Here is a 72,089-nt window from a genome sequence, read left to right as displayed (position 1 = left end):
CAACCAACAGGAGATCTACATCTACGCCCATATAAAGCCTCATAAGGGTCATCTGAAGGTTGGAATGGTAGCAATTATTGTAGGCAAACTCAATAAGAGGAAGGTGATTATCCCAACTTATCGAAAAAGTCACAATTCTTTGGAAAAATGACAACCCTTCGAAATAAGTCACAACTTATAGAAGAAGTCACAATTCATCTAATAAGTCACAACTTAAGTTAGGAATGCTATAGTAGTTCAAACTTGGAGTTCATGCTTTATATATATATATATATATATATATATATATATATACTAATTTTGACCCATGTGCTTTGCATGTGAAAATCTAACCATGTACCACACTATTTTAAAAAATAATTTGAATATTTATAAATTAAAAATTAGTCACTCTTAAAATCTCTTATATATTACACCTCTTAAATAAATATTCTACTCCTTTCTCCATAGTGCATTACTTTGTTTTTATTAGGTATTCTTACTTTTAATATAATATAATAATATAAATAAATATTTATATCAAATATATAAGATATTCTAATATTGCATGTTTTAGGTAGAGTATTAGATTGATTTAACATTCATTTTATGGAGTGTTCAAATTTTACTGAACTTTGAGATGGTTAACATTTGTAAATAAAACTTGGGATTTTAAAAAGAGAAGAATAGAAAACTTAGATAAGCATAGTTTTAAAATGTGAAGAAACCCCTCTATATATAGTGAAAAGATATAGCATTAGTATGTGCATATTATTTCTCATTTATAGAAGATATACTAAATTTAGTGTTTTAACAACAACAACAACAACAACAACAACAGAAACAGCAACAATAACAACAACAACACAGCAACAACAACAGTAATACCAACAGCAATAGTACAGCAATAACAACAACAACAACACATCAACAACAACAACAACAAGAACCAAAACAACAAAAATAACAACACAGCAACAACAACTACAGCAACAACAACAGCAACAACAATAGCAACAACAACAGCAGCAGCAATAACAACAACAACAACAATAACAACAACAACAACAACAATAAGAGCAACAACAGCACCACCAACAACAAAAACAACAACAACAACAACAACAATAGCAACAACATCACCAACAACAACAACAACAAAAATAACAAAAAATAACAACAATAGAAATAACAATAGCAACAACAACAACAAGAACAACAACAACAATAATAGCAACAACAGCAACAATAGCAACAACAACAACAACAACAACAAAAACATTAACAATAACAACAACAAAATCAACAATAGCAACAACAACAGCAATAACAACAACAACAACAACCACAACAACAACAGCAACAACAACAATAGAAAGAATAACAACAAGAACAACCACAAGCACAACAACAACAACAACAAAAGCAACAACAACAATAACAACAGCAACAACAACAACAACAACAACAACGTCAAAAACAATAGCAACAGAAACAACAACAAAAACATCAACAACAACAGCAACAACAACAACGTCAAAAACAATAGCAACAGCAACAACAACAAAAACATCAACAACAACAGCAACAACAACAACAACAATAACAACAACAACAATAATAACAACAACAACAACAACAATAACAACACTAGCAACAGCAACAACAACATCAATAATAGCAGCAACAACAACAACAAAAATAACAACAGCAATAACAACAACAACAACTCCAACAGCAACAACAGCAGCACCACCACCACAACTACTAAAAATACCAACAACACCAACAATAACAACAGCAACAAGAACAACACCACCACCACCACCACCAACAGCAACAACAACACCACCAACAACACAAACAACAACAGCAAAAACAAGAACAACAACAACAACAACAACAACAGCGACAACAATAGCAACAACAACAACAACAACAACCCCAGCAGCAACAACAACATCAATAACACCAGCGCAAAAAACAACAACAACAACAACAACAACAAAAACACCAACACCACCATCACCACCAACACCACCACCACAACAACCAATACAACCACCACCAATAACAACAACAACAACACCATCACCACAACCACCACCACCACCACCATCACCACCAACAAGAAGAACAACAGTAACAACAACAACAACTACAACAACAACAACAACAATAACAATAACACCACCACCAACAGCAGCAATAGTAACAACAGAAACAACATCAACAACACCAACAACCGCTACAGCAACAACAAGAACAACAACAACAACAACAACCACTACAGCAACAACAACAACAACAACAATAAAAATAACAACAACAAAAACAACAAAAATAACAACAACAACAACAACAAGAACTACAACACAAGAAGAAGAAGAAGAAGAAGAATAAATCCACTTAGCTATCTAGATCTAACATCTTGTCCGCTCGGCCATTAAATTTTTATTTCTAGCTGTTGACTGTATGGTTATCTTTAACCTAAGCATGGGGCCTGTCAAATATTATAAACATATCAATGTTTAGGAGTTCTAACATGGTTTGAGACTTCCCCTTTCTCTTCAATTTTAATGGGGACTTACAATACCCATGCTCGCTAACATCAATAGTGCACAATCTGCCTGTACCTCCATCTCAGAACCAAGTCAAAAACTTATGATAAGAATTTAATACATATAATAAGGATTTTTTCTATCTTGTTAGATTTAGATATTGTAACGACCTGTTTAGTCGTTTTGAGCAGCAGATTTCAATTCTGGAAAAACTGGCAGAAGCGACGGACCCCACGACGGACCGTCATGGGCACGACGGACCGTCGCAGGGTCTCGTGTCAAAACACTTAGAAAATCTGAAATTGGGTACTGAAAAATTGACTCTCTGAACTTCGTAACGGAATGGCAGGACGAACCGTCACAGGTGTGACGGACCGTCATAGACCCTTCAGAGAAATCGAGTCTCTGAACTCTGTGACGGGCAGCAGGACGGACCGTCGCAGGCGCGATGGGCCGTCACAGACTGCGTAATCCCAGTCTGGGTCGGATTTCTTGATACATTTTAAGGGACGTTTTTTACTATTCCTGCTTTAATTATAAAGTTAGTAGGTTAATGTTAATAAGTCTAACTACTTGGGGGTTAAAAGAGGTAACCTTAAGTTAATTAGTGGGTCATTATTTCCACCTTTTATTCTTAATTATATACTAATTAGGGTAAAGGAAAGAGGTTTGGAATAAGAAAAAGAAAAGAATAGAAAGAGAGAGAAGGGAATCGATAGAGAGAGAGACGATCGAGAAGGGGAAAAACACAAAACTTTGGGAAAATTTGCTTGCTTGATCACGAATCTTCGGTGGAGGTAGGTTATGGTTTCTCTTACGATATTCGTAGTAAACATTTAATAGCGAATGATATGTATTGATAATATTGTAAACCCTGCCATGTGCTTAATTGTATGCTTGCATTAACGTAATTATATAATTGTGATTATATAAGCATGATGAAGTTATTGAATCCCAAATCTTGCAAAACCCGAATCTACTTTGTTAATGATGATGCCTTGGTATAAAAGAAGGCTTGATGAACGAAACTAGTGAGATTAGGGGATCGGGTGCCACGTTCCGGTACCAGGATAGTATATGAGGATCAGAGTGTCACGTTCCAACACCAGGATAGAATATGGATCGGGTGCCATGTTCCGGTACCAGGATAGTATATGAGGATCAGAGTGTCACGTTCCCACACCAGGATAGAATATGAATCGGGTGCCACGTTCTAGTACCAGGATAGAATGAGGATCGGAGTGTCACGTTCCGACACCAGGATAGTATATGGATCGGGTGCCACGTTCCGGTACAAGGATAGAATATAGATTGGGTGTCACGTTCCGACACCAGGATAGAATGAGGAGCGGAGTGTCACGTACCGACACGAGAGGAATAAAGATAATGAATCTTGAAAGATGTTAATATATTCAATCTAATGAACCTAATTCCCAAATGAGTATGATGAGGAGGCGTGAGTCCTCATTGATGAGCTTGGTGTTGTAACCAAGGGTTATGGTAATTGTAAATGCTGCATGCTAAGGATATTAGTTAATTTTATGATATTATCTAATATATACTGTTTTCTATTTTGAGTTGGCCGATGATATCTACTCAGTACCCGTGTTTTGTACTGACCCCTACTTTTATGTTTTCTTCTTTGTTATTTGTGGAGTGCAGAAAACGTGCCATCGTCTTCAACTCAACCGCAACTCTAGCCAGTCTTCGTCACATCGGATCTTTAGGGTGAGCTAACGCTTCTAGCTTGGACTGGATCTTCTTCCTCGTGTCTTGATGCCTTGAAGTTCCGACATGGACTAGCTTTTACTTGTTTTAGCTTTTAGAATACTCTTAGTCTAGTAATTTGATCATAGATGTTCTTGTGATGATGACTTCCAGATTTTGGGGAATAATAGATGTTGAATTTTAGAAGTTAATGAATTGGTCTTTATTTAATGAGTTTAAGTCTTCCGCATTACTTTCTGTTGATATTATATTGAAATGTTAAGGTTAGATTGGTTGGTTCGCTCACATAGGAGGGTAAGTGTGGGGGCCAGTCGCGGCCCAGATTTGGGTCGTGACAAACTTGGTATCAGAGCATTAGGTTCGTTGGTCTCATCACACAAGAACGAGTCTAGTATAGTCTTAAGGAACGGTAGGGGGACGCCTTTACTTTTCTTTGAGAGGCTATAAGACTTCAGGAAAATTCCATTCTTTCATTCTTTCTTTCGTGCTGCTACTTGAATCCAATTGGTATCTAGGTGATACAAATTGGTATCTGACCATCTTCACTCTCTTTCGCAGATGGTTAGAACTAGAGCAACCACTACGCCAACACCAACACCAGCACCGGCGGGACAGGGTGCGTCTGAGCCAGCCACTGGGGCTGTAGCTCGAGGAAGAGCAGCGGCAAGAGGCCGTGGTAGAGGTCGTGGGAGGACGTCCTCTAGGGGAAGAGGACGAGCACCTAGTCCATCTGATACTAGGGTAGTGGCTCCTCCACCGACTGAGGAAGTAATAAGAGAAGGGGAGGATGGGGAAAATGAACAAGTGCAGAATGAGGAATTGCCACCCCAGCCTACCCTAGAGATGATAAATCAGGTGCTCGCTTATCTTAGTGGGTTGTCCGATCAGGGTCAGGCACCTCCAGTGTTTTCTGCACCAACACCTCCGGTTTTAGAGGTACAACATGCAGCCACTATGGCTCCTCGTATGGATGCCTCATTGGACATAGGCACGTTTCCACGTCTGACTACTGGTCCTATAATGACAAATGATCAGCATGAACTTTTCAGTAAGTTCTTGAAATTGAAACCTCCAGTCTTCAAGGGTGCGGAATCTGAGGATGCTTACGATTTTCTGGTTGACTGTCATGAGCTACTACACAAGATGGGTATAGTAGAATGGTTTGGTGTTGAGTTCGTGAGTTATCAGTTTCAAGGGAACGCCAAAATGTGGTGGCGGTCGCATGTTGAGTGTCAACCAACAGAGGCACCACTATGACTTGGGCCTCATTCTCTAGCTTGTTTATGGATAAGTATATCCCCCGAACTTTGAGGGATAGGAAAAGAGATGAGTTCTTGAGCCTAGAGCAAGGTAAGATGTCGGTCAATGCATATGAGGCTAAGTTTCGTGCATTATCCCGGTATGCCACCCAACTATGTTTCAATCCACAAGAGCGGATTCGCCGTTTTGTGAAGGGGTTGAGATCAGAGTTGCGGATTTCAGCTTTACAGGTAGCGGCTACAGCGAAATCTTTTCAAGAAGTGGTAGACTTCGTAATAGAGGTAGAGGGAGTGAAGCCAGATGACTTCACCATGGCAACTACATCAAAAATGTTTCAAAAGGGAGGTGAGTTTAATGGTTCTTACTCTAGAGGACAAGGTTCCGGAGGTTACTTGGTCCGACCAATTCAGTCTTCACTACAGACTGTAGTTGGGGGTCCACCTCCGACCGGTCAACACTTCTCTGAGAGACCTATGCATGAACCCAGAGAGTGCTATGGATGTGGGGAGATTGGACATATTAAAAGATATTGTCCAAAACAGAGTTACAGAACTCCAAATGTTAGAGGTAGAGGTGGTCATGGTAGAGGCCGTTATTCTGGAGGACGTGGTGGTCGAGGTAATGGTGGTCACCAGAATGTCCGAGGTGATGGGCAACCTGTAGCCACTACATCACAACATGGTAGGGGCAACGGACAGACGAGTGAGAGGGCACATTGCTATGCTTTCCCTGGGAGATCTGAAGCGGAGGCATCTGATGCTGTCATCACAGGTAATCTTCTGGTTTGTGATTGCATAGATTCTGTATTGTTTGATCCTGGATCCATATTTTCTTATGTATCTTCCTCATTTGCTAGTGGTCTAAATTTACATTTTGAATTACTTGATATGCCTATTCGTGTTTCTACTCCGGTGGGTGAGTTTGTGGTAGTTGAAAGGGTATATAGGTCTTGTTTGGTGAACTTTGTGGGGAGCAACACTTATGTAGATTTGGTTATCTTAGAAATGGATGATTTTGATGTAATTCTGGGTATGACTTGGCTTTCTCCGCAATTTGCGATCTTGGATTGTAATGCTAAAACGGTGACGTTAGCCAAGCCTGGGACAGATCCGTTAGTGTGGGAGGGTGACTGCACTTCCAATCCGGTGCGTATCATCTCCTTTCTTCGTGCTAAGAAAATGGTTAGTAAAGTGTGTTTAGCTTTCTTGGCACATCTCAAGGATGACACTACCCAAGTACCTTCGATTGAGTCGGTTTCGGTGGTCCGTGAGTTTCGGGATGTGTTCCCTGCAGATCTTCCTGGTATGCCACCAGATAGGGATATTGATTTCTGTATTGACCTTGAACTGGGTACTCGCCCCATTTCTATACCCCCTTATAGAATGGCTCCCGCGGAGTTAAGAGAGTTAAAAGCCCAACTTCAAGAGTTGTTAAACAAAGGCTTTATTAGACCAAGTGCATCTCCTTGGGGTGCTCCGGTTTTGTTTGTGAAGAAGAAGGATGGGAGTTTTCGAATGTGTATAGACTACAGACAACTAAACAAGGTAACCATAAAGAACAAGTATCCTCTTCCTCGCATTGATGACTTGTTCGATCAGTTACAAGGTGCTTGTGTCTTCTCTAAGATTGACTTGAGATCCGGTTATCATCAATTGAAAATACGGGCAACGGATGTGCCAAAGACTGCTTTTCGAACTAGGTGTGGGCATTATGAATTTGTAGTGATGTCTTTTGGTCTTACGAATGTCCCTGCTGCGTTCATGAGCTTGATGAACGGGATTTTTAAGCCATATTTGGACCTCTTCGTGATCGTATTTATTGATGATATACTGATATACTCAAAGAGCAAGAAAGAACATGAGGAGCATTTGAGAATGGTATTGGAAATGTTGAGGGAGAAAAAGCTTTATGCCAAGTTCTCTAAGTGTGAGTTTTGGCTAGATGCAGTGTCCTTCTTGGGGCACGTGGTTTCTAAGGATGGAGTGATGGTGGATCCTTCTAAGATTGAGACAGTAAAGAATTGGGTAAGACCTACTAATGTGTCAGAAATAAGGAGCTTTGTTGGGTTAGCTAGCTACTACCGCCGATTTGTAAAGGGATTCTCTTCTATTGCTTCCCAACTGACAAACTTGACTAATCAAAATGATCCATTTGTATAGTCGGATGAGTGTGAGGAAAGCTTTCAGAAGCTCAAGACTTTGTTGACTACCGCACCCATTCTCACCTTGCCAGTGGAAGGTAAGAATTTCATTGTCTATTGTGATGCATCTTATTCGGGTTTGGGTGCAGTGCTAATGCAAGAGAAGAATGTGATTGCTTATGCTTCAAGACAATTAAAAGTGCATGAACGTAACTATCCCACTCATGATTTGGAATTGGCCGCGGTAGTGTTTGCATTAAAGCAATGGAGACACTATTTATATGGGGTTAAGTGTGAGGTCTATACGGATCATCGTAGCCTACAATATGTCTTTACTCAGAAAGATTTGAACTTGAGACAGAGGAGATGGATGGAACTACTGAAGGACTACGATATCACTATTTTGTATCATTCGGGAAAGGCGAATGTTATAGTGGATGCTTTAAGTAGAAAGGCGGGAAGCATGGGAAGTCTAGCTCACTTGCAAGCTTCTAGACGCCCATTGGCTAGAGAGGTTCAGACTCTAGCTAATGACTTGATGAGATTAGAAGTATATGAGAACGGAGGATTGTTGGCTTCTGTGGAGGCAAGATCTTCCTTTCTTGACAAGATTAAGGGAAGACAGTCTGATGATCAGACTGCGCAGAATCCAAGATAAGGTATTGCGAGGAGAGGCTAAGGAAGCACAAATCGATGAGGAAGGTGTTTTGAGGATCAAGGGAAGGGTATGCGTACCTCGCGTCGATGATTTGATCAACACTATTTTGAGCAGCATATTTCAATTCTGGAAAAACTGGCAGAAGCGACGGACCTCACGACGGACCGTCATGGGCACGACGGACCGTCGCAGGGTCTCGTTTCAAAACACTTAGAAAATCTGAAATTGGGTACTGAAAAATCGACTCTCTGAACTTCGTAACGGAATGGCAGGACGAACCGTCACAGGTGTGACGGACCGTCACAACCCTTCAGAGAAATTGAGTCTCTGAACTCTATGACGGGCAACAGGACGGACCGTCGCAGGCACGACGGGCCGTCACAGACTGCGTAATCCCAGTCTGGGTCGTATTTCTTGATACGTTTTAAGGGACGTTTTTTACTATTCCTGTTTTAATTATAAAGTTAGTGGGTTAATGTTAATAAGTCTAACTACTTGGGGGTTAAAAGAGGTAACCTTAAGTTAATTAGTGGGTCATTATTGCCACCTTTTATTCTTAATTATATACTAATTAGGGTAAAGGAAAGAGGGTTGGAATAAGAAAAAGAAAAGAACAGAAAGAGAGAGACGGGAATTGATAGAGAGAGAGACGATCGAGAAGGGGGAAAACACAAAGCTTTGGGAAAATTTGCTTGCTTGATCACAAATCTTTGGTGGAGGTAGGTTATGGTTTCTCTTATGATATTCGTAGTAAACTCTTAATAGCGGATGATATGTATTGATAATATTGTAAACCCTGCTATGTGCTTAATTGTATGCTTGCATTAACGTAATTATATAATTGTGATTATATAAGCATGATAAAGTTATTGAATCTCAAATCTTGCAAAACCCTAATCTACTTTGTTAATGATGATGCCTTGGTATAAAAGAAGGTTTGATGAACGAAAGTAGTGAGATTAGGGAATCGGGTGCCACGTTCCGGTACCAGGATAGTATATGAGGATCGGAGTATCACGTTCCGACACCAGGATACAATATGGATCGGGTGCCACATTCCGGTACCAGGATAGTATATGAGGATCGGAGTGTCACGTTCCGACACCAGGATAGAATATGGATCGGGTGCCACGTTCCGGTACCAGGATAGAATGAGGATCGGAGTGTCACGTTCCGACACCAGGATAGTATATGGATCGGGTGCCACGTTCCGGTACCAGGATAGAATATGGATCGGGTGTCACGTTCCGACACCAGGATAGAATGAGGAGCGGAGTGTCACGTACCGACACGAGAGGAATAAAGATAATGAATCTTGAAAGATGTTAATATATTCAATCTAATGAATCTAATTCCCAAATGAGTATGAGGAGGAGGCGTGAGTCCTCATTGATGAGCTTGGTGTTGTAACCAAGGGTTATGGCAATTGTAAATGCTGCATGCTAAGGATATTAGTTGATTTTATGATATTATCTGATATATACTATTTTCTATTTTGAGTTGGCTGATGATATCTACTCAGTACCCGTGTTTTGTACTCACCCCTACTTTTATATTTTCTTCTTTGTTATTTGTGGAGTGCAGCAAACGTGCCATCGTCTTCAACTCAACCGCAACTCTAGCCAATCTTCGTCACATCGGATCTTCAGGGTGAGCTAATGCTTCTAGCTTGGACTGGATCTTCTTCCTCATGTCTTGATGCCTTGAAGTTCCGGCATGGACTAGCTTTTACTTGTTTTAGCTTTTAGAATACTCTTAGTCTAGTAATTTGATCATAGATGTTCTTGTGATGATGACTTCCAAATTTTGGGGAATAATAGATGTTGAATTTTAGAAGTTAATGAATTGGTCTTTATTTAATGAGTTTAAGTCTTCCGCATTACTTTCTGTTGATATTATATTGAAATGTTAAGGTTAGATTGTTGGTTCGCTCACATAGGAGGGTAAGTGTGGGTGCCAGTCGCGGCCCGGATTTGGGTCGTGACAGATATGTTGTTAGAGCATTATACAGAAATTATGCAACTGGCATTATGATGAAAGGTATCTAACCGCACATAGTTACGTCTATAATAGTAATGGAGAAAATAAAATATTTAAAATCTATTTAAATTACCTTAATATATATATTTCCAAAAGCTTGAAATTTTATTTCTTCACTGGAATATGTACCGAAATATTTTACAAGAGGGAGGGAGATAAAGAGAGTAAAAAGATAAAATACTAAAAATATCTCCTGCCACTAATCTCCGGAGGAGTGCCTCTTTATATAGGCAAATTATATAGTAAAAGTGGGTCCCTTATCTGGGTCCTTACATAGTATATTTACTGTTTGAACAATTTTTTTACTATTCATGATAAGGAGGAATCTAGAATTTTTCCTTTGCTCTCATCCTCATCTGGTTCTCTTGGTCCTTAATGGACTACAGAAACTCATGTACTTTGTTGATCTCACTTTCCTTCATAGTTTGCTCTTGTTCATCAGACTGTGCATCCACAATATCATTTATAGTGCCACTCTATATTGAAGTATCTGATTTATAAAATTCTGAGAGGTTTTGTTATAGATTTCTTTTAACCTCTTCGAGATACTCATTGATTATGTCGATGGAGATTCTTCTAGCGATGTGCTTGATAGAACTTTTAGTTATTAACTTCTCCTTATATTCCTGGATTTTTGCTTATATATGATCTACAAGCTCTTTTCCATGGCGCTGGCTGGTCTTTGGGTCTTGTTTTGTGAGCTTGTCCCAAATATTATGGTAATAAGTCCGATATAGACAAGGAAGTTTTTCTTCCGAGTAAACCCTACTTCTAGGATCTATTTATGAATCCAAGGAATAGAAAATTCTATGAAAAAGTACATCTTATCAGTTTTCTCTAGGTTGCATATGTGATCTGATAATATAAATTGGTTAAAAAAGGGAATCCTTGTCCCATTCTTTATATATATTTAAGTAATTGTTTGGTAAATCTTTATCAAGGTCCATGATAATTGCACCAATTAATGAACCAATTTGGAATAATTTGTTCAAACACTTTGGCACAGACCTTAATAAACCAGGTGTGCTTATGCTTGTCATTGTCATAATAGAATATTTAATTAAAAGCTTGGATATAATTTAGTAAGTAAAGTTCATGTTTATTTGTTAACATAGACCTATTTTTCATGCGTAGTGTAGATTCCCCACTCTTCTGCAAATGTAATCTGTTTAATAATACATTTTTAGAAATTATAAACTTCTTTTTCATTTTCTAAAGTAAAATGCTGAAATTCAGCACTTCCTGTATGAACTAAAATAGCCTCATAATATGATCGGGTTTTATAGGTTCTCTAGGAGAATATAACCCCTTTATCAAATACCTTTGGAATATCTTCCAAGGTTCATTACTTCTCTAAATATCAGAGTTTTCTAAACGAAATATAATTTCTTTAGTGGGCATTTTTGTGTATCGCCTTCTTTTATTAAAGAAGCATAGGTATCACCTTGCTCTTTTGTCTACAGATATGCTTGCAGTTGTCCATATAATGGACTGTCTACGGGAATATCTCCCAAATTAATAGTTGGTGCTGAAAAAGATGCTTCATCAATTTTTAAATTGACCAGCCTTTTGTTTCCCAATTGTATTATTTGAAATGATGAGGCGTATGACAACCTCTGAGAGGATTGAGAGGCTGATCTTTCTTTTCCTCGGTTTTCCCCCTATGCCACATACTTGTGACCAAGGATAAGGGACATTTTCTCCCGTGCTGCAATTGGTATCAAATGAGTTATAGTCAAAATAATCATCTGGATCTAATTAAATAGGATAAAATTGGAATTGTTCCATTTCGTCTTGTATAATTGACATTATTAGTTTTCAAGAATTATTTCTTGTATATGTCTCCCTAAAGAGATTGTCCTTAATATGACAATTAATTTCCTGTCATCAAAGAAATATATAAAGACATAAAATTATATTTAATAGTTCTGGTATTTCCTGGATAAGAAGGCTGGGGGGAAATATCAATTTCCTTTTTATACTGTATTTCAAAATCAAAAGGGTCTAGTTGGGCTTGCCACCTAGCAAACATTAATTTTGATACATCATGTTTGAAATTCTTATCAAACATGTATTTAACAGACTAAGCATCTGTCCTGATCAAAAATTTCTTATTATAAAGATCATCTTGAAATTTTAGAACGCATTTAACAATACAAAGCTTTTCATGCGCCACAGTCACATATTTGCGCTGAGCTTCAGTCCATTTGCCTGAATGTAAACGTACGAGATATTCATGTTTATCATGAGGGTTAAATTGTTTAAATATTCCACCATAGCCAATAGTAGAGGCATTAGTTTCGATAATTTTAATCCAAGTTGGGTTAGCAAGAGTCAGACAAGGTAAGAATTTAATCCTTTGTGTAATATCTTTGACAAGCTTAGTAAGATTATCATTCCAAGGTTATTTATTATCCTTTTTTAATCTATCAGTCAGAGGGGCTAAATCTTTAGAAAGATCTTTATAAAAAGGGAAATATAATTTAGACTTCCCAAAAACCTTTGTAACATTGTTCTGTCTGTTATAATATCATGAAATTTTGATGCAAACTCAATGGATCTTTGAATGGGAGTAATTTTCCCTTGACAAATTTGATGTCCCATAAATGTAACATCAGTTTGAAACAAACTCATTTTCGATTTAGAAATAACTAAATCATTTTATATTACAATATTTTGAAAATGTCAAGATGCTTGATGTGACATTCTAAAGTTTTAGAGTAAGCTAGGATATCATCTATATAAAAAATAATAAAATCCATATATGGATTAAAAATATCATTAATAATTTTTTGAAATTCTGACGGGGTGTTTTTTAAACCAAATGGCATAACATTCCATTAATACTGCCCAAAAGGAACATTAAAAGTAGTTTTATAAGTGTGTTCCTTAAAAATTTTAATTTGCCAATATCCTCATTTTAAATCAAATTTTAAAAATATATTGGCATCATATAATCTTGATAAAAGGTTTTATTTGGAATAGGATATCTAATACATTTTAAATTTTCATTTAATGTTTTATAATTAATGACTAACATGGGAACACCACATTCTTTTTCTGCAACTTTATTAAAATAAAAGGTAGTGGGGAGATTTTGAGGGTTTTATCAAACCCTTTTGTAATAAATTATCAAATTTTTTTTTACAATATTTCACTAAATCTGCATTCATTTGGCAGGGACACGACTTAGTGGGAATAATACTTTCGCATAAACTGTCCTCATACGGCAAAGTTACAATATGCTTTTTTCTGTTTCGAAAAGCACTTGGGTGATCTGCGCAAATATCAACAACCATTTGTTCAGCAATTAGTTTAATTTTTTCCTGCAGTTTAGCCTGCCTGAGATTTTCTATAATATTCATAATATAAATTTGCATTTGTAAAGAATCAATATATCATTGTTTCAGATACATTAAAGTATTGATATCTGTAGTTAATGGTTGAGTTATAAACTCAAAGCTAATGGTATTACCATTAAAAGGTGTTGTAAATCCTTTTGAATCTAAGTTGGAAAAAGGATAAATGACATGTATAAAAGTGGTTTCAAGTATAATTGGAGGGTGTAACTGATTTTTTACCAAGAAAAAAAGTGAGGGATGCAAACCTTACTTTGGCATGTGCAAGTATAAGAAAGTTTATACTTTATGTCTAAAGCATGATTAGAAGATGATTTAACAATGTAAGTAGTTTTTTAAAAAAATCATGAAGGAATTATTCCTTCTTAGATACAACTAACATCTGCTCCACTATCAATCATTGCAATGCTAGTGATTTTAAAATCATTATTGATTAAAACGGTACATTTAATATACCAGGATGAGCAATAACAACTTGCATCATTCTAAGGAAACTACAAAGTTATGAATTAAAAAGGTGAACAAATTCTTCATGTTCCTCTTCTTCAATTTCTTTTTCTTTATTAGTCAATTGCGTTGAAGAAATATCATTCTCACTACTTTGTAATTGAGAAATCCTGTGATTATGAATTATTTGGTTCTGTTTGAAGGAATTTTTATTTTTTTTAAGTTTTCAACTACAAATTTTAAATCATCAAGAGAAGTACTTTTGGTCTTAACATCCTGACCCTTTTTCTCAAGACGAGTGAAAACTTCTTGTAAAGAATCGGGGTTTAGATAAGAATCCATAATTTCGGTCTTCTTAGATTTTTCAAAAGGTTTTGAAGATGAAACTTTAGAATAAGCCATTTCTAAAATCTTTTTTCTGAGACTTTCATCAGAAACTTCTTTTAATAACTGAATTACATTATCAGAAGAAATCATATGAAAATTTAAATCCTCAAATTGGGTTTGTAGCTTATCTAAATTTAAATCTTCAAATTGGGATTGGAGCTTATAGAATTCATCTTGTTCACACATACAAGTATTACCTGCACATTTAACACACTGATTAGAATGATCAAATTTGTTATTATCACTAGTGTTATCTGAACTGGACTCATAATGGTCTGATTCAGATTCTAATTCACATAACAACTCAAAATTAATTCATGAGTGGCTTCATGCAGTTCTAAAACATTACTAGCCTATTACATAAACTTAATGAAACTCTTAATACAAAGGTCATTGAATCTTTAAGGACACATCCAACATGGAAATAGTAATCTAAGGGGTTTGTTTACTGAAAAAGCAAGCTAGAAGTACAAAGTGAACACCCTTAGTATGATGGATAGTGATTGTGTCTTAACTCTATTACCCTTAAAATGTGTGTTTAAGTCTAAATGTAAGTTCCAACCTAAGGTTCCATAGTTTGTATGAAATAATCATAAACATTGATGAGTTGGAACCCTAAGAATGACGAATTAACATACGATATGTTAAAATGCATGGGTATACTAGGAAAATGTTGAAAATAATCACAAAAATTAGACCTTGATTTGAAAGAGGTTTGCTATTTGGCACAGGCCTCATCCACAAGACCCCATCTACGAACCGTCGATTGGGCCCATGGATTGATACTAAAAGAAATCTCACTAAGTGCTAAACCACGGATGTAGACTACGGTCTGTTAATTGATCGATGGAACTTTTTTTTCACCCATAGTTTTGATCAAAGACTAATACTTTTGGCCCTCTAATCCATGGAGGAAATCCACAAACCGTAGATCAATCTACGGACTTTCAACCCCCATCATTTAATGGAAACTGAAGCCAATGTCTGACTGAGATTCATTTAATGGAAACTGAAGCTCGTACGATACTGACTGAGATTCATGAGAGGGCATTCAAGACCTCCACGACTTACCCATTCCTTTTTTGTTTTCCAACTATGCAGGAATACTAGAGTGTCAATCTGGCACTGTGATAAACTGATTAACCCGAACAGCACATTGAATATAGGCCTCATTGAGTCTATGTTGTGGCACCTTGCAGATACGGTGGAGCATGCACAGGGTGATAACCCCATCTACCAGAGCATAATGACACTGCCCTGACCTCCTATTCTCATGCCACTAGTAGGTCACCCAAATCGTCCAAGTCCACACCACCGACAGCGTCCATTATTATCCCGTTGGATAGAGTACAAAATTATAAGTTCAAATTGACACTTTGCTGCAACATATCTAGCCTTGGATGTAGAAGTCCATAACAGAGAATGAAACCCGAATTCAGTAAAGGGTTTCTAAGAAGAAAGAGTAGCATATCCATGCAGTCCACTAACGCTTGTGCGCGTTTGAGTTAAGAGTCCTTGCAAGAGCAACCCTCCCCCCTCTCCACGAACCTCAACTCTATTCATATGGAGTTGGTGAGTATACGAGCTAACGTAAATGCCATCTTGGATATGCGTGAGGATGCACCATAGCATGCACCAATAGAGTTGGTTAAGGATACCTTCATTGAGGCCTTGTTAAAGGCACCTGTAGAGACACAACCTTATCTAACCTGTGCTCGTGGCAAGAGGCACCATTCTAGCCGCTCTGCTGTGGCCATTGATGATGCTTAAGCCAGAAAAATCAAGCTCTCACATAAGGAGCAAGCTTGTAGGGATTCCATACTAGATGAAGAATTATGTAAAAGGAGGGTGCGTGAGGTAGTTGTTGGTTTATAGAGTTCGGGACCCGTGAGAGAAGATGTGAGAACTACTGAGGGTGCATCCATAATGGTATGTGACATCACTGATAGTGTTATCCTTGTTGATGTGAGCACCACTGGTGGTGACACAGTTGTTGATCCAGCGGGCTCCGAGAAATCGAACCCACCCGCTTGTTTATAGATCTTTGGCACTTTACGCCACTTTTATGCTTCACGAAATCCTTTACACTAGTGATGTTTTTTATGCATCGGGTACAACTGCACTCTATTTTTTTGGGTATGGGGTAAACGGATTTTGAGTGATAGGGTTAAGTCTGAGTAATTCAACTCACAATCCTCTCTTTGGGTTTTCCTGCATGTGTTCTTTTACCCTGAGAAACTATTTTAAAATTTCTATTGAACTTGCATGTATTTTGGATTTGTATGTGTAGAAGAAATAACGATTGAAGCATGATAGCTTATGAAATAATGAAAAATGAGACCTGTCCAAATTTCGTGACATGTGTTTGAATTTATATGCTAGGGGAAGTTGAATGTGTTGGTTCTCAATATGACATTATAACGCACCAAATGCATGACCCGAGACTAAAAATTGAACTAGGTAATCTAATAATATGATAATGGACCGATGTGCCAAGTGAGTGTGAGAATAATTGATTGTTCAACATTTGGTGACAAACTATAACTTGCCCGGCTAGTCCTGCTAAGATAACTTACTCCAGAAGTTAGGAATTAATCATAGGCCCCTGTTTGGAACAGTCAACTACTAGCCTAAAATACTCTGGACCTAATAAAGTGAATATTCCCTTTGATCCAAAAAAACTTTGAGCCAAAAATAGACCATTTCTTTCTAACCCTTTACTCCACCTTCCAAGAATCTAATGTTTTGGCCGCATCCCTCCTTGGACATGTACACCTCAAGTTAGGCCAAAAGCCTAAGTTTAGGGTGGATAATGCAAACAAAAGACCTCACTCTTGGCCCTAACCTGACATCGGGTATTGTGCACCTCAACTCATGGGAAATCAATAAGTTGAGGGTGACTTCAGAAGAGAAAATCTAAAGAGAATGGGTATGAAAAGAGTTAAGGGTTGAGGAGAAAAGGAAAGAAAAGTCAAAATAAAAGAGGATGTGACTTTGAGAAAGTAAAAAGAAAGAAATTGAAAAATAAAAGAGTTGCAAAGTTTAAAGTCGCATCCATGGTTGAAAGGAATCAAAAGGAAATAATGGATAAAGGTAGGATATCAAATATATGGCAAAAATAGGTAAAAGGCCTACTATAATGTCAAGGAGGACAGAAAGTAACTAAATGTACCCAAATGTACCACACCTGACCCTGAGCCTACATTATAAGATAAGAAAGCCCTATAGTGATCCTAGAGTCTAGTTTGGAGAGTCTAAGCAGTGAAAATAAGTGCAAGCCTATGGCTTTGAGCACTAACTGTACTTGAAATTACTTCTAAGCGTAAGTAATTTTTGTACTTAAAACGATGCTTATTTTGTAAAAACGGAGGATTTCGTTTGAAGTGAAGGAACTAGTTACATTGTTGGAGAATTGTTACCTTGGTGATAGGAGAACAATGAAAGTGGTTGTTTAGTGGTCGATTAGTGTCATGTTATGATCCGCACGAGTTAGCTTTTCAAGTCTGAGACATAGATCTGCACTCAAAAAAAGGGAGAGTCGGGATAGATGGCAATGTGATTGCTTGGGTTTGAATTGCCTGCTTCTATACAAGTGTCGTTCAAAGTCGTAGTATGTTGCTTGAGGACAAACAATGAATTTAAGTTGAGGGTGTTGATATACCATGAGTTACGGGATGTCTAATGCATTTTACTTAAGAGTTGTGTGTGACTAGATCCTTTTTGTATTGCTTTTGATGGTTTTGTATCATGTTTTGAAGGAAAGACGTTTAGGCGTGAAGTTATAGAAAAAGACAAAAATAGTGCAGAAAAAGTCATTTATAAAGGCAATCGACGGATCATAGATCCATTGACGCCCCGTAGATAGGTATCATAGATAGACAACTCAGACATTGGATGAAATCAGGGAAATCTGACCAAGTGTAGAACCACGGCGAGCTTTGATGGTCCATCGATCGATTGACGGGCTATACTGGTAAACCATAGAATGAGGTTACGAGGGTTGCAGTACCTGATTTTCGAAAATTCTAACTATGGATTCACGGAGGGGCATTGACGAAGCGTCAATTGATTGACAGGCGTACTGGTGGTCCGTCGTTTGATTCAAAGAGGGTAGATTTTGGAGGCTGAAATAGTTTCTAAGTCCTGATAGATGGAAGGGACTTACGAACCGTAGATCCACTGACAGTCCGTAATTTAGTATCATAGATTGAAGACGTGTGCCTGAACAAACTTTCCTTATTTTATTTTCCTTTTTAATTAGGAGTTTGTTTTCTATAAATAGGGGATAAAACCTCTTTATGGGTTGGCTACTAGTTATTATTCTAGTTTGAGACAAGGGAAGTCATTTTCCTTAGATTTGAGGAAAATGAATTGATTTGGAAAACATTTAGCCCAACCAAACATGAGAAAATTTAAAAATATTTTACTTCATACCAAACACATCCTTATTGTTTTTACAGTTGTAAAAAGTTACAAATAATAATTGGAGGTAAATTGATTAACCTAATAAGTAATTAAAGTATAATAATGTTTCGTAGTTACAGAGTAGCTAAATTATTGGTAGGTTATAAAATAGTTATCCAAAACATTTTGGGTAAATTAACAACAAACTATTTTTTTTTAAAAAAGCTCAAATCAACTATGTGATAAATTTTTGTGTGTGTTGCATGTGTCCCATGCAAATAGTATATAAAGTATGAATTATATTGGAATTAAAGTGTAATGAGTGATACCAAATTTAATGTGAAAAAATACAATCTAAAATTAATGTGCAATTAGTTTGTTGATCGACAAGTGATTAGATATGCTCTAGATCTTCAAACGTGAACAATTAACACTTTCTTGTAAATAATATTTTCTATTCATGTTTCACTTCGGTGATTAGATTGCTAGGACTAACTATTAACATTTTTTTGTTATTAATTCAGAAAATGAGCAACTTTAGTTAACTACAATTAATTTTGTGAACCAATAATCTAAGGAACTTAAATGAAAAGGATTATAACGGTAAATTAAGCCTAGTGAGAAAATCCAACTTCACTAATTCAAGAAGGCTCATAAGAAGGCAAAAGTCTTGGCAACAGACAAGAATAAGGGAAAATATATATTTGGTCAACCATGATGATATCATGAAAAACTCTCGTAAGTGGGTAAATGAACCTTGCAATGACAAGTCCATCATAAGAAGGCAAACATGGACAAGCCCAAGGACCTTTATCGATAGTGAGTTAAAAGGACTCTCTAACTAGGGAAAAAAGATGAATTTACCCCCGAACTTTGCTAAATGGTATTTATATGCCCTAAGTTGTACATTGGGTCCATCTCAACCCCTGCCGCCCAATTATCGCTACACACATGCCCCACTCACTAACAGACCCCTCATTTTGTACACGTGTCTTAACCATAATCAACTACCCGTTTAATCATTATTTTTAACCCATAAATTAACAATCCGCCCCATAAACTCGACCAACAATTAAAAGATCCACCTGACCCACAACCAAATAACCCTTTATTTTTTTTGTAAGGAAATATCATTGATTCCTTGCTTATTAAAAAAAGGAGAAATAAAAAAAAATCATCTGGATTAACTCAATGCCTTTTTCCTAAACTTTCAAACAACAACAATTAATCAACCTCTTTCAACAACACAAATAGATTGTAAGAATATGTTCATTCTGGTGCAAAATTAAAATAAAAAACTTTCCAACAAAAACCACAAATTTAGTTGGTTAAAGATGAAGCTCGTTGTTGGTTTTTTCTCCGTCGTTGGAATCTATTTGTTGTTGACTATATTGTTTACTAATTTTACCAAACTTTAATTTTGTTGGAGCTTGAATCTCGCGATTAATGGCGGAACTCAAGAAAAATGAAAACCCAATTCAAAGATTGAAGCTTATAGGTCAATGGTGATAGTATTTTTAAACCGTTTTAACAACAACAAATCAATTTAAGTTCAAATTTTCTTATTTGATTGCAAACCCCCTTTTCTTGAAGCTTTGTCCTGCAATAGTGGTAGTATTTTCAATCCCTTTCAACAATGATAAATCGATTTAAATTCAAAAAAAAAATTCTATTGAAGACTCACTTTTAAGCCTAAAGTTTTATCCATCAATGGTGGTAGTATTTTCAACCCCATTCAACAACAATTAAAATGGATATTTTTTTTTTACTGAAAATTTGACTTACAGCAACACTTATGTAGCAATAGTTATACAGTCGTAGCACTAGCTAACTTATGACAACGGTTTTAGCTATTGCCAAATATCCTTGATCTAATAGAAGAATTCTTAAAATGAATTGTTGTATCATCGCTATAACTGTACCTATAGAGATTATAGGGACTTTTCAAAAAAGTGACAATAAAGTTTCAAAATAAATGGGTAGTAACATAAGTCTTAAGTATTGGGTGTAGGTGACAATTATGTGATTAATAATTAAGAATTGTGGAGTTGCCCTCAAGTTTATAAGTTGACAGTTTGGTCCACTGAATGAAGGGTAAAAGGGTAAATTGATTAAAACCTAATTTAACCAATTTTGGTGGGAATTAAAATTGGGGGAAGCCACCAGCAAGCTGTATCAAAAAGGGAAAATAAAATATTTTCCCCTACCTATCGTCATATTTTTTTTCTTCCTCTTCTTCTTCGTCTTTCTTGTTTTTATTCTCGTTCTCTTTATCTTTTTCTTCTTCTTTTCGTACATTATTGGTCTTGGTTGCTAGTCCTTGAGCTTTCTTCTTTTCATCTTCTTGAATCATATTTAACTAATTTAATCAATGGATTAGATTTTGGTGCTCTCAATTAAAATAACTTCATAAATGATTTGGGTCACACACCATTGTTTTGGTATGTAAAATTAATAGTTCTTTGAAATTATTCATCATCATTTGGGCACCTGCAAATTTTTCAATAATTTGCATTCGCGTTTCCAACAGATAGTTATATGTTGCAACAATTGACTATTCAAACAAATTATAGCCATTTGTAGCAACAGAAAGGTTATTTCAATAGCAACAGAATTAACAGATGTTGCAACATATAACTTACACAAGCTGCAACATATAAGCTAGACATGTAACAACATATGACTTGCATGTCTCAATCGACATGATAGTTATATAATATCATTGTAAATCATTGTTTTAAGTGTTATATCATATTTTTATTGCCTAATTATGGTTTAAGTAATAAAATTTTGTCCAATTTGACATTTTTTTCATCCCTAAATTGCTCAATTTATCGATTAAGTCATTCTTGAAGTGACATGTATGGCAACATATGCACGTTCTGTTGGGAAAATTGCAAGAGAAATGTCATATGTGGCAACGTGTATATATATATATATATATATATATATATATATATATATATATATATATATATATATATATATATATATATATATATATATATATCAAGAAAATAACCTTTTGGGGGTTAATTCAATTAAATGATCATCTAATTCAACATGTAACACTTATATATAGTCCTATAACATGTCTAAGTACAAAAGTATGGTCTAATACAACAACCTTCATCAATTCTATCAATTATTTTTACAAAGACTATCATTTACTACTAGTTCATCATACAATGACCAAGTAACTACATCTGATAGTTATATAATACCCTTGTAAATCATTGTTTCAAGTGTTATATCAAATTTTTATTGCTTAATTATGGTTTAAAGTACTAAAATTTTGTCCAAGTTGACATTCTTTCATTCATAAATCGCTCAATTTATCGATTAAGTCATCCTTGAGTGACATATGTGGCAACATATGCATGTTCTGTGGGAAAAATGGCAACACAAATGTCATATGTGGCAATATATGTATATCATAAAATGATCTTTTGGGGTTAAGTCAATTGAATTGTCACCTAATTCAACATGTAACACTACTATATAATCCTATAACATATCAAAGTACAAAATTATGGTCTAATACAACAACCTTAATCAATTCTAACAATTATTTTTACAAAGACTGTGATTTACCACTAGTTAATCATACAATGATCAAGTAACTATATATGATAGCTATATAACACCCTTATAAATCGTTATTTCAAGTGTTTTAACATATTTTTATTGCTTAATCATGTTTCAAAGTACTAAAATTTGGTCCAATTTGATATTTTTCCATTCATAAATCATTCAATTCATCGATTAACCCATTCTTAAAGTGACATATGTGGCAACATATGCATGTTCAGTTGGAAAAATTGCAATAGAAATGTTATATGTGGCAATATATGTATATCATAAAATGGTCTTTGAGGGGCTAATTCAATTAAATTGTCACCTATTTCAACATGTAACACTAATATATAGTCCTACAACATGTTTAAGTACAAAATTATAGTATAGTATAACAATCTTTCTCAATTCTATCAATTATTTTTATAAAGGTTATCATATCACTAGTTCATCATAGAATGATCAAGTAAATTCATATGATAGTTATATAACATCGTTGTAAATCGTTGTTCCAAGTGTTATAGCATATTTTTATTGCTTAATTATGGTCCAAAGTACTAAAATTTTATTGGATTTGACATTTTTTCATTCCTAAATCGCTCAATTATCGATCAAGTTAACCTTAAAGTGACATGTGTGACAACATATGCACGTTTTGTTGAAAAAATTGCAACAGACATGTCATATGTGCCAACATGTACATCTTAAAATGTACTTTTTACGAGATAATATTTCAAAAGGAATAACAACATAACCATCCTACAAACAAATAAGTGATAAAAACCACTAAAAAGTCTTGATTTAATACCAATAACTATTATATTTTATATTAGAAGATATAAACAATAAACTATAAATGATGAGGGCAACAACGCCTTTGTTGTAGAAGAAAATCGCAACATATTATCACTGATGTTGTGAAAAACATAACAACAATTTGAATTATGAAGAAATAATGGAACGAGAGAAAGGAAAGAGAGAAAAGAAAACGAAAATTAGTAAAAATCAATTAAATTTGAAATATGAAACAAAACGATCTTTTTATACCTTTTTATTTTTTTAATTCTCTTTTATAATTCATAGTATGACATCTGTTGCCACATATATCCTTTCTGTGAGGTAAATGCAGATAATTTTATAATTTTTTACAACAAATGTTATATATGTTGTCACACACACCACATTGGTAACAATAAAATGTTGACATATACCTCCTTTCTGTGACATATGTTGCCACATATCTTTTTTCTGTGACATATGTTGCCACATATCTTCTTTCTGTGACATATATTATTACATATCTTTTTTCTGTGACATATGTTGCAACATATCTTCTTTCTGTGACATATGTTGCCACATATCTTTCTTTTTATGACATATGTTGCCACATATATCCTTTCTGTTGGGGCACATGCAGACTGAGTTATTTTCATGGATGCAGTTTCTTATATCATTTTATCTACAAGGTAAATAAAAAAATATTTAGATTTTACAATTCATTATAAAATAACAATAGCAGTATGTTGCAACAGATGGATAGTCTGTTGCCATAAATTAAAATTATGTTGCCACATATGTACCTGCTGTTGCAACACATAAAATTTCTGTCGCAACATATAGATTTTATGTTGCAACAGATGAATCATATGTTGACATAATTATTGCAACATTTGAATCTTATGTGGCAACAGATGACCATTTTGTTGACATAAAGTGAGATGTAACAACATATGATAATTGTTTGTATATGCACCAGCATATCACTAAAATGTTACAACATACGCTAAATATTTCAAAAAATGAAATATATGTTAGACGCCTGAATAACACTATATTTCTAAAATCATATCTACAAAGGCCACAAAAAGAAACAATAGCAACAAAAAATGACTTTTCACTAAATGATAACAATACATGTACATTTTCTCAAAATAAGAATTTTTTTGAGTTGACTGATTTTTTTAAAAAAATAATAAATAATACACATCATTAAGTCGATTATTCAATTTTTATATCTACAGAACGTTTTATTGTTCATTAATCCAAGCAAAAAACATCAAAATTGTAAAATATTTTTTAAAAAAAAACTTACCAGTTGCTAGTCGAACGAGATTACGGTTCAGAAAGATGAGAGAGTAATGGAGGACTGAAGAGGAAGAGTAAAGAATGGAGCAAAAGAGTAACGACGAATTTCCGAATTTCTAAGGAAGAAGAAGAACAACCCCCAAGGGAGAAAGAAAAGAATAGAGAGAAGAGAGGAGGGAAGATGAAATTTTTTTTCTTTTTAAATGATTTAGTTTGAATTGTAAAAGTGTGCTTTTTTATATCTTATAAAAGATTAGAAAATTTCAAAAATATTAATTTGATCCAAAATTTAATTACATTTTAAAGAGGATTTGACCAGCTCATGGTCAATGTTCACCAAAAATAAAAACGAAACTTATTTGCACCTTATCATTAATTTTCTCGAGATTATATGGCTACAAATATTAGAATGTTGCAATCAATAACACTGTGGCAACAGTTATTTTAGGAAAAATATGGTGCTTCTGAATTTTATCCCTATGTTTCCCTCACTTAATTTTACAAAGAACCAAATATATTCTCTCAATTAAAAAATCTATAAGAAAAAACGCTATATTCCAGAAATTTTCAGCGATGTGAGGATACTCCACAAAACGACTAAGAAGCCCTATTACAGAAAATTTCAATCAAAGCGGCTATTTCAGAAATTTTCAGCGAAGCTTTTGATGAGGAAAACAACAGCGAACAACAATCACTTAGACTACAAATCTCTTGGACATCGAAGCTTTTGTTGAAACTCGTTGGTCCTCTTGGACATCGAAGCTTTTGTTGAAACTCGTTGGTCCTCTTGGACAGCTAGGTTCGACTTCAAATTCTTGCATATAAAGGTGAAAAATGCTTATGTCTTCGCTGCTAGTTCATGATTTCTAAGTCCCCATTGAATAATTTTTGAAAAATTCTAAAGATAAATAAATGGGTTAGTCTTAAATCTATGTTATTTATTCTAATGTAGGTAATGTATATACTTCCCATGTTTGACTCTATGATGTATAGTGAAACAGGAAAATAAAATACTTCTAAATTAAAGTTACAGTTGAGTATTTAGGGTTAAAGTTGAAGAAGATTTAGAGTTAAACTTGAGAGGATTTAGGGTTGAGTCAGGCTCTAGAATGAAAACATTAATGCTTTCTGGTTGTTTGTGTTATATGCAAGATGGCTCACTTGGGAGATCTAAAATAATTGCTTTGTACCGGTGCCTAATGACTTTAAGACGAGCTAAATTGTTATTGAATATGCCCTGTTATTGTTTAAGAGTTGCCTTGTCTTCATTGAAATGATTTTGATGGAAAATCTATGAGATTATAGTTATAAAATATTCCAATATTTATTTGTATTGCAAAAGACACAAAAGATACAAGAAGCCAGCCCTTGGTAAATTAGAAATGTAGATGAATCTGTTAGAAACCTTTATGTGTTCTCATCTCAGTGTCGCTGCCCATGAAAAGTTAACTCCTTTTGACCTCAACTCATTTTAGTCGGCATTTTGTTTTGACAATCTGAAGCTTACTGTCACCTTTTGTTATCATTCACTCGAATGGTTCTTTTCTTCTTTGATTTACTGTTGATGCCTAGTGATGGACTGTTTAGTTTCAAATTGAGGGTGTCTAAGTTGTTTGATGTATAAGCTATGCTCTTGTATTTGTTGTTGTTTTGTTAGTGTGTGAGATGACTTCAATCATTGGTTCCATTGAATGGTTTTCGTTAAGTAGTTTTAAGGAGTTATATATCGATCTATTTAAGTTTGGTTAGCATAATTTCTAGTTGTTTGGTTGCTTTATTGTTCCTCTAGTTCAGCTTTTGTGCTTGATTCCATTTACTTACCGGATTAATTTGAGTTATTGTCTTTCTCACGCCTGGTTGTGATATGTAGAGCTTCGTCTTTCTTTAACGAATTCCGATGAGTTGAAAGAGCATAGAATTTGGAGGTTGCGACTATTTACCTAGTTCCTTGACCTATTTTCTCATTGTATATGCCTAATTTAATTGCCTTCCGATCAGTAGTTTATGTGGTCCAGGAAGTATTGCTTTCAAGTAGGATGGAACTGATTTTATTGTTAAATTTTGATTTTGGCTTCCCCCATAAATATTTTGTCCTTTCTTCAAATATTAGAAATTATTTGGCTTGATCTTCCAGTAGTTTTGTTTGTGCTTAGTTCCCTGGAAATTTTACTTTAGATCAATTGGCTCTTAATATGGAGGGATTAATGTGTGTTGTGCGTGGCAGCAGTTGTTGTAGAATGTGTCGCATTCTCCTCCTTATCGTAGCATAAATGTTGAGATAATTTTGTTAGCTTTGCGAAAACTAATACTTTCTGGTTGTCTGTGCTATATGCAAGTTGGCCCACTAGGGAGATACAAAATATAATTCTATTTATGAATACATTAAATGGTTTACTAGAATCAAAATAAATATATTGATAGTTATTTGCTTGACGCAGTCTGTTGCATTGTGGTGTGACTACTTAAGTTTTGTTCAAGAGCATGACCGATCAGTTTGTACACTTTCTGCACCTGAAATTTCAAAGGTGTGAAATCTATTTGAGCGTGCCCTTATTTCTTCGTATAATATATGTTATTTTCTCTAATCTAGGTCTATCATATAATATATGTTGTTTTCTCCAAGCTATGTTTTTGTGTAAATTAAAATTTTGATACTAAATGTTGCAACAACATTTACTAGTAAGTGGGTCTACTCTTCCATACTTTTTAACTTCTTTAGTCCTATTTTTACACAAGTTGGAATAGTCATGAGTCAACAAGAACCTTCAAAAAGAAACACAAGAAGCAAAAAAACAAGACATTTGCTAAATCGGGATCATTATCATTCTTGGCAAATAAGAAACGGCGGTTATTGACAATAAATGAAATTGTTCAAGCTATAGAGTGCGAGAAAGGACATATGCTTAAATTAATAAGAGTACAACAAACAGTAGCCCCATAATCTGAAGCAAATAGACAATTCTATAGAGAAGCAGCATGTCAAGGAGCAGCCTGTCGGAGAGATACATTTCGATGATCAAGTGCAAATGAATTATGTCACTCCTTAAACAGATGATCAACCTAAAGAATAAGGTAATGTACAAGCTTAGAAACCTATTAAATGTATCCATGATTGCTAATTATATTTCTTGTATTTTCTTATAGCTGAATATGTAATTGCACAACTTAAGAATGCCGGATTAATTAATCCTATCATAATGGAAGCATTGTTCATTCCTTCACCAATAGAATCTACTTATGTTCAAGGGGCCGAGCAAGGTTGGTGTCACTAATTCTATGTTTTCACTTCTTCTTCTTCTTCTTCTCCTCTATTTCCTTTCTTTGTTTCGACTGTGTATTTTTCTATTGTGACTCTTTTTTCTTGTTGCTCTGTGACAGTTTTAGTTCAGAGACCTTAGGAATTGGTAATGCCCTGTTTTAATTCACAAACTTGAGGATCGGAATGCACTAATTGCCATCTACCTTAAATGAGTACACACATGAATTTTTTTTAATGAATATAGAGTGTTCAAATTTGAAGTTTAGGTATTTAATTATGCTAAATTGTGCATATTATTTTTGCGAAGGTTTTAGAGTCCGAAAATCTGCAGAATTTTTGCTAAAATATAGCATTAAAGCCGAAGTACTAGGAAAATGTGAATATGTTGTCATCTGCATCTTTAATGTGCTAAATTGTTGAGCTTATTTGTAGTGAAAGTATGCTGAAACAACAATATAGAAACTGCAGATAGAAAAATTTCGTCCATATTTAATGTGAAAGATGTACATAATATAGTCTAAAAGAAACAACTATAACATATATACAGTTTTGTCCCAATGGGAAGTGAAAATGACTTAAAGACTGTCAAAAGTAAAAACTATCTTCAACAGGAGACAAGGATAAACAACCATTTAAGCAATTGTACAGTAAGGAAAAAGGTCAATTATGATAGAGATGTGTACTGTACAATGGTTAAAATCAATGAAAGAGTTTGTAGAAACTTCAAAAGGATTTAGACTATTTTACAGATAATCACAATCTTCCAACTGATCATTAAGGTTGAATGGGAAAACATTTCGAATGAACATTTAATCGACAAAATTACAAAGGGAAATAATGTATTAAACATTCAATTCAAAGCATACACAAAAACAGGCTATGAAAACTTTCCAAAGGAACTTGGAATTCTCTGAGAGTGCTTATTGTTTATGCTTACAGCTTGTAAAGAAGGTTGTTGGTGTTGGTTCTGTAGCAATGAACCTTGTATTGTGAATTGTATGCTTGATATTTCATTGTATAAATCTTGAGTCATTTTATTATTGGTGATTAATGCATTGCCTTGTAAAAGCTGCGTATGGAAAAATTCGAACCATTTGATGTCTTCAAAATCAGTGGCTATCAAAGAAAGAAGAGCTCCTTTGCTATTTAATACTAGTACTGCTTCCATTATTTTTAGTGAAAGTGTGTTGAAACGTTACTATAGTAACTGCAGATAGAAAAATTTCATCCATATTTGAGGAATGTGACAGATGTACATAACATAGTCTAAAAAAAACAGCTATAACATATATATAGTTAAATGTTATTTGAGTTTATATATGTATGTCTTAGATATATAAAGTAATAACTTTGTAATATATGAGTATTGTGGATCCATTAAGCTTTTGCGAAAAAACTGCTAAATTATTTATATTTTTTCCAATTGTATGTAGGTGATGAAATTGAAGAAGGCGATGAAAGCAGTAGTGAAGACTTGACATAGGATCTGAATAGTCGATGTTAACTTACTAATGTTATAGAAATCTTTTATTTTTGAAGATTGGAATATGTGTGCATGTGTTTCACCTTTTTTTTGGTAAAAAAGTATTTGTATATTTTGCTTTTATTGATATTAGCCACATGGATCTTGAATCATAATTTTGGTTATGAACATTTCTTCTCGTGAACGATTTGTGTATTTATATTATAAAATTACTGACTAGCTAAAAATGTGATCTTTGTGGAAGTGCACCAATAATATCTATACGTTGCAATAGCTTAATAACAATTGTTGCAGAAAATAAGAACTGTAGCAGTACCCTGTAATAACTGTTAGCAATAGCCATTGAGCAACATTTGTAATGGTTTAAAACTGTTGCATTACCTGATAATAACCGTCGCAATAGGATAAAATTGTTGCTGAACAGAGAGAAAAATTATAGCCCTAGCCTCAACAAAACTGATGCATATAACTCTTTACCAACGGTTTATAACCGTACCAATACGACACGAACCATTGGAAATTAATTAAAGTGAAAACTATGGCAATAGTTCAATCTACTGCTACGGTTATGGGAATCGCCACACCTAACCGTGACAACAGATCTATTGCTACACGAGTTGTTGTACCGGTTTCCATAACTGTGGCCTTAGACCTACAGCTACGTAAAGAAAGTCTATTGCAACGGTAAATGAACCGTGACAATAGATCAAATTTCTAATAGTAATGAAAGCACATGCTACTAGGTCTTTTGTTAATGAGATTTGTAAGAGCTTCAAATTAAAATGTTGTGAAGAACAATTGTCTTTTGTTTGATTTAAAAGGTTTTGGGTTATGTTTTACCGGAGGAGGGATCTTTGTTTTTTATTTTAATTACGGCCCCTTGAACTGTCTAGATTTTCCGTATAGACATCTTAACAAGAGTTCCTTCCTATTGAACACTTAAACCACTCAAAAAGTGTATCTATCAAACACATCTGGCTGACTTTTTACCTGTCGTTTGAGGCATGCCTTTTAAGCGCATGAAGTGAGAGAAAAAAAAAGCTGATGTGTCTGATTGACACACTTAACGGTTTAAATGTTCCCCCTTTATTTATCCAACCTTAGATTTTCCCCCTTTTTTTAATTTTCTCATCTCTTTCTTCTCCACATCTCATCATTGTTGCTGAAAATCAAACAAAAATCTTCATTCATCTTCTTCACACCGAAAGAAATGTCCAATTTGTCGATTTCAACTTCTTCAAATATCCTAGTTTTCTCGAATCAGCCGTAGAATACAACAACAGCAGTTCTTTTCTTCAATCGAGCACGCCGTAGGAAGAATATAAACATTGAACTATGTTATGACTCAATTTCTTCCAAGTTGCTTGAAAGTTTAATCTCTAATTGTTCATTTCTCCATAATTTGGTGTTGAAACTCTTGAAATTGACTGATGTTGAAATTAAAGCTCCAATGTTGAGATCTTTTGATTTTAGTGGAAGTTCAACTATATCTCCTTCAAGAATATTCTTCTATTGGCAAACTTTCGCTTATAGACTATACATTTTATTTAGAATGTGATATTGCCAATTTTTTCAGTTCTTCTTGTGTTCTCAAGAATCTTCAATTGAGCGAAAGTATCCTCAAGGTAAATTTGTTTCACTCATTGTAATGCATTTCTTATCTGTAGCATTTTTGGGGCTTTGAGTAATCCTGAATTTTTTTTTTCTTCTTAGTTTTTTTGGAGCGGTCAAATGTGGAGTACCAACAAGGCTTTCCTCTGGTATTAAATTTGTCAAATGTCTTTGCATATCTTCTATTTGTCTGGATGACCTGGATGTTATGTCGTGGGATATAAAGTTACCACGAAGATTAGATTTTCCACGTAGGAGGTGTGTAATGTTACACGCTTCATCTTAAAATAAATGCTTCAAACGACTCGTGACAAGTCAGTCAGGTGTGTTTGGTAGGTACACTTTTTGAGTGGTTTAAGTGTTCAATAGAAAGAACCTCTTGTTAAGGTGTCCATACGGAAAATCTTGACTAGTTCAAGGAGCCGCTTATGTGTTCAGCCTTTTAATTTGAAATGTAAATAAACAAATAAAATCAAGTAAATGGTTGAGATGAAGCCACTTGTCCGTCCATTAATTTTAAGGGTATACACAACCTAAAAGAGTAACGATAAGAGTATATACAACCCTAAAGTATAATGAAGGGTATTAACATACTATTTGTTATAGTTTGGGTGTATATTTGTCTTTTCCCCCTCTAACTATAAATAAATAAGAATAAGACAGAGACAGATACAAACAACTTTTTTTGGAGTTACTACAATATGAATTTTTTGAACTTGAAGGAGGTTTGTACCAAGAAGGAAAAAATGAAAATGTGACTTTAATGAAAAGTTGTAAATTTAATTAATAGTTGCGACTTTAATGAAAAGTTATAAATTTAATTAATAGTTGCGACTTTAATGAAGAGACATGACATTTATGAAAGGTTGTGACCTTTCTGAAAGGTTGGTTCTTTTCCAAATAGTTGTAATATTTCCGATAAGACATAATAAACATTTGTTCGCTACCATTTGTTGTATATAAACAGAGTGATTTCAAGGTCGACTCTATGCATACTTTAGTAAGGCATTGGTCTTAGGCCGCCAATTTTAGGGGGGCTCAATTTTTTACGAGAGTAAATTGTGTGTTGATTTTTTTCTATATAGAAAAAACATTCATTATTTATCAAAAAAGTATATATTTAGAATTATTATTTTATTCTCTTCAACCCCATTCAAATATATAGTTGGATAAAAATATTTTTAGAAATGAAGAAATAAAGATTTTTATTATAAAAAGTTAAGTTTTTAGATTATTTATACTTGTATAATCATGTTAGAAATTTAATTTTTGATGAGTTTTCTTAGTCATGTTGGTAACTATCTCAAATTATTGTTGTTTTTAAAATAATTTTATGTCATTATATTATTATATTATATTGTAAATTTAAGTTTTAAAGATCCATAGAGCTTACGCCCCACGTTTAGAGGCTTACACCTCGTTTGAGACTACGTAAAATGCTCCGCCTCATGCCCTAGCCTAAATCTTATATTTATTTAAAATTTGTCAACTTATTATTTGTAGAAATATGTTAACAATTCATATAATGATTGTCTGAGTAAAATAATATTTTCAACGTTGAATTGATAAAATCTTATTTGAAACTAATAATTGAAAAGGAAATCGAATAAATCATTTATATATATAAAAATGTTAAGTAATACTTTGCATTTAAAAACGTAAGAAAAAAATTCAATAAATGCATATGAAGTTTATTTAGATTTTATGCCTCTAATTAAGATTTTGCTTTAGGCCTCCGATTACGTTGAGCCGCCCTTGAAAGATTTCCTCCCATTTTAAAACAACTAAAATTCTGAACCTCTTCTTCTTTTTATACCCATTAAATATTCATCTACTTTGCTCATGTTGTGTGGTTCACTCACATCATTGCTTATATTTTACAGATCTTGGTATGTTTTTTTATAATCGTTAATTTATGCTTATTTTATTAATAATAAGTGATAATATGTTATAATTTTCATTTTCATTATTAATGTTTGTTAATGCGTACTCTTGTATGTAAAATAATATAGTGTTTTAATTTTAATAACGGTAGGTTTTAAGTATTATTTTATAAATTATATGATATTAAAATTCAGCGCGTCGCGCGCGTAATTATTCTAATATATATATATATATATATATATATATATATAAGAGAACACTAGCTCTGCCTACGCGATGCCACCACAAACCAGGATTCCCTATAATTTATTTATTTTCAAAACTAGTCATCTCTTTCATGAAAAGTTGTGACTTTAAAAAAATGTAAATTTTATAAAAATTTGTGACTTTTATGAAAAGTTGTGACTTCTGTGAAAGTGGTGCAGCTAGAAATCTTATGAAGGATGTCCAAATATTACACAAGTAATTATTATTTTCTTGATTAATGAATGGATTGAAAAAAAACTAAAATTGAACTACATAATATTGATATTAGTCTTTTTTTTACGAATAAATGTTCCAAAATCTTAAAAATTAAAGTGCATAACATTTAGCTTTATTTGTGTTAAATTTAATGGAAAGTGAACGACAAAGGAAAAAAAAAGGGGGGGGGGGGAGGGGGGGGGGGGAGGAGATTAAGCCAAAAATGAAATCATTTTTGTCTTTAAAGCTTTCACTATAACGAGACATAAATAATGAAAGCAGAATCAAATGAGGTGTTTTTTTGTTCACTTTTAGCAACTTCATAGAAATAGTTTAGAATGTTTATTAACTTTAAATTGAATAATTACAATTTTATTTCAAACTTTAATGAAAACAATTAAAAAATCAAATTCATTGAAAATTTAATTAGCTACTAAACTTAGATTTCAAATTAAGGATGTAATTTAATTAGCTTAGACAACTAAAAAATAAGTTAATGAAAATAAAATTAGAGTATTCTATTTAAAATTTAAAATGATTATAAAATACAGTTGAGGGGATTCAAACCCACACCTTCAAAGTAACGTAGAAGAGCTACCCCGTTGGACCATCCCCTCAAGTACTCGAGGTTAATGGAATATATCCTCCCAAGATAGAACGATCTTACCCACTTGTGTATCGGTACGTAAAGTCACGGTATACACGAACCATTCAACGATAGTAAAGTACACTTAGAATACTAGATTTAGTAGTAGTAGAAGAAGTAAAGAAAACACATTCAACTAAAATGAGAGGAAATCCCTTATTTATAGATTACAAAGGGTGGTGTGAAAATGTTCTTATTGTGCCTTACAGAAACGGTAACAAACTTCATAAAAGTCACAATTTTTCCATAAAAGTCACAACTTTTTATAGAAGTCACAACTCTTCATAAAAGTCATAATTTTTCATAATAGTCAATACTCTTCATAAAAGTCGTAACTATTCATTATTCATTCACACCTTTTAAAACCCAGAAATCCCCTCCATGAATGAGGAATGACTCCTAGACAAAGAAACGGATAAATATGCATACTTTACAAGCAAGAATTAATTGCATCTGGATAAGTAGGTTTCTCCTTGGACTTCATAGTGAACATATGTCAGATATACTTGATCGATTAGTAGATGTGATATCGTTGAACCTTCGAGCTTTGGTTTGTACCTAGATAACCATATGTCACACGATTAACCCTTTCCTATTTATGGTTCTTAAGATTGTGTTTATTTCAACCATGAACACACTCTTGGTTTCATGAGTGTATAGAAAATAGAATTTTGACAATAATTCTCTTTGAAGCGGCTTATACTTCACACTCACATAGGTGATTTCCAACTCTGTTGTCGCGTGGATACACTATTTGGTTAAATCTGTCACACTTAGCAAATCATTGAAACTAAGCTTTATTAACTCATTAACAAATCTTAATGTTGTATTCTTGATCCTGAGCATTTTCTTCATCGTGAGGATGGATTGAGTTGGTTGACAATGTCGAACCGCCATTCCCAACTTTTTTTTTCTGTGAATCTAGTTCTCGGGATCTCCAGCCTTCTAGGTAGAGTTACTATCATGATGACTTGTCCTAAGCCGTAAACCTATTCTCTTAGATGATCTTTCAACTTTCTCTCTAGTTAGGTATTTTTGTAAGTGGATCTGACACATTATCATTTGATTTTACATAGTCAATTGTGATAATTCCAGTAGAGCTAACGATATTATGTCTATGTCTTATATGACGAGACTTTTCGTTATACATAATTTTTCATGCCCTACATATTTTATCTTGACTATCAAAGTGTATGCATACTGATGCCAAAGATTGTGGCCAAAAAATAATATCTATCGAGAAATTACAGAGTCTTCCAACTTATTCATCGGCCTTATCTAGAGTACCTAGCTTAGAGATCATTATAGAGCTAGTGATACATGTCCTTTTGGAAGATTTCCAAAAGATTTTTCCTCCACCAAGAGTAAGTCTATATCCACTCGTGGATGTTACTTCATTTGATCCCGGTTATCTAATTTGTATCATTATATCCTTTCAATATTGTTGGATATTGATATATTGCCATACATAGTTTTGAGTGTTTCTTAAATACCCCAAACTCTTTTTCATTGTCATCCAATGAGCTCAATTAGAATCACTCGTGAACCGAATCAATTCATTAATAGCACATGTTATATCTGATCGTGCACACTTTGTGATATACATCATACTTCCCAATACTATAGCACAATCCAATTATGAATCACTTTCACCTTCACACATTTGAAATGCAAATTTTACATTTATTGGAGACTTGACAACATTGAAATCCAAATATTTGAACTAGTCAGGTAAATTTTCAACGCAATGAGACTTTGACAATGCAAAACATTATGGAGTTAAGGATTTTTATACCTAAGATCGCATCTGCAACTCCAAGTTTTTCATATCAAACTTTCTTCTAACATATGTTTAGTAGCATTTATGTCAGTGTCTTTATTGATGATCAACATATCATCAATATACAAACAAACAATGACTTTGTGATTTTAATGTGAACACATTTATCACTTCAATCATTCTTATATTCAATTGCCAATATGGTTTGGTCAAATTTATTATGTCGTTTGAATGTTTGTTTTAGTCCATAAAGTGACTTAACAAGTTCAGACACTTTCTTTTCTTTACCAGGAACCACAAAACCCTCAGGTTATTTTATGTAAATTTATTTTGTAAATTCTCCATTTAAGAAAGTTGCTTTCACATTAATTTGATGATTTTGGAGGTCATATACTATTTTTTTCTAAAGCCTTTGATGAAAAGTTTTGCTTTATATTTGTCAACAGTTTCATCCGCTTTTATTTTTCTTCTGAAGATTCACTTTGAACCCAAAGGATTATTTCATAGAGGAAAATCAACCAACTTCCAATAGGATTGCTCCAGATTGAACCAATTTCATTATTGATACCATCTTTTCAAAAGAATGAGTCCACACAAGACATAGAAAATGTTACAAGATCATATTTGATGGAAGTAGATGTCCATTGACATTTGCTACGACTCTAAATCTCTTTATTAAGTACATTCTCCATTTTTTTCTTCTCGGGGTCTTTTAGACCCTTCACTAGACTACTCAAGTCTAATTTTATAGTCCACAATCTTAGTTCCTATTTTAATCCTTTGTAGGAATAGAAACTCGGACTTTGGTTATACACCCCTACAGTTTGAAATATGTCAAGTTAGATTTCCTCCCTTTCCAATTTGGAATAGATGGTATCCTGAACAAACAAAACTTTTTATTGCTTTCTTTCAGAAACAGAAAACTTTTTTGTTGTTCCATTTTGCAATAAGGATAACTCCTCCACACAAGTTTTGTGGTAAACCTGAACTTATAAGTAATGCACCCATCATTTTCTTCAAATTTCAGTTTTTTTTTCATTCTGCAATTCCATTAGATTTTGGTGAATAGGACAACAATTTGATGGATAAATTCACTTTCCAAATATATTTCTGCAAAAGGAGATTTATATTCTCCATCCCTATCACTTCTTCTCTTTTTCTCAATTGATTTGCACTTTCAATATTATATTGTCTAGACATATGTATTGCTTCATCCTTACTATTTAGCAAATAAACATAGTTGCTTCTAATGCAATTGTCAATGAAAGTTACGAGATAGTTTTTTTCACCACAAGATGATGTTGGCTTCATATCACAAATTTCAGTGTAAATCAACTCTAAAAAATCAAAATACCTTTCAATAGATTTATGAGAATACTCAACATACTTAGATACCACACAAAATTGATATTTTTATTTATTGCACTCAAAGTTAGACAAAACTTCTAAGTTGATCAATTTTCCTCATTGATATGCCTAAGTGATCATGTCACAAACAATTTGACTCAATCAATTAAGAACAAAATAAAAATATTGAGTTTGAAAATCTCTCTGCGAGGTTGATTTTTCTCACAAGTATTTGGTTCCAACTTCTTACAATTTTATGTGATATAAACATTGTTTAGAGTCAGAACCTTGTCAAATGTCTCTTTCAGAAGGACCTTTCCATAACTTTCAATTTAAATGTTATAGATCTACCCATGAACAAAGTTTCATTGGGTCAAATATAGGTAATTTATATAGAGTAGAAAACTATAAAAATTTTAGTCTACAATAATAAGATACAATTAAATTCACAAGGAGTACAAAACGATAATTTTTTTTTACTCCAAACAAAATAAAACTTATGTTGTAGATTATCACATAGAAATGTTTTTCTTTTCAAATAACCTTCCAACTATAACATTTCTATTTTATCAAACAAAATGTGCATCTCTCATTCTGCAAACTAAAGAATTTTAAAAGCAACATTATTTGCCAAGAAAAATTCATTCCAAAACATATGATTTGCAGATCTTTTTTCAAAGACACATGATAAATATCAAAAGAGTTAACTCTGAAAAATTATTTTTTCTCCTTAGATAAATGATAAGAAAGTTATCTGGCGTAATCTTTAATCGGAATACCACCAATTCTCTTTTTACATTCTCATTTCAACCTTGCTACATAAAACATTGAATACTAGAAAGTAATCCATTAATCTTTTACTTCCATGATTTGTTTCCTCCATCAATAGAATACAAGAAATACCAACAGTATACTTATTTCCTTAAGACTGTTGGTTATCTTATATTCCTAAGATACTTAGAACAAAAACTTTAAAGAACTTGATACAAAATAAGAAAGTTTAAAGAGTAATATACAAAATATTTTTATTAAAGAAGAAAATTGAGCCACTAAATGCAAAGTACCCACTAAAGAAAATTATTCCCCTCAAGTAATCGAGGTTAATGGAATATATCCTCCAAGGATAGAACGATCTTACTCAATCACTGGTATATCGGTACCTAAAATCACGGTGCCAGCGAACCACTAAAGGCAGTAAAGTACACTTAGAATACTAGATTTAGTAGTAGTTGAGGAAGTCAAGAAAATTTATTCAACTAAAATTAGAGGAAATCCCTCAATTTATAGAAAACAAAGAGTAATGTGGAAATATTCTTATTGTACCTTACCGGAAGGGTCACAAACCTTTGGAAAAGTCACAATCTTTCGAAAAAAATCACACACTTTCATAAGAGCCACAATATTTCATAAAAGTCGCAATTCTTCATAAAAGTCACAACTCTTCATAAAAGTCACAATTTTTCATAAAAGTCACAACTCATCATAAAAATTGCAACTTTTTATTTTCCATTCACACCTTTTAAGACCCAACAGATATGACTTAAGATAATGTAATCTCTAAATATCCCTACCACTTGAATTTATTGCAAATATCCTTTTTTTCTTCTTTTCTCTTAACATCTGGATACATCACTCTGCCTCTATTAAATATATCACAATTACTTTTTTGGTGTATGACGTAGTTGGCACAAATATTATTATTGATACAAAATTCCAATTATTTTACACCTTAAATCAGTATGAATCTATTTATAGTTATGTATTTGATACATAATTAACTTATCTATCTTTTGTTATGTAGTTTTGAAAAATTCAAAATAACTATTTTGAGAAACTTTTGAGATAGTACTTAGCGCACAAATTTTATTGTGGTTTATGTACTTTAAACTTTAAAAAATTGATGTGTTAGCTGGCAATGTTTCAACTGAGTGTCCACTGTGATTGTTGACTAGGGATGACACAAATATGAATAATGTCCAATTAAGCAAAGCTAACTTTGAAGGTCCAGTAGAAATAAGCCCAATAACAGGCCGAAATCGATAAGCTTGTTAAAACAAAAAAAAACAAAACTTAAACATACAACTATAAGTTTTATATTTTCTAATTTTTCCTTCTTTTTTTAAATATTACATAATTCTTTTTTTTAAAAATTTTAATAGAAGTGTATAGATACATAACATTCTCGCTCCTATAATACACAATTCTCCAATATAATGCTTATTTTTTCTCCACTAAAACACTCAATCTTCTAAATAAGTTTTTGATTTTGAATTATTAATTTTAATTAAAACACCAAATTTTGAAATTTTGAATTTCAAAATTCAAAAAATTCGAAATTTCAAAAAACTGGACAATTTCTCTCCCGTTCTTATTGTTCTTCTTACTCCATCACGTCTTCAGTTCTTCTTACTCCATCATCGTCTTTCTTCTTCTTAACCCAGCATCTGTTATTGGTTTCTTCTTTTTCTTATTACTCCATCATCAGTTCTTCTTTCCTTCCTTTTTTTGTTTTGGTTAATTGTTCTATTACATTATATTAATGGATCCGTCAATTAATAGAAGGATATATGATTCCGACGATGAAAATTGGAAAGAAAATACAAAAAAGTCTTTGCATGATCCTATGAATCTTCAGAAGGATTCAAACAAATACTCTGGCGAAACATCAAAATCAAAGGTTGTCAAAATACAACAAAAAAAGAAAAAAGAAGCAGCAAACATTGTTGTCAGGTCTACATTGTTTTGAGTTTGTATTTTTATACTTATTGTAAATTGTTGTTGAAATTAGTAAAAATTTTAAGGAATCCAATATGTATCAAAAAATTATGAAAATTATTATCATGTATCGGACAATAGGTTTAATACATAAGTACTAAGTGGATTATAATGTTTAGTCTATGCTTTGATACATGAATTAGATGTGTATCATATGATTTCCTATGTATCAAGGGTTTTTGAAATTTTTTATCATGTATCAGTGATTAATTTCAATAACTGCGCCAGCAAGTGTGCTTGCTGATACATTTTGAATCAGTGTGTATAGTGTTTAGACGATGCATTGATACATGAATTTGTTGTGTATCATAATGTTTTAGTTAACAAGTTTAAATGTACCGTTTTTTCCCCATTTTATTCTTAACAGTTTTAACTTACCATGTATCACTAGAGTCTAAAGTATCACGACACAACAATTTTAAGGCATTTTTAGTAAATACTAAATTTGTTGGGACACAGTATAATTATTGAATTACACAATGAGATTCCTTAAATTTTTTTAAAAAAATGTATTAGTTTGGTTTTTGGTTCACCTGAACTTTTTTCAAAATGGAACAATCCTACGAATTTTTACTAATAGATTACAAGACTGTGGAGCAATTGAAGTCAGTGGGATTCTGGGAAAATACTACCTTCTTCATCCAAGTGGTGAAATTAGTGATTTTCAGGAGATATTGATGAGCATGATTCATAATGATTTATGTTTCAAATAATGGGGGTTATGTATCAACCGTAAGATTTGTACATGATACAAAGTACACAACAAAGTTTATCCCGTACATGTTACTATGAATCAAAGTTTACGTTCTTCTGTTGATGTTGGTGTTGGCGTGAATGCAAATATAATGAGTTTTGAATCGCTAGTACTTGTGCTTTTCTGTGTATAATGCAAAATGGTTTTTTTTTCTCCTTATCCTTCTTCCCTACTTATTTTATAGCTGATTTTTACTAACATGGATTGTTGTGTAGTGATGAGATTATTTACCCCTTAATCTGAATTTTTACATTCGAACTCTAAGTTTGAAGAAATGAGAGCGCTACTCCAAGAATGGGCCTTGCTTCCCAATTCAGCTTTAGTCATACCAAATAAAACATAACTGGCTTGTGAATTGTGATGTCTCTTATTGTTGAAACATTCTCCTTTTAGAATCTAAAAGGCTGAACCTCACCCTCTATTTGAAACTTTGCTTTGTCCGTTGGAGTCAAGATCTAAAACTTGGTTCTTGGTCATTTTAAATAAGTTAGATATTTAATGTGATTAAGATTTTTCAATATCCATATCTTCCGAAACAACGATTCAAATGCCTCCTGTCAAAAAAACAAGTACAATTGTTAGCTGAAATATGTGAAGTATATATAAACAAGATGGTAATTTATAATAGCATCATTTTTAGGCTTAATATGCAGGAGTATGATGCTGGCCAATAAATTAAATCCTATTTTCTCTATCGTCCAGCATCATCTCTCCTGCGTAGCAAGCCTTTTGATACTTTTCCTATTTTCTTCATAACTCAACTCTCTCTATATTTCTTCGTCTTTCTTATAAAATATTGGGATGTACAAATTGTGAGTTCAATTTGGAACTATTTATCCTTTTTATCACCATGTGTCTGTTGTCTTTTGTGGCGTTTTGAACCACTTTGTAGTAGGGACGGGTTGTACTAGGATAGCTAGTAGGGGTAACATGTTTGTCCCCCTTATCGTTTCATACTAGCTTATCCTTTATTTGAATTTGGAATCTAAAGCTCAATTATTAACCTCTTTCATCACTGAGTTATACTTTAGTCTTGTATTGTGGAGATTTAACCGAGGGGTTCAGATGAACACTTTAGCGCACGTCTTCTTTATACTTCGATTGTCGTATTTATTTTTGTTATAACTATTATTCAGAATGATTTGCCATTATTTTTATTGTTGTTTGTCATAATTAGCTTTTCTTTTCTGTACTACTTTAAACTTTTTGTTTCATTAAGTCAAGAGTATTCGGAAAGTAATTTTTCTGCCTCCAAGATAGAAGTAAGGTGTGTTACACTCTACCCTCCCAAGACCTCACTTTATAGAATTATGGTTGGTATATTTTTTTGTTATTGCTTTAGAACTAGTTTGTGCTTTTGAAGTACTTGCTACCTCTTATTAAGACACATATCATATAACTCAGTTTGCTAAACATAGGTAGGTGCATCGACTAACTTTAAATTTTTTGATTAATGTGAATTCAGTATTTTATTTATATTTTAAAATTTTCTGTAAATTGCAACAAATTCTATCTATGAATTCATAACTATATATATATATATATATATATATATATATATATATATATATATATATATATATATATATATATATATATATATATATATATATATATATATATATTACCTAACACTAATCACGAATCCACTGCAAATCACAAGAAATCACATTATTTTTTTATTTGTTTTTCAAATTTATTTGTTTTTCTTTTAAAAATCTGAGGATAACCCGCAATTACTATAACCTCTATCACGGATAGTGGCGTAGCCACATATAGCCCAAAATATCCAGGATACACTTCGTCGAAAAATTATACAATATCTATAAAAAGAAATTGTATAAAGTATATAGGTTAAAAAATAATTTATATACATATATATTAAATCTTGGATAGTGAACACCCTTATCAAATTTCTTACTTCTCAACTAGTACTAGTCTTTGCCCTTGGATGGACACCCTATGATGAACACTTTGTATACGCTGAACACCCTACTGTGTAATAGCTTACAAACCACATCTCTATAATAATTTTGGATCGTTTATTTGATCTACAATTTTCACCTATTTTATTGACAACTCATTCTATGATGCTTCACATTCTAAAAATCTTCTCATCTAACAATTTCCTAATTTTTTTTTCTGTGTAGATTAAAACAAGAATCCACATTATTTGGTGCATCGTTCCGAACCATATTAAGTCACTATTATAAGGACCAATAATCATCTTCAATCAAACAAACCAGGTCAAAGAGAAAACTACACAAAATTGAGGGGAAGAAACAATATTAAAAGGTGGCATTTAATGTTTACTAGACAACTTATTTAATGTTTTCTATACAACTTGTTTGAGTTCCATTTGAGTGGCTTAAATTTCATTTTAGTTACAAGCCTCATCTTCTAGATATGGTGATGTCAATACTCGTACGTCATTACTTGTTGAATATAAAGTGGAGATTTGTTTTTTTTTTTTTTGTTTGGTGAAGTGTCACACCAACAAAATTGATGTTTCAAATAACAAGTGGTACGTATAATTTTAGGGAAAATATACATATACCCCTCGATCTATGCTTGAAATTTAAGAGACACACTTATACTATACTAAGACCCTATTTGCTCTGAACTTATTTTATAAGCAATTTTCTATCCCTTTTAGGCCCACATGTCACTAGCTTGAAAAAAAAAAGTCAACCAGTTGGACATAAAAGATAGTGCCACGTAGGTAGAAAAGGGTAGAAAATTATTGATAAAATAAGTTTAGGAGGGTAATATGACCTTAGTATAGTATAAGAGACATTAATAAGTTAAGGGAGGTAATAGAACCTTAGTATAGTATAAGTGTGTCTCTGAAATTTTGGACATAAATTGAGCGGATACTTGTGCATTATCCCTATAATTTTATTGATAAATTTTAAGTTTTATAAATCAAATACAATCAAATTATCCTAAGAAGTAATCAGATGATAATTATAGTTTATAAAAAGTATCTAAAACATAAGTTATCATCAATGAGGTTTGGTGTGATGGCTCATATTAATCCACTCTTATACTTTGAAAGTGAATAATTTTTTGATTGGGAATGCATTATCATTTTATGAGCCTACATATATCTTATTATAGTAAGTGTGACAACAAGATGTTTGAATTTTTTTTTCCGAATGGCCTATTTTTCGCACCCCCTTTTAAGGTAATTGTAGACAATAAAATTCGCGTCGAGAAAACAATAATCAAGAATGGAAAATTATTGCAACAATCAATTTTATTATTTCAAATGCAAGTGTTACAATCTCTATAATTCTTATGAATTCTCCTTTTCAAATATAAATTCAAGGCCTTTAAAGCATATTCTTTAATCTATGATGAACTCGAACTTAAACTTTATCTTGATCTTGACCTTTATTTGAATTCAAGGGCTTCGAGCTTGTTCTTGAATTCGGTGGTCTTGATCTTGATCGTTCTTGAACTTAAATGCTTGAATTCTTAAACTTGTAGCTTTGTAGAGAATTAAATGGCGTTTGTACCACGAATTTTCTCTAGCTTCTTATTTAGAATTCTTGATTCTCTTTTTCTGAATTGTGAGACCCCTATTTATAGTTTTAGAATAGAGGAGTTGCGATTGGAACGTGACTTCCTTCAGCCAATCAGATTTAAGTGAAATATTATATGGGCTTTATGGAGCCGGCTTTAATTAAATTCATATTTATCTGAATTTAAGTAATTATATTAATCCATAATATTTATTTGGACTAATATATTCATTTATTTAATATAATCTGAATAACTTTATAAATTTATATTTAATAAATTTTAAGTGACTACAAATGCCCCTTCTTCAAGTCTTGTCGAGATATTTTACCTTCAAAGACTAGGCTTGAAGAATTTGAAGACTTCAATTTGTATAATTGGAGATTTTAAAATTTCATCTTGAAACAATTTTATTCATAAGGGTTTGCACCCATTTAGTCACCACCATTTAGTGCAAGTCTGAAGTTTTATGAAAGCTTACTCATAGCTTGAACTCATGTAACAGATCAAGTGGGAACATTTGATTTTTTTGACACTCATGCAAGTAAATTTAGAATATGGTTCTAAGTGCCTACGTACCTCAATGAAGAGGATCAAGTCACAACGTAGTTCTGGAGGATTGAGTGATTTTTTGTTGTGTCATACACAATTTATATTCTTGTGGGCCAGGAGTGACATGTAGTTAGGCTCTTGCCTTAAGGAACATTTTAACTCGAAGATTTAGCTCAAATTTAAATAGCTTTATGATATACAGTTCAGACTCGTGTCTCAAGTAGCATTTTAACTCGATGATTTAACTCAAACTTGAAGATCTAAGGGATATATAGTTTAAACTCGTGTTTCAAGGAACATTTCAACTTGAAGATTTAACTCAAAGTTGAAGATTTAAGTGACATACAGTTTAAGCGCGTGTTTCGATGAGCATTTCAACTTGAAGATTTAACTCTAACTTGAAGATTTTAAGTGACATACAGTTTAGACTCGTGTCTCAAGTAGCATTTTAACTCGATGATTTAACTCAAACTTGAAGATCTAAGGGATACACAGTTTAAGCTCGTATTTCAAGGAACATTTCAACTTGAAGATTTAACTCAAAGTTGAAGATTTAAGTGACATACAATTTAAGCTCGTGTTTCAAGGAGCATCTAAACTTGAAGATTTAACTCAAACTTGAAATTTAAGTGACATACTTAAGCTCGTGTTTTAAGTAGCATTTCAACTTGAAAATTTAAGTGATATACAGTTTAAGCTCGTTTTTCAAAGAGCATTGTAGCTTGCAGTTTAAGCTCATGCGTTAAGGAGCGTCTAGATATACATTCACTCAAAGTCATCCTCGGATACATACTTGCCCCCACTTTGGAGTTCTTCTATATCTTCATCTTCATGAGGTCCATACACAGGAGATTGTTGATCTTCTCTTAAAGTCATGCTTAATTTCCTGTCATGTTCACGAGTTGCCAACTCTTCAAATGTATTGGGATTTAATCCTTGCAAAATTTAGTGAAGACCCCAATTCATACCTTGGATGCACATTTAAATTCTAGAAATTTCACTAAGGCGATCTTTGTAGTTGAGTCTCAGACTTCTCCAGCGATTGATAAAGTCAAAAACTAACTCATCTTAACCTTGACGAGCCTTTGTAAGTTCCATCATTCTAACGACATGTCTTGTGCTATAGAAATTATTAAGGAACTTTTGCTCTAATCGCTTCCAACTATCTATAGAATTAGGTTCAAGATCTATGTACCAATCAAATGCATTTCTTCTGAGAGATCGAACGAACTCTTTAACAATATAATCACCATACGTCCCAGCAGCATTGCAAGTCTCTATAAAGTGCGCTATATAATGTTTAGGATTTCCTTTGCCATCAAATTGTTGAAACTTGGGAGGTTGATAACCCTCATACATTTTCAAGTTATCAATCCTTTGTGTATATGGCTTTGCATATATGGGAGAAAATTTGAATGAAGACTCAGATTTATCTTCGAGTGTCACTATGATAAAGTTCATTAACTAATCAATTGGAATCAAACCTTCATCAGAGATATGAATGTCTTTGATCTTTGTTTGCTTTACGCAAGACACTTCTTTGTGTTGAATTTTAGAAAGCTTCAGAGGTATTGACTTGATCTTCTTTCAATCATGTTATCCATCTTATTTGTTATCTTTAAAAATTTAGCATCTTGTTCGTGTGCGCACTTTGTTGACCTTCAATTGCTTTAGTTAAGCTTGCTAGTTGTTCTTCTATAGTGGAAGACATTTTGATATTCTTGATGCTTGAAAAGTTGATGAGAGGTAGTGATTGTCCCACTGGGCGTGCCAGAATTTGTAGATAATAAAATTCGCGTCGAGAAAACAATAATCAAGAACAGAAAATTATTTCAACAATCAATTTTATTATTTCAAATGCGAGTGTTACATTCTCTATAATTCCTCTAAATTTGCCTTTTCAAATATAAATTCAAGGGCTTTAAAACTTGTTCTTTAATCTATGATGAACTTGAACTTTATCTTGATCTTGACCTTTATTTGAATTCAAGGGCTTCAAGCTTGTTCTTGAATTCGGTGGTCTTGATCTTGATCGTTCTTGAACTTGAATGCTTGAATTCTTAAACTTGTAGCTTTGTAAAGAATTAAATGACGTTTGTACCACAAATTTTCTCTAGCTTCTTATATAGAATTCTTGGTTCTCTTTTTCTAAATTATGAGACCCCTATTTATAGTTTTAGAATAGAGGAGTTGCGATTGGAACATGACTCCCTCAGCCAATCAGATTTAAGTGAAATATCATATGGGTTTTTATGGAGCGGGCTTTAATTAAATTCATATTTATCTGAATTTAAATAATTAAATTAATTATATTAATCCATAATATTTATTTGAACTAATATATTCATTTATTTAATATAATCCGAAAAACTTTATAAATTTATATTTAATAAATTTTAAGTGACTACAGTAATATTTTCTAGTTTATTTTTATTTATCTTTTTGACATGTATAGCCGCTTAACTTTGAAATATCTCAAAGTATTAAAAAATGATGAGTAGAATTTAGAGTTTATTTGACATTGGTAATAAAAGTAACTTACTTTCAGAAACATTTTTTTAAAAATGATTGTTTTTAAAAAATATTTTTCATAAGCAAATTGTGTTTGGCTGATCACTTTTTAAAAAATATTCTTGAGAGTCAAATTACAAAAAAATTATAAATATTAACGTATTTTAAGTAATAAGATTGTTTATAGAGAGAACCTATTTTAAATATTTATTATAACAAAAATATTTTATTTTTATTTTTATTAAATTAAATATTTGAATTTTCAATCATATATACCTTTTGGGGAGGTTGAAACAAGTGCTATTTTTTCCTTCTTTTCTTATCTACCAAAAATATTATCTTTACCTTGCTAAATTTCTGCAAAATGATACTTAAAATAATATATAATATTTAAAATGATAATATATAATATTTAGAATAATAATATATTTATTAAAATAACAATGTATAATTTTTAAAATAATATATATAAACATAAAATAAATTAATAAATTATTATAAAAAATAAAAATAAAAGTAAAATTCTTAAATAAAATTTAACAAAAAATATGAAATATGCTAATTAATTAATAAGAGATTTTGATCTTGAACTTGAACTTGAACTTTATCTTAATCTTGACTTCTAATTGAATCCAAGGGCTTCGAGCTTGATCTATAATCCGTAGGTCTTGATCTTTATCGTTCTTTGAAACCTGAATACTTGAAATACTTGAACTTGTAAAGAATCTGCAGCTTTTGATCCATGAGCTTTCTCTAGCTTTGTCACACTCTCGACAATGAGCTAGGTTGAACTAGAGCCTAACAATTGTGTCATGATGTTTTAAAGTCCTTAAAAGGTTAATAATAGTGTTTATAGTCAGTATATAAAGTTTGGAAGTGTTTGGATGTCAAACGACCAAAAACGTCCAAGACGTTAGGAAACTAGTCGAAGTTAAACTACTGTGTCGTAGTGTTCTGTAGTGGAGTTTTGGGGGATTATTTGAAGGTGAAATTGAGTATCGATGGTTCATACACATATCCTTAGATGTATAGGGTTGAAACATTTGAGAATGACCCGTCGGGGACCAGCCTAAGGGTCCCTAAAGAGGACCTAAACATGGGACAGTCAAGTTGCAGTACTGATATGCTCAAATTTACTTCTCGAAAAGAAGTATAAGCTGTCGTATCAATTAAAGAACTCAACTATTAGGTTGGGGTTGATCTCACGAGGAAAATGATTTAGACATAACTTTAACCTACTATTACTTCTATTTTTAGTAAAGTCCTTTCCGAAAACAAGTAACAAAAAGGGGGTTTTAAGTAACGAATGTAATTAGCTATATCTAAGTAAACAAGTGACAAGTTCAAATATTTGATTTTTATCAAGTAATGAAAGTAACTAGGGCTTAAGTGTTCCCCACAAGCTTATAACGCGGTAATTCTAGCTAAAACAATCTTTTCCTAGTATCTTGCATGCAAAGAGGTAAGTTATGTATCCCTAATTCCTTAGTCCGGCAACTAGGGAATTTCACTCTACATCTTGGTCCGTCTACGTGTATGCTTTACTAAACCTTACATTTACCTCATATTAAGCATCATAATCGATGTATGACTTATTGTTACTTCGCACCGATCGATACTAGCCTATTAGATAGTGTATACTAAATCTATGTTGATAATTCTTTTCTTATTATCTACCTCCTTGGTCCGGAAAGTAGCAACAAGGCGAGTTCTAATGTGTGCACTCGTTAAAAAGATTTATAAATGAAAGAATTATCAATACATGCAAGACACTATTCTTGGATTATTATTTTAGCTAGTTTTTACTTTGTTAATTACCCATGGTTCCCACGACCCTAGCTATGGATTTAGTTACCCATTTTAATAATCACACAATTCATATTAGTTTGATAAGAATTCGTGTACTTACTTTGATGAGATTGAAGAAAATCCAGAAAATTACTTGAATTAATCAATACTCTTGCAACAAATGATTTTCGAAAAATAGAATAATTTCCCCAAAATCACAAGTTCAACAACTAAATCAATAAAACTGAAAAATACCCAAGAGTCTAACTTCAAAAACAAGGTTTTACCAGTATTTATAATAAGTAAGTCCTAACATAAAAAGGAAATCTATTTAAGGAAAATCTGCCCAAAATAACGCGTTTGGGTCGACGACCAGACTGACAGGCCGTCGAGGCCCCCCGTCATTCCACACTTAGTTATTTTTCAGCTGCTTTCTTCTCCAACTCACTGTTACCATCGACGGACAAGGATGACGGTCCGCTGAGAGCACGACGGTCCGTCGATGGCTTCCGTTTCTCCACAATTAGAATCTTTTCAAGTAAGGTACTGCTGCTACTTTCTGTTAACAATGACCGATGTGCAGGTTGGTCCGTCATGGAGGTTACGGTCCATCTAAAGCCTCCGTAGCCCCACAGTTAGTAAGAATTCCCCGATCTTCTTCAGCAGCATTTCCTTCATACGACGGTGGCCACCTACGAACCGTTGATGGCTCCGTAGGTCATCACTTCTGCAATTTCAGTACAATTCTTCCATGTTTTCATCCTGGACAAATTTCCTGCAAACAAAGAGAAAAAAACATTAAAACTAATACAAAAAGACCTTAGAAACACACTAAACTTAAGGAAAACAACATTGAAAGTACCGTGAAACCATGATACATCAACACCCTTAACTTAAATTTGTTATTTGTCCTCAAGCGACGCACTATGACTCATCACAAAATCTTTGTAAAAGAGTATACTTATTTTAGCTTTCGTAATCATCTGGCTATCAATTCCAATTATTTTCATTATGTTTATGCATGCTATCACTATTAGGCTCGCTCATGTGGATCAGAACATGACACAAACTCACCACACTCCGACACCTATCCTCTTTGATCTCTCACTAAGTTACCAATTTTCCAGTATTGCAACTAGTGTCCTCACTTCAAAACAACATCCTCATTTTTCATACAATGATTTCAGTTTGAGTATAAGGATTATTTTTCAACACTCGCTCTCAGAATAACTTCACACCTTATTTATACTTATTTCCATAGGCTTGCCCTTATTTTCACTGTTTCAAGTTCACCATAATAGACTTTTAGGATCACGATAGGACTTTCTTATCTTGTAACTTAGGCTCGAGGTGAGGTAGGATACATTTAGATGTATTTTAGTGACTTATCCTTATTGACATAACGTCTAAGCGTCCTATCTTTTCATCGTTTTTCTTCCACCCTATTTCTTAATTTTCTTGTATTCTTTCACCCTTCTCGCTCCTTTTGTCTAAGTGACTCTTCTATTTTCTTACTTTTATTTTCAAATTTTCAAATTTTTTACTTTGCTTTCAACTTTTCTTGATTGACTTTTCTTTTGTTATTTCTCTATGTTTATTCTTTCAACCCCATTCTCCGGAGCATTCCTCATAATATCAACCCTCAACTCATGGTTTTTCTATGAGTTAAGGTACAATATACCCAGGGTTGGGTCAGGGCCACGACAAGATTATTTTTTGCATTAGCCACCCTCAACTTATGCTTTTGGCATAAGCTGAAGTGTACAAGTCCAAGGAGGGACTAGGGCCAACACATTATTCCCAGAAAAGATCAATTGGGGTTAAAAAAAGTCTATTTTAAGCTCAAATCATTTTGAATCAAGAAGGGATTAATTTCATTCGGTTTTCTGTTATGTAGGCTAAATATTGTCTATCTTTAACAAGGGTATTTGATCCTTTCCTAATTGTCTATCACAACTTACTTTTAGCAGGTGTAACCAGGCAAGTTCTAGATCAGTACCAATGGTGGACTATTCAAATTTTCCTCACACTCACTTGACATCTCATTACTCTACCACATTATTAGACACCTAGTTCGATTTTTAGATTTAGGGTTATGCCATGGTGTATCTCAATGTCATGCTTAGAGCCAAACATTCATGAGTTACTATGCCTAGTCGTGCAACATTTTCTTTAGATCAGGATATCATTTTGTTTATCCATCATGCTTCAGATTCCATTTCTATACTATTTACAAAAGATACCAACATGCCGATTCTAAAATAAAATAACCAGTCTCTTGGGGAAAAAAGAACAGGGCAAGAAAACCCCAAGAGAGGATGATGAGTTGGGCTACTCAGACTTCACCCTAGCACTCACTTTCCATTTACCCCACCCCCCCAAAAAAAGACATGCAATTGTCCCCAATGCATAAAAGTATATAAAATAGGGTCATAGGTGAAGCAAACCTGTGGCACAAAGTGCCGACGATCAACATGATGACGGATCCAGTTTCTTAGAACCCACTCCTTCTGTAGTAGGGACACCATTAGTGGTGTCCTCAGCAATAACAGCACTATCAGTAGAACCCTCAATTGGCAGGCCTCCTCATCAATCAGCGAGGCTCTCCTCACGACCTCCAACTTATTGTGCTCTTCCTTTCATGCCGGAGACTCATCCTCATCTCTAAATCGGTGCCACTTGACATGATCTTATGGAGGAGGTGGTGGCACAACAGTGGCGGAGAGCAGGGCAGCCAAAACCGTGTCCTCATCAGGCTCTGCAGATGAGGCTCAGAATCAGGCACGCGAGCCTCTAGTATAGTATCCAAGTCTGCTCTATGACTCTTGATAACAGCCTGGAGAGTCGTCAATCCACTGTAGGGGCTGGCCGGGCGAGAAAACGCAATTCAAATGCATCTAAACGCTGGTGGACCTCCATGATCTGCCGCTCAGTATGCTGGGCCATCTTCCTCTCTATCCGCTCCTCCACCTTAGCAATGGACTTTTGCATCCAAAGATGAATGTGATGCAGAAGTGTGTCCATTTGGGCCTCTAATTTATGGACCCTAGCAAGCGGACAAGTGTAGCAGAAAGAGTCGAGTGGGAAGAGCTCGGAGCGGTGCTAGCACCCGAGATAGACGCAACCGGGGTGGTGTCGGTATGCTCGGATGTAGACGGATTAACTGCTCGGGCTTGCTCTCCTGTGACCGCCAGGTTCTCACCAAGCGGCTGCACCTCTCGACGGGGCACTCTATGGCGAGACAACTTATTGGACTCATCCCGAATGAGGCCAATCCACTGTTGCGTGCGGAGTCTTGATCACATCAATGTTGCACACGGGCACTCCTGTAGACCTGCACAACTCAAAAACCATGCATGGGAAGGGGTAAGTACTAGTGGCCTTAAAGGCCCTCTCATGCATCACCTCCTACAACAGCCACACGAAGTCCACCTCGAACCCTGCAACCATGGCAGCCATCAACACTGCACAATCCCAATTGACAATGTTATTAGCACCAGTGGGGGAAAGTAAGTGTCGGACCAGTAGCCATAAGAATTTGGCCGTGAAGGTGAGGTTAGCCTTATTGATGCTCCCCTTGGGCTCCAAAACCCAATCAGCACCCTCACCATCCTCGGAGAGGTGCTATTCTATCCAACGCTTAGTGGTCTCTCTCACATCCGGATCACGCTGGAACCAACCGTCCTTGATCAACTTCCATCGATAGTCAAATTCGGTGGTGAGGGGGGTCCTGGTGGCATCAACGTCCGCGCCATAGAGAAACCTTCTAATGGCTGGAAAAGAAATATCAACTAGCTTGCCACGAACTCAGACGTACTCCAGATGTGCATGTCTGGCTGGATTGGCTGTCCAACTTAAATCGGAGAGTTGCCACATAGGAGGCGTAGAACTCTCGCACCATTTATTCACTATAGCGGCCCAAATTTTGAGCCATCCACTCCAGCCGATGTTTGGCGAATATAGCATGGATTGTCGGCATAGTGGGAAGAATCCCAGTGAGAACCCGCCGCTCGAGTGTTAGAACCCGGGTCATTGACCCCCTTGTCTTTGGAAACCTTTGCATCAACATATATTTGATATTGTCCCTTGACACACCACCGGTTGGGATGATCAGCAACCGGAGATGGGACGACAGTCTGCGGTGCTGGAGTAGAATCTACACTATCAGCATCATCAGTCAACGCAGACTGGACCGAAGTGGCTGAAGCATTGGCAGTCGGAGAAGTAGAAGCCTCCTCAGACCCGAAAGCCTTCTTAGAGCCAAACTCTTCCTTATAACCGGAACCCTCCTCGTAGCTAGACGCTCCCTCAGAATGTTCAGCGGACCCAGAAGGTGTGCCGTTCTGTATTTGCTCCTCGTCAGATTGGGAGGCAGTGACTATGCCGAGCACCACCTTCGTCGGCGTGGCTCTGGTGAGGCGGGCAGCATGGGTAGGAGTGCAGGTGCCAAGTGGAATGTACTCCAGGTCACGCTCATCGTCTGATCGTATGACCAGCCGGTTCGATGGGGAGATGGACTTGGAACGCCCTCGTGAGTAGACGCGATCGGGTTTTGGTGCCGTTTGTACCTGCAAAGAGAAGTAGTCGTACCATTAGAAGCCCGCAACACATGCAAAAGCAGAAAACACAAGAGCAGAACACAGAAAAGGAATGGCAGTGCAGAAAAACAAAGTACAGAATGGACCCATCGACGGTCTATCAGAGGAACGACGGTCCGTCATGGGGTCCGTCAAGGGACACTTAGAATCAATTTTAAAAACATCAGAAACAAAGGTTCTAACAGTGGCGATGGTTATGCAGGATGGACCGTCGAGGGCACGGCTGTTCGTCATGGGGGTCCATCGAGGAATACTTAGAATAAAATAAAAACGTCAGAAACAAAGGTTTTGACTATGTCGATGGTTGTGCAAGACGGATCATCAAAGGGATGACTCTTTATAATAAGGGTCCGTCGGCGGACACTTAAGATTATTTTTATTGAAAATCAAAAGCAAAGGTTCTGACACCATCGACGGTTATGCAGGACAGACCGTCGAAGGGACGACAGTCTTTCAAAGTGGTTCGTCGAGGGACACTTAGAGTAATCAAGGGATGTTGGGGTTGACGGACCCAATGACGGTCCGTCGAGGGACCTACGACCCGTTGACGGGGTCTCGTACTATCCTTGAGGGACAGAGTGTTGAAGCCAAATTGGTTCCCCTATCTTACTAACTCAAAGTATCCTTATAAGACTATGTTTCCCAAAAATTTACCCAACATCCCATCATTCGCCGGGTATGAATTTTCCTATTTTTAACATGCGTTTTCGACAACCTATCAAACCCTATGTCAGGAACATAATCATTCAAACATACGCCAATTGTTAACTATACACCCACATCCCTTTCAATTGCAGTTGTTCTAAGGAAAATAGGAATTCTGGTGTAAGTTTTAGCATGCAAAAGGGTACAAAATTCAAAACCCACACAATTAGACATCAAGGTAATCAGGAAAATTAACGACAATTCATCTTAGAAAATCAGAACAACATACCTGACAACTATAGTAGAGGAATAAGAGTATGAACAGTAGTAGTTGAAAAGCAGCAACAACTACCAGGGATACCGACTAACAAAGGGTCTGAAAAAAATGGAATGTTTGGGGAGAGAATGAATTTTGTGGAAGTGGGGGAAGTGTGGCAATCTGATGATGGAATGGGAGTGAATGGGTTAGGAAGTGGGGGAAAATTAGAGAAAATAGGGAGGGGAACGGTGATGGGTGTTATGTGAAGAGGTGGTTAACTGAAAAGTTTAAAAACTTTTAATATGTAGTCGGACGGGTCGGGTCGTGTTGGTGGGTGAGGGATCGATGATTCCTCGTCGACGGACCATAAGTCGGTCGATGGTCCATCGACCTCTCCGTAGATAGTGCCTTAACATAGAAAAATTTAAAGAACATACCTGGGCACGACGGATCCTACTGACGGTCCGTCTAACAGACGATGGTCCATCGATGGGTGCACCAGACAAATTTTCTGCAAATTTCTGATGATTTGGTCCCTGTGCCTGCACATTTAACACCCATTAAGCTAATCTTTTTGTGTTGTTTGAACACTTTTTTGGACATGGACCCTATTCTACGCTCTAGGCAACACTTCTAAGAAACATAAAGGAGCAATCAAACGTGACATAAGTAATAAAAGCAAAAATAATGCAACTACGCCTATAAAATCATGAAAACATATAGTTGGCTAGAGGATACATATTGGATTGCCTCCCAATCAGCGCTTGCTCTAACGCCGTGGTACGATGGAGGACTCTTGATAGCTCTGACTTTATCAAGATGGTATGCCTGGATCACTTCATTCGCCGTTTCAGCATGCCCTAGATAAAATTTTGATTCACTGCCCGTTCACCTTGAACTTCACACCTTCCTTGTTCTTCAACTCAACTACACCATGAGGGAATAGTTGGGTGATCAAATAGGGACCAATCCATTTGGACTTGAGTTTGCCCAGAAACAAGCGCAATGTAGAATTGAACACAAGCACCAAATCCCCAACCAAAAAATTGCGCTTCTCATTATTTTGGTCATGGTACTTCTTCATCTTTTCTTTGTAGAGGGCTGAACTTTCATATGCCTTCAACCGATATTCATCAAGCTCATTCAACTGGCCTTATGCTCTAAATCAATAGGTCTCATTCCAATCCATTTTCAACTTCTTCATTGCCCATATGGCCTTATGCTCTAAATCAACCGGTAAGTGACAAGCCTTCCTATATAAAAGTTGGTATAGGGACATACCTATGGGAGTCTTTTATGATGTACGGTAAGCCCAAAGAGCATCATCAAGCCTCCTTGACCAATCCATTCTACTAGCATTCACCATTTTTGCCAAAATCTGCTTAATCTCCCTGTTTGACACCTCAACTTGCCCACTAGTTTGAGGATGGTAAGGAGTGGCCACATTATGGCGAACCCCATATTTTTCGAATAACCCCTTAAACATCCTGTTGCAAAAGTGGGATCCCCCATCAATGATAATATCCCTTGGGGTGCTAAATCTAGAAAATATGTTCTTTTTCAAGAACGCGGTGACACTCTTCCCTTCATTATTCGCAAGTGCGATAGATTATACTTATTTTGACACATAATTGACTGCCACAAAAATGTACTTCATCCCATGAGAACCCACAAAAGGGCCCATAAAGTCTATGCCCCACATCAAACAATTCAATCACAAGAATGGGATTTAAAGAGAGTTCTTGCTTTCTCGAAACGCCACCATCTCTTTGGCATTTATCACATGCATTGGCAAACTCATGAGCATCTTGGTGGATGGATAGCCAATAGTAGCCACATTGAAAGATCTTCTGAGCAGTCCGGATACCACTATGATGCCCATCTACAGGCGAAGAATGGCATGCCTCCAAAACACTCAACATCTCAACTTCTGGCACACAACGCCGAATAAGCCCATCCACACAACTCCTATATAAGTATGGCTCATCCCAAAAGAACTTTTTCACATCATGCATGAACTTTTTCCTTTTATGAAAGGAAAAGTCCAGTGGGACGATATCACTAGCCAGTTAATTCGCAAAATCTGCGAACCATGGAATCAAGTCTTTGGAGGCAGCCAATACATGCTCATCAGGGAAAGTATCATCAATTTCAGCCTTTTCACCTAACTCCCTCATTGCTTCATCTTCTAATCAAGACAAGTGATCAACAACTTAATTGTCGGTCCCTTTTCTACCTTTCACCTCAAATTTGAATTCTTGCATTAGTAATACCCAACGAATCAACCACTGTTTCGCATCCTTTTTTCCATCAAATATCTCAAAGCATAATGATTAGTATGAACTATAACCCTCGTGCCAAGCAAATAGGAGCGAAATTTCTCGAAACCAAAGATTACATCAAGGAGCTCTTGTTCAGTCACAGTGTAGTTCAATTGGGCTTCATTAAGGGTTTTACTAGCATTAGTAAATGGGATGAAAGATTTTGTCCCTTTTTTGTCCCAATACCACACCAAGAGCAACCCCACTCGCATCACACATCACCTCAAATGGATTGCTCAAATCTGGAGAAATGATGATAGGTGCAGACACCAATTTTTCTTCAACTCACCAAATGCCTTCAGACAGGATTCATCAAAATAAAACCTACACTCTTTCTCAAGAAACTTGCACAAAGGATGTGCAATATTTGAAAAATCCTTGATGAACCTCTCGTAAAAGCCTGCATTCCAAAGAAAACTTCTCACACCTTTTACAGAGATGGGTGGAGGAAGTCTCTCTATCACCTCAACTTTAGCTCAATCAACTTCTATACCCTTTTCTGAAATGCGATGATCCAATACAATATCTTAACCATAAAGTGAAATTTTCCCCAATTTAGCACAAGGTCGTAATCTTCACACCTCTTAAGAACCTCGGACAAATGACTCAAACACCGCTCAAAGGAGTTACCGACCACTAAAAAATCATCCATAAACACATCAATAGTGTCCAACATATCGGAGAATATTGACATCATACATCTCTAAAATGTGGCTGGTGCATTACATAACCCAAACAACATCTCTTGAATGCGAAGGTCCTATAATGACAACTAAAGGTGGTTTTTTCTTGATCTTTCGGTGTAATAGAAATCTGATTATAACCCGAATAGCCATAAACAAAAGTACCACCCCTTTTCTGCAAGCCTATCCAACATGTGATCCATGAAGGGCATAAGAAAATGGTCCTTCTCGGTCCATCCATTTATTTCCGATAATCCATACATACCCTCCATCCAGTCACTGACCTCATCTGAACAAGCTCATTTTTCTCATTGGGTACCACAATCATTCCCCCTTTGTTAGGTACACACTGAATAGGGCATACCAAACTACTATCGCGATTGGATATATCACTCCGGCATCCAACCACTTAATGATTTCATTCTTCACCACCTCTGGCATAGGTGGATTTAAAAGTCTCTGGTGCTCAATACTTGGCTTATGATCGGGAATGAGTTGGATTTTATGTGAACATATCCCGGGAGGGATCCCAATAATGTCCGCAATAGTCCACCCAATAGCTCTTCTGAACCTTTTTAACACATCCACCAAACTCTCACTTGATGCACATTCAAATCTGATGCAATAATTACCGACAAAGTGTTACCTTTTCCCAACAATACATACCTCAGATGAGGTGGTATAGCCTTAAGTTCTACTTTTGGAGCCTCCTCTATAGATGATTTCGCAGGTTGAGACTCGCGATGCTTCTTATCTAACTCCACCTTCTTTGGTTTAAGCCTTACATCACCTCAATCAAGTGCCTTGACCAATGACCCACACTCTTCAATGCAATCACTATCAAAATTCATGATCACTACCACTAGTGCTTCTACACCCAGACGCTCTTCTATTTGTACCTCAGATGACTTTTCAACCCTGTAAAGTATGGTAGATACCGATTGTATCTCACCACTCTACCTCGTGGACCTTCAAATATTGAAAGTCTATTCTTCATTGTTCAATCGAAATTTAATTTGCCCTTACTCCATATCAACCAAGGCTCTACTTGTAGCAAGGAATGGCCTCCCAAGAATAATATGTACCTAAAAATCAACCTCACAATCCAGAATCACACAATCGGCCAAAAATATGAATGACTCCACCTTTACTAACACATCGTGGAGTACCCCAATAGGCCTCTTCACCGTTCGATCGACTATCAGTAGCCGCATCATGATAGGCTTTGGGTCACCCAAACCCAACTTCTTTTAAATACAGAGAGGCATGAGATTTATGCTTGCGCCAAGATCACATAATGCTTTTGCAAAGTGTAATAACCCAATTGTACATGGAATAGTAAAGGCACCCAGATCTTCTTTCTTTTGCACTAGAGACCTTGTAGCAATAGCACTACAATATTGCATTCTATCATCATCCTCAAAACTAAATGCCGATATTTACAATCCTCGGTTGTTCACTAATCTTTGTGGGAATAAAGGTGGTGGTCTAGGCATGGGGGTAACCTTTTGGGGTACCTCAGCTTCTTTCCCTGTTTTGTATCCTAACTCATGGCTAACCTCCACTACCTCATCATCGCCTCTTATTACATTTTCTATACTAGATGACATCGTTGGGTCAATGGTTTGCTTACCACCTCGAGTTGTGACTGCCATACAATGTCCATCATTTTTGGATTTTGGATAGTAGTGCTAGGAAAAGTGCCCGGTTGGCGGGTTCACAATCAAAGACAATTGGGCCATTTGCAACGTTAGATACTTGATAGAGATTGCATGTGCATCAACTTTTTTCCAAATACTAGATAAGTCACTCCTCAACTCTTTAGTGTGCTCATTACTAGCATCAAACCTCCTCATCATTTTTCTGCAACATATCCTCAACTCGCGCCATACTACCTCCACCATCCCTAGGAGAAAGTTCACGATTTTAAGGTGGAACATAGGGCCCACTCCTATCATTTTGGATGCCATAGTTACCCTAGTTGAAGTTGTTGTTGCGTTGTAATTCCCATATCGGACATAATGACCCTCTCGGTTGTAATTACCATAGTTTCGAACTTGATCTCCTTGACCTTGGCGCCAATTATCCTTATTGGAGACTTTGGGCATTTGGTCAGAAACCCCCCGTCTGCTCATTTACCACATAAGAGTCCTCCTCATAGTAATACTCATTAGTCGACGGTGGTGGTTTAGACAAGTAGTTCACCGCATTTACCTTTTTTGCACTACAGTGACGTGTTTCAACACCAAACCAAGTTCAGTTCTCATTTGAGACATTTCTTCACGAATCTCATCTGTGGCTGGGTTGTGTGCGGATTGCACTACAAAAGTGTTTCTCCTAGTATCTGACTTCCTAGTGCTCCAAGCTTTATTATTTCGGGAGATTTTCTCCAACTTCTCAGCAATCTCAGCATAAGGACACTCCCCATAAGAACCACCCAGTACCGTATCCAATACTTCTTTATTATTATCATCTTGTACCCGATAGAAGTACTCTTTTAGTGACTCATCACCGATGCGGTGATTGGGGACACTTCTCAAGACGATGTGAACCTGCCCCAAGAAGTACTGACTTATTCTCCCAGTAGTGCCACAAAGTTGTTCACCCTATCTTTTTGGTTTAACTTCTTAGACATCGGGTAATAACGTGCAATAGATTCCAAGTGTAGATTGAGTTATAGGGGAGCTCGGTAAACCATATAGCGGCCTCTCCCGTTAGTAAGAGAGAAAACACTCTCACAATCCAATTACGTCCATATTAAAATCAGGCCTCCCTACACAAATCTTACACACCAACCTCACCTTGGTGATGTGATCATGCGGATCCTCATAAGGTAGCCCCGGAAACAAACCTCTAGCGGTGAGCATTTGCATCAGACTACTTGTTAGCATGAAAGTATGGCCGTGTGGTAGTTTAGGCAAGACAAATGACCCGTTAGAGTCAGTAATATTATCATATCCCCTATAATACTCTTGAGGGCGTGGAACGGGAGGTTTCCTACGTGTTTCACCTTCCCCATGATATTAAGGTAATAATCGATCATGAGCATCAACTGGTGGTTGAATTTCTGGGTTGTGATCAGCATCGAGAATACCTAAATTTTGGTTCATTCTGCGCAGTGTACGCTCCAGTTCGGGGTCGTGTGACAGTATGAGTTGTCCTCTACTCTGCGTACTTGGCATACATAGAAGTTAGATCTGCAAGAGACAAAAACAAAGAGAAAAAGTAAATTAGGAAAATGTTGACTAACCTTTGGTTATAAGCTTAAAGTTAATCTAAAATCCAATTTTCTTGGAAGTGGCGCCAAAATTTGATATGCTCATATTTACTTATCGAAAAGAAGTTAAGCGGTCATATCAAGTAAGGATCCCAACAATGAGGTTGGGGTCGATCCCACGAGGAAAATGATTTAGACTTAACTTTAACTGACTCTTACTTCTGTTTGTCAAGGTCTTTTTGAAAACAAGTAAGAAAAAGGGGGTTTTAAGTAGAGAATGTAATTAGCTATGTCTAAGTAAACAAGTGACATATTCAAAGATTTGAATTTTATCAAGTAATGAAAGTAACTAGGGCTTAAGTGTTCCCCACAGGTTCTTAACACGGTAATTCTAATTATAACAATCCTTTCCTAGTATCTTGCATGCAAAGTGGTAAGGTATGTATCCCTAATTACTTGGTCTGGCAACTAGGGAATTTCACTCCGCACCTTGGTCCAACTACGTGTGTATGCTTTACTAAACCTTACCTTTACCTTATATTAAGCATAACAATCGATGTATGGTTTAGTTGTTACTTCGCATCAATCTGTAACATTCTTGAAAATTATATGTCAAATGAAAAGCCAACATGCCCTTAGGATAGCCAATTAGGGGTACATACGCACCGCAATGCCCAATATTGAGATATATTAGGCATAGTATAGAAAAATTGGCTAAGAGATATTAGCCAATTTTCTATATACATAAACGTGCACAAGAGACTAATCCATGTGGGGCCTAACTTCCTAACTAATTTTAGACTCTAACCTACTGCCCAAATATCTAACGAACCTAGGACTAACAGAATTGAATCCATTAGTGCACCCGACAACTTAGGACCAAAACCGGGTTGACACTAGCCTAGTACTAGTTGAAGAGACAACCTAGTACCTAACCTAGTATGGTCTGAAAGGTTAGTTATGGTCCTAACAACTTAGGGGTACTTCAGTAGTTCCATAGGTTACCTAATTAATTAATTTATAAAATTAATTAAAGTTAACATGAAAGGTCTAAAACTGAAAATAGAAAGGAAATTTTCAGATTTCGGTTAAGACAAGAAAGGGACAACTTAGAACCTAACCTAGGATGGTCCAAAGAGTTAGTTAAGATCCTAACAACTTAAGGGTAGTTTAGTAATTACCATAGTATACTCAATTAATTAATTTAGAAACTTAATTAATTAATTTAAAGGACCAAAACTGAAATCACAAAACAATTTCCAGATTTCGATTAAAACAAGAAAAAGACAACCTAGTACCTAACCTAGGATGATTCAAAGAATTAATTATGGTTATAAAGACTTAAGGGTAATTTAGTAATTAAACTAGTTCACTTAATTAATTAAATTATCCATTTAATTAATTAAATTAAAGGGGATAAACTGAAATTCTTCCACTTACCTAGTATAACTCAAGAAACATCCTAGTACTTAACCTAGGATGGTCCAAAAGGGTTAATTTTGGTTCCAACAACTTGAGGGTACTTTAGTACTTATCCTAGGTACCTAAATTAATTAAATTAAGGATTTAATTGATTAATATAAAGTTAAAATGTTGAACAAAACCATAGTCAACACCAATTTCTAGATTTTACTAAGTGTTATGTTTTCCTATGTTTAGCCAACTTAGGAGGTTTTTTTAGTAATAGTTAATTAATTTATTAAATTAACTTATTAAACCCTAAGTTAAATAAGTCAAGGTTAGTTCCTAAACCTAAAAACCGCGTTCAAACTCAAAAAAATACATAACTAAAACTGGAAAATAAGCCTGAGAAAAATAGTGAACAAAACGCAAGAAAAAATAGAAAATTTCTTAGACGATTTTCAAGTTTTCTTCAATGTTAGTTCAAGGTGGTCTTCATAGATTAAGTTCTTCTTAAGGTATGGGTTTCTCTCTTGGAATTCTTTCTCCAAGTGTATTTTCCTTCGAACGATTCACAAGATGTTGAAAACTAGGGTTGTTCCCGTCGTTCTCGTCGAACTTCCCTTTCCTAGTATCCTTTTTTATTTCAATGTTGAATAGGTTAGAAATCATGTTGTTGGTATGTGGTACTGGTGTTATTAACATATATTGTTATTTAATGATGAGTATCCAATGAATTTATGAACTTCTAATTGCGTAAAGTACTCTTATAAAGATAATTAAGGATCGATAATATGCTAAGTTAAGTCTGTGATGTGTTACGTGAATATGTGTCTTTGGCTGAATGTTGACTTGCTGTTGTTGTGATGTTATGAAGATGTGAAATCCATAAAATGTTAATATAATTCTGTCCAATATGTTCTTAAAATGTTACACTAAAAATCTATAAACTATGAATTGGCTCAAAGACATCTGTGAAATCATATCTTGAATAAATTGGCTATTTGGTTCCAATAAAGTTGGCTAACTCTATGTGGTAAAAATGAATATATGCTAATGGATTGGAAATTATGTAAATGATTAAAAGATTGCCTAAGGGTTCATACATATGGAAATTTAAATATGAATATACGTATAAATTGGTTTATGCCAAAAAGAATGAATTTGCTAGTCTAACATCCCAAATCTTGAGCCATTACTAATCATATGCCAATTCTTGTGTAGTAAGAGTATCAAATATATATTAAGCACTTATAAATTAATATAAATGAATCCATAACTAAGGGCATGACATTCATGGGGACAACTCCCAACATGCTCCACAAGAATGAACTATGAATACATGAAACTCATTGAATGAAGTAGTCATCGTCCATAAACGGTGATATGAAGCTACTACACTAAAGTAAGTAAGTAACGTGAGTTATAACATAATCAAAAGGGTCTAAATTAAGTAAGTGACCAGAATGGGGTGTTAAAGGAAGTGAGACAAGTCTTACTTACACCAAAGCTAATTTGTTAAAAGAATACTCATGAATGAAGGTGTTGGAATGTGTGAAACTAGTCTCATTAACACCTAAGGATAATATGTAAGGACAATTCACATTCATCAATGTAAATTAAGGATGATATGAAAGAACAATTCACATTTCATCAATGTAAAGTAAGGATGACCAGTCATCAATGGAGTAAGTAAATTTCAATCTAGAAGCAAGCCTCCATAATGCTTGAGTCAACACTGAAAGATGATGAAATGAATATTCACGTAAAAAGGGATGATTAACTAATATTTACGTAATGAAATGATGAAATCCTAGAAGGGTTAAGTAAGAGTGTGAAACACACTAAATGGCCAAATGAATTGGTATATGATGAAATGAACATTCACGTAAAAGGGATAAGTAATTATGAAAAACAAATGTGCTAATTCTAATGAATGTGGTGACAACATGATAAGAAGCTAATGTGAAAGATGAGAGCAATCTCACCTATGAGAGTGTAAAGATAATGAAGAGACCAGTCTTTATGTACACTCTAATGAAAGTATTGAGACTGATGTATGCTTAATACTAATGATGATATGAGAAATCATCTATTGAGGTATGATGTACTCATACTGGAGCCAGCTTCCATGATGTATGAGTTGAATGAAATGAAACTTTATACTGAGCACCGATAGGCTAGCTATGAGCGGTGATGCCTTTTTTTGGGAAGGGCGAAGGTTCACGTAACTCTAATGAGATGATATTGTCCGAAATCCGGGGTATGAGTCTCCTTATATCTCCGAGTCTTCGAACCTATACTGCCAATATAGGAATCTAGCGGGGTTTAATTCACATGTATGCTTACATGTTTTGGGTCTTTTTGGCCGGTGATTCTACCTCTTTCGCTGTGAGGTAGACACTGGATTTCATGATGCTCACATGAGATATGTTTGTTAAGGTTGGAGTTCCTCAAAGTATGAAAGATAATGAAATGAACGATAGTGAAGATGTTTGTGCAAGACAATCAGGAGGTGAAATCAGATTTAAGTAACGACATTAGGTCATTCTTTGTCATTGCACTTCATGATCCCCATGAGAGTCTTAAACTTCATACTTGGTATAGCTGGTGTTTACATAAGCCTACGAATGAATAAAATGAATAATGTGAAGTACGAATGAAACGGACTCTATGTTTGCTAAAAAAGGCCCTCAGGTTAAGGTTCCATATGTTGGGACCTCACTTGAGATGTCTTATGCTACATCAACGATTCCAAAGTCTCGTGCATATGAAATGTATTATATATAAAACATGAAATTAATGAAATTAATGGCATGATCAATAGAGAATTTCTTATGAAAGGTAATGAATGTATAGTGTAAAGAATGACTCACTATAGGTAGGAAAATCATTCCTTAGTCCTTGGATTACTTATATCAATTCATTGTGGGTATAGTTTACAATAAATCATTTAACTTGTAATTAAAACATAGGACAAAAAGAATTATTGAACTACAACAACAACAAGAAGAAAAAGACTGAAAAATAATCTAAGTGTACAAAGAGGAGCTCTCGTCCTAAGAGGATCAAAATCTCAAATCTTCGCCCTAGTTGTTTTAAAATTATATGGATGATATTATGTCTTGCATAGAAAATGATTTGTGTGCTTTGAATGAATTAAAATACATCATATTCATACCACAATTCACATCTAACGATTTAGGAAAGTCTAGTCACTAGGCTTTCCAGAAATAGCATGTTGTTTAGGAAGAGCTTTCTTTTATCATGCATAGACTTATGTGTATGTGTGCATACACCCATATTTAGTACAAGTGGTCTACTAACCTCTACTATTTACTATTTTATAGATGCAGGTTTAGGGACAGATTGACGACTCTTGCAACGGTTTGGACATCAGCATTTCACGAGACCATTTGATAGGTCTTCTTAATTTCGAGGATGCTACAGTTTTAGTCTAGCCTTGGTTTTAGACATAGCTAGTGGATGTTGTACCTAGCATTTCTTTCATACATTTATTCGAAGCTTTATAATAAGGCATATTTGGAAAACTATTTATGATATAGTCATCTTCAGTTTTGAATTGATTCCACAATTGTTAGATGGTTGTTTCTTTATGTTGAGCTTAGTATATGATGAATTCATGAAATAAATATATGAAGTCTATGTATACTTCATACATTTAAAAATTTTAAAATTTCCGCTAAAATTAATCATATGAATGTGATGAATGCAAGATGAGGCTTGTCTACAACCTCTGAGAGGTCAACGACGCTGGTTGCAATTTGGATTCCAGAATCCGAGTCGTGACACAATCTACACTACCCTATTAGATAGTGTTTACTAAATTTATGTTGATAATTATTTTATCATTATCTACTTTCTTGGTCCGTCAAATAGCAACAAGGTGAATTCTAACGCGTGCACTTGTTAAAAAGACTTCTGAACGAAAGAATTATCAATACATGCAAGACATTATTCTAGGATTATTATTTTAGCTAGTTATGACCTTGTTAATTGCTTATGGTTCCCACAACCCTAGCTATGAATTTATTTACCCATGTTAATAATCACACAATCCATATTAGTATGATAATAATTCATGTACTTACTTTGATGAGTTTGAAGAAAATCCAGAAAATTACTTGAATTAATCAATACTCTTGCAACAAACAATTTCCGGAAAATAGAATAATTTCCCCAAAATCACAAGTTCAACAACTAAAACACTAAAACTGAAAAATACCCAAGAGTCTAACCTCAAAATTGAGGTTTTTACCAGTATTTATAATAAAGAATTCCTAACATAAAAAGGAAATCTATTTAAGGAAAATCTGCCTAAAAAAATGTGTCTAAGTCAACGACCGTACCGACGAGGTCACGACGGACCGTCGAGGCCCCCCGTCGTTACACACTTAGATTCTTTTTTATCTTCTTTATTCTCCAACTCACTGTTACCATCGATGGACAAGTATTACAGTGTGTTGAGAGCACGATGTTCTGTCGATGGCTTCCGTTTCGCCACACTTAGAACCTTTTCAAGTTGGGTACTGGAGCTACTTTTTGTTAAGGATGACGGATGTGCAGGTTGGTCCGTCGTTGAGGTGACCGTCCGTCTAATGCCTCCGTAGCCCCACACTTAGTCATAATTCCCCGATCTTCCTTTAGCAGCATTTTCTTCATATTACGGTGGCCGCCTATGGACCATCGATGGCTCCGTAGGTCATCACTTATGCAATTTCAGCACAATTCTTTCATGTTTTCATCCTGGACAGATTTCCTGCAAACAAATAGAAAGTACAATAGAACTAATACAAAAAGGCCTTAGACACACAGTAAACTTAAGAAAAAAGCATTGAAAGTACCATGAAAACACGGTACATCACGCACCAGCCAGAATACGGTAGTGGCTGCGAGTCTCTCATCTTACGCTCAGTGGCAAAATTCTTATCTTGTGATGCGGGGCTATCACGAACCATTATGTCTCAAAATTTTCCAAAAACAAGATTGGGAAATGCCTTCGCGACGCGCTGTAAACTCCCAGATTTCATCACGTCATTTTTAAGTCAAATTTGAATTGGTTAAATTTTCTAATAAGTGCAGTGGTATTTTGGGTAACTTGGGGATGAATTATTGACGGTTATTAAGTCTTTTTATGCCCCTACACTCACTAATCGAAGCTAAACCCTCAAGTTAAAAGAAAACCTCTCCATTCTTCTCTCCATAAACCTCCATTAATGAAGCTTTGAAGCTCCAAGGAACAAAACTGATTTTCTCAAGTTTTCTCCATGAATTTTGTGGCGTTCTCATCACAATTAAGGTATGGTTCTTCATCCTTGAAATCTCTTTCTTGAACGAGTCAATTCCAATGACTTTCAAAGATGATCAAAAACATGAATTGTCCAATTTTGCAATCTATCTATCAGTTCTTGCATAAAATGCTTGAATCTTTTTATATTGATTTAATTGATGTTAATTTGATGATTTTAACCTAAAAACTCTATAAATCCATGCAAACCATGCACTTCTAGTTTTGACTACTTTATGGGTGAATTGATTATGTCTTAATGTTATTGAATTATTGAGTAGATTGAATAGGAATATTGAATTATGATACAACCATGATAGAATTGTTATTTGGATGGCCTAATTTCATAAATTCATATTGTATTATGTTTTATTCATTATGTATTTGATTATTGGGTTTACATGTAAACTATGGCTATTGGTATGGGCCTTGGTATTTTGTGTTGGATGAATTGGCTATGGATTGAAGTTGTGAGGTTGTATTCATGGTATGTTTATATAACTTTATCTATATTGTTTAGTCTAGTTCATAGATGATGATGATGCTTGGTATGGTCCACTTATGGTGGCGGAGATTATGTGATGTACTTGTGAATGATGTAGCCTCCCCGGCATTACTTCAAGTATTATGGCTTTATCATGTTGTAACTTGATTATATGAATATTATGAATGTCAAGGTGACTAAAGTTTATTCATTTTGTAGGTTACTTGATGTTGAAGTATGATGTTTCTTGATATATGATATGACAATAGTGATACTTAGATTGATGAAACCATAGTAGTGAGTAGGATGACCTATAGATGACATATGTTATACCTTTGTGCTTCTAGAATGATGTTCTATATGTGACATGGTGAAGTATGTGTGTGTCCTGTTTCAGTAGACCTGTATCGCTTTGTTGATACATATACAATGTGAATATGAGTTCTTGATTTAGTATGCTAGATCTTTTTAGTCTTGTATGTGTGATTGAAATGTGGCCTTGAACATTATTAAGAAGGTACTTTATGTTGAATCTTCAACCTAGTTTGAAGGTGATGATATCCTTGAATTTGAAAGCCGTAAGGGTATCCTTCTTGTGTGAATGGTGGACTTTGGTTTGATTGGCTGGAAAGACATGAAATCATCTTTGGGAAAGTCGTTGAGGTATCCTCTTGACATTGTAGGTATCATTACTGAATTCTCTTTGGTAAGGTGAATTTGATTTGGTTATGTACTAGATATGAAACCTCTTCATGTGATCCTTTATGTAGATTAATCTATGAGAACAAAGGCTAGCACCGAGTGAGTATGGTTTGGGAAGTAGCTCTAGTTAAGGATGATGGTGGAGTACAAAGTAACCCTTCATATTCCTTAACCATGTGGCTACATGGGATGTGTCCGAGTTCCACCATTGGCAAGTAGAACACCATTTATCGGAGTAGGGTAGACTCTGGATTCTATTCTTTGATACCATGGTCTATGTCGGTTATTGCCTATTCTCATCATATGGGATACCTACTAGTATTGGAGAAAATACATGAAGTTTAGGTAGTGGTATGAAACATTAACTAGACATTGCACGATTAGGCTTTGAAGATGTTAATGAGTGAGTCCCAAGGTCTTATCCAAGACCATTACTTGAATGTCCTTATGTGTTTAATGTCTCTTAATGAACTAATAAAGATAATGACTTAAGTTGGAAGGTATGTTAATGAATAAGTACTTATTAAGAATAGTATAAAGGTTGCTTAGTTAAGGTATGAATTAGACATAGGAATGATTTCACATCCGGGTTTACCCTCTAGACATAACAGGCGTCGTCGTCCTATTTTAGGACTAAGACTAGCCTCTTAGTCTCATGTCATTACATCCATCGGTTGAAATTTGCGGAAAAATTTAAAACATTCATTACATCTACTTGGAGGTTTAAATAGACAACTACATACACATAATTATAAGTATCGAGTATACATAAACCCTTTGTATAGGAAGGTTACATAGACTTCTACTTTTATTGCACATACATATATTTAAAATAGCAAATAGTCTCAAACATTTTCTCATCTCATACCATCTAAACGATCATAACAATTTCGGCATAGCTCTACATAAGAGGTAAAGCAGCCACATATAGGCTTATACAAGTCGTACACAATGAAAGTGGAATGAACATAAAAGTCTTAGAAAAACAAAGGAACTTCATATGAAAGATATTGGACCTCTAGGATGATAGAGAATATCCAAGACTTCTTCAACTCGTCTCAAATGATCCTTCAACGACCGGAACCTAAAATGTTTGGGAAAAAGGAAGAGAATGGGGTTAGTACTCCACATGTACTAAGTATGAGACCATATGCACATATAAGAACAAAAGATGTTATAAAGGGTCATTTATTCTAAACATGCAATTTTACCCCTTTAAAAGTCTCATGCATGATCAAGCAAGTCATACCAATTAACCAAGCATGCTTACTAACTCAAACAAGTAATATGTATCCCAACATACTTGAACCCATGATTTACTACAACCCTATCATCAAGGAGTAACATCACAAGTATGAATAAGAGTTAATCACATCATAATAAGAAAGACAACTACTCATGAATCCTCATCGAGTCAACTAGTGCAATGAACAAGCAAAGCGCCATAACCTTACTCAATGAAGTAACCTCAACAAGGAACCATAACTAATTTCCAACTTCACATAACATAACATTAAGGACACCTAACATCATACTTTAATAGTACCACCAAATTACATGTTCAGGAGGATAATCATCACCATATAATATCATTTAAATTGTAGCATCAACATATAGTATCAACAAGGTGCAAGTTCATTATATTAATATCATATATCATCATGACATAATCATATATAATAACATCCTCCTAATACTCCACCCAAGGCTAACTAGTGCAACACTTAGGTAGATTCCTATACCTCTACCTACACTAAGCTAGACCCCTTAGGTTTTGCAAGTTAGAGTTCAAGTCCTTTAATTTATTTTACCTTTTAGGAACATCTTTCCCTAACCGACATAGACCACATGAGTTAGTGTGGAATTCGGTGTCATGAAACCCTACATCGAAAAAGGTGGACTAGTTTCCAAGGTAGTACCGAAACATAAAACATAGCAACTACGTGGATCCACTAGCTAGTATTCTTATGGGGGAAACATAGTTCAAGAAATAGGAGATAAAAGTTGGGACCCTATTTATTCTCCATGCATTGTAGTCTCCAATCTCAAGAGTACTTTATTGCTCCTACCTTCCCTATGTGCGAAGGGACACTCATTAATCTAGTTCACTCGGTGTTAAGCTAGAGTCCCTTTTTGAAATGTCTAAGCCTTTAATTATCAATCATAGCTTAGTTTAGGTTATAGGGTTTACCCCTTGTATAATAATCATCATCAATTGCTCAATAACAATTGTATGAGTATAAGTCCTTTCATCACAATTCATATAAGAGAGGTTAACACATTAGCATTTCATAGCATTATAAGGCACATTGATACACATCCCCATCCTTATATCACATACACCTTAAACAACGTCACATCATAGTCAACACATTTCAATTCAGCATCATACCATTCTATCAATCCCAATACAAGACATACTCCAATATAACATCATGACTTAACCACAATTAATCACAATTGGAAGTAAAGATAGAGATTCTAAGACTTACCAAGTCTTCTTCAGAGTTCATTATTTAGGCCATACCATAAAACCTCAATTCAATCCAATTTGGATGTTCATCACCATAATTCAATATTCAACCTGACAACAAGACTAGAATACACACTATAGCACAATTCAATACTAGATCATAACTTAAAAATAAGATGCCTAGGTCAATTCACCTTCTAAACTAGATCATCTTCTCAAGACTAGCATTAAAGACGACAATTCGTTCCAATTTTTTAATGATTATTATAACATCATGTCATATTGATTTAACCCATAATCAAGACAATTGTATCAATCACAACCCAATTTAAATCAAGATCAAACCTAGGGTTAAGGATCATATTTTTAAATTTGTACCAAACCATCACAATTGATTATCATCAAGTTAAAATACATGTTAATATATCCATTATATCCTAAATAAACCATAAGCAACTCAGTTCACAACATCAATTTTGTAATTGGATGAAACCCACATGAAACCTCAACTTCTTGAAATATTTTGAAGAATCCCTTTGAGGAAAGAAGTCTCAAAGGTGAATTAGATCCCATACCTCAATGTTTGATGAATATTAGATGGTGAAATCGTCCCTTTACAGCCCATAAAATCTCCCCCTAGCTTGTCTTCAATGGTGGCTTCTAGAAAGAAGAGAGAAGGAAGAAAGTTTATTTTTTGTGAGTTGTGTTTAGATTAATGAGGGTTAGGGGGTTAAATAAGTTAATTAATCTTAATTTAATACCTAAATAACCCCTAAATCCATTAATTAATTAAATTAACCAACATTTAAAACATGTAGGAAATCTTAACCCTCACAGACGGAACCCCGTCGACGGTTGGTCCCCCCTCTATCCTGAAAAACCGTCATCTTGGTCAGAGAATGGTGCAGGCGGATGATTCCTTCAATTTTCTAAGTTTTTGTCGATGTTTGGCAATGACACCTCGTCGATCCATACACGGATCGTTGCCTGCATCTCG

The 72,089-nt window shown here is 34.8% G+C and overlaps 2 long non-coding RNA genes and 1 other non-coding gene across 6 annotated transcripts; 2 read left to right on the top strand and 1 right to left on the bottom strand.

Moving 5' to 3' along the window:
• The first annotated feature begins 25,053 nt into the window (after positions 1 to 25,053).
• Positions 25,054 to 29,550, top strand: LOC101244670 (uncharacterized). 4 transcript variants are annotated; one of them, XR_011221655.1, is made up of 5 exons: positions 25,054 to 25,451; positions 27,063 to 27,149; positions 27,361 to 27,696; positions 27,769 to 27,882; positions 29,317 to 29,550. It is a non-coding gene; the product is annotated as an uncharacterized lncRNA (long non-coding RNA). The 4 variants fall into 4 exon arrangements; XR_011221656.1 differs by having other exon boundaries at positions 25,125 to 25,451; positions 27,370 to 27,696; XR_011221654.1 differs by lacking the exon at positions 27,063 to 27,149.
• An 872-nt stretch (positions 29,551 to 30,422) lies between these two features.
• Positions 30,423 to 31,471, top strand: LOC138349104 (uncharacterized). The gene is made up of 2 exons (XR_011221657.1): positions 30,423 to 30,991; positions 31,080 to 31,471. It is a non-coding gene; the product is annotated as an uncharacterized lncRNA (long non-coding RNA).
• Positions 31,472 to 41,263: 9,792 nt separating this feature from the next.
• On the bottom strand, positions 41,264 to 41,354 carry MIR391 (microRNA MIR391). The gene is given in 1 exon segment (NR_108010.1): positions 41,264 to 41,354. It is a non-coding gene; the product is annotated as a microRNA MIR391 (primary transcript).
• Between the last annotated feature and the right edge of the window lie 30,735 nt (positions 41,355 to 72,089).

This window comes from Solanum lycopersicum, chromosome 6 (genome assembly GCF_036512215.1).
Source record: "Solanum lycopersicum chromosome 6, SLM_r2.1".
NCBI classification, from domain to species: Eukaryota; Viridiplantae; Streptophyta; class Magnoliopsida; order Solanales; family Solanaceae; genus Solanum; species Solanum lycopersicum.
The sequence above is the reverse complement of the archived record's forward strand: the minus strand, read 5'-3'. Positions and strand labels throughout refer to the sequence as shown.